The sequence below is a fragment of the Rutidosis leptorrhynchoides genome, chromosome 3 (genome assembly GCF_046630445.1).
Source record: "Rutidosis leptorrhynchoides isolate AG116_Rl617_1_P2 chromosome 3, CSIRO_AGI_Rlap_v1, whole genome shotgun sequence".
NCBI classification, from domain to species: domain Eukaryota; kingdom Viridiplantae; phylum Streptophyta; class Magnoliopsida; order Asterales; family Asteraceae; genus Rutidosis; species Rutidosis leptorrhynchoides.
Window position 1 is genome coordinate 44164109 of NC_092335.1, and position 72089 is coordinate 44236197.

Genomic DNA, 72089 nt, shown 5'->3' on the forward strand with positions numbered 1-72089 from the left:
GAGGGCGCCATCAGATAGCGTGCAGGAAGCAAATTTGGTTTTGTTAGACTTGGAACAGTTGCTAACTCGGAATACTGATTCAAGCTTTTCAAACCATCTTGTGAGACCAACAGGCCCCTCAGTTCCGCTGAAGTTATGTGGCTTACAGCTCTGGAATTCTTATAGGTGCACTCTTTTCGAACGGGTTGGATAACCGGTGGTGGTTCAGCTTGAGGGTTCATTTCCGCCAAGGCTGCGGCGACTCGTTCATTAATCATCTCTTCGATTTGAGCTGCTGTGGGTGTTGTTCGTGTGTTTGCCATTGCCCTTCGAAACAGAAATTTTGACTTAAGTCAAAATCCAGCATTTAATATAATATAATATAGTATATAGTAAACAGGGAAACAACATAACGCATGCCAATATAGTGACACAACTAGGTACAAATACCGCAAAACCAACATTCCGTAATGTAAATAGAACACTGTGCAAGAATTTAACAATACAAAGTTCCATTAATAAAGAGTTGCATACATAAGTTCGTACATTACATAAGGAAAACATGGAGCTACAAACGAGAATACAAAATGAAACCTACTACAAAGCTCTATGGTGATGGTGGGTAAAGGATGTCCAGCACATGGGACATCTGCTCCTCGAGCTCAGTTACCCGAGCACGTAGGATCTCCACCTCCCTTGCCAGTTCCTCGACAGAGGGAGGGGCTGGCAGAGCAGGCGGTACTGCTGGTGCAGGTGGTGCTGGTGGTGCAGATGGTCTGGCTCCAGAGGTAGATGCTACATGGCGGTAAGGCTTACGCACGAACGGATCAGCCAGGTAAGGCACGACCCGCTTACGGGCGGTAACCCTACGACACTGACCATGTGCGTCAGTGAATGCTCGTCCTCCGTTGATCCCCGGAATAACGGTGCCATCGAAACGGTACCGCTTCTTCGGCGGGGTGGAGGGTGGCTGGACAGGTGTATCATCAAGGTCCTCCTCGTCAGAGTCATCGTCACTAGAGTCGTCTGTGGATGAGTTGTCTGAACTAGCTGGGGGTGACACCACAGGTGGCCCTCCTCGAGCGGCCATCATCTGTCCGTATCTGGCGGGTCCGATTGGCACGAGACGTCCATCAGGAGTGCGTCGGCACCAGTGGTTACGTTCATTACGAACCGGGCCTTCCCCAAGATCCGCAGGAATCACAACAACACTGGGGCGAGGCTGTGGCTCCTGAGGTACCGGGGCAACTGGAGCTGGAATCTCCGGAGGGTCCTGGGCTCCGACTGCGGTAACCACGGGTACAGGTGCATGGCTGCTTGTTCCGGAGGATGAAGCGCCGGGGTCACTGGTTAACGAGATCTGTGTATCGGTAGCAGCAGTAGGTGAGGTGGCTGACGAGTCTGAATCGCTGTCCAAAATAATGACAGGTGGAATATCCGACATCTGAACAAGGAAAATAAATTTTCCATATCAGTAAATCATAAGCAAGCAAGTATTAGGCACTATAGCATCCTAGCATGGCAATAACAACAGTGCTAAACAGTAATAACAGTGAAAGCAGATAGTAATCATGCAAAGGAAGAAATAGGCATACAGCAAGTTCGCATGGCAGTAAAGATAAGCAATAGCACGCATTAAGATCACATAGTAGTAAAAGTAAGCAGTAGCATGCAGAAACAAGTAAACTAGCAAGTTGTAGATTAGTCCTATTAGTGAATCCTACTCGGTTCGGTCCTAGACTCACTAATGCAACCTAATTCCCTACAACCAATGCTCTGATACCAACTGTGACGCCCCGTACAAAACCATCGTGTACGGATCATAAACAACAGGATCATCACAAGGTTAAACACTCTATGCTGTTTGAAAACCGATTTGCATTCATTAAAAAGATAACGTTTTACAAAGATAACATGTCATAAGACTTATTACAAACCATTGTTCCGAAATAACATAAGTTTACGAATGCAAATCATAAGTTTCATAATTTGAGACATCTCTAGTAATGCAGCGGTTAACTAGTTCAGTAGGTCCATAACAGCAATTCAATAACAGCATGACAGCAAGTGTAACAGCGGAAGCAATAAACCTCTAGGCACCTGAGAAATACACGCTTAAAAAGTCAACACGAATGTTGGTGAGCTATAGTTTAAGTTGTAATAGTAACGTAAGATAGGCCACGAGATTTCAGTGCTGCAACATCGTATCAAAACAGTATGAAAAGTATATGCATAACCGTGGGCACCCGGTAACTAAACTTAACGTTTATAACCCCCTGAAAGTACACTTGGAGAGTGCGTATGTTCACGAAGTATTAAACACCCGTTAAATGCTAGCGCGACTAGCCCGAGTGGGGATGTCAAACCCTATGGATCCATATCTAAGATTCGCGTTCATCGGTTCAAAAACCAATGACTAAACGTTACCGTGCTAAAGGGAATGTTTATGTCGTTGTATAACTCACACACATATAAAGTTTAAGTACTCGTGCCTAGTATGTAAAATGTAAAAAGCGCATGTATTCTCAGTCCCAAAATAATTAAAGTAAAAAGGGATGCTATAACTCACAGTGATAAAAGCGGTAAAGTCGGTAATGAAAGTACGCAAGTAGTAAGTCGGTCCGAAAGGTCGTCAACCTAAATCAAAGATTACTAGGTCAGTAGGTTGTATTTATAAATTCTAATAGTGCATAAAATAAGTTTAAGTGTCATCATCATCATCATTCATCATCATAAAAGCTAAGTGAGTTTGACAAGAATAGAGATCGAAATAATAGGCTAACTTCGGTCAGCTGTTACAACCTCTACGTAAATCGAAAAGATGCGTGGTCAGTGGCTATGGCTCCGTATATGAGTCCCCTAACAGCTGACCAATTTTCAGAACCTAACTCGTCTTCGTTTGACCGTGGCGACGGTTTAAGTGCGAGTAGGTCAGAAATTTCAGCACAACGTTAATAGGGTGTAGTGACTCTCGGAGGGCCATAACTCCTAAACCGTAACTCGTATTAAGACGAGGCCTAAATGGAAAATCATCTACTCGAACCGAACTAACTAAAAATCAGCTTTACAGTAACCCAGGTGGTCTGATCAGATACGAAAATCAGTGGACAAGTGCTCCGGTGGAGTTCTTGGTACTCGATGCTCATCACGGTTCTCATCCTTGATGCTTGTAGCTTCAAGTGTACAACTCGTTGATGGTTTAGCATCACTTTTGACCAAGATTCACCATCAATACACAATATGTTAAGACCAAGTAAGAATACAACTCATTCATGAGTCTTAGATGGATGATGAACCAATGTTACATCATATCATTAGTCTTAACACTAATACAAGTCACAATAACAACTAAAGTTACAAACTTTACATCAATTTAACAAGTATGAACACAATCTAAGTCAAAAGAGGTGATGGAACCCTAAGCTAGAGAGCTTGGATCCATTTCACACAAGTCACAAGGTTACAAAGCTAGAAAGCTTGAACCTTTAAGTGTTCTTGAAGATCTTGAAGCATAAAGCTTGGATCTTGAAGATACATGAAGATTACAAGCAAAAGTTTGAATCTTTTTAACAAAATAACAAGTTCAAAGTAAAAAGAACTTAAATACAACAAAAGATATGAAGATCCAAGCTAGAAAGCTTGCATCTTAAGTGTTCTTGAAGATCTTGAAGCATAAAGCTTAGATCTTGAAGATGTATGAAGATTACAATCAAAAGTTTGAATCTTTTCAACAAAATAACAAGATTAAAGTAAAAGAAAGGTAGATCTAACAAGTTGGTGAAGATTCAAAGCTAGAAAGCTCGAATCTTCATTGTTCTTGAAGGATTCATGCTTGAACCAACAAGATATAAGCAAGATCAAAGCTACATGGAACTTGGATCTTATAAGAATGATGATGATGATCACGTTTTTGAAAGGAAAAGGCGGAAGAAAAGAAAACTTACAAGTAAGGAAAAGAAAGAAAGAAAGTGTGTGTGAAAAACCAAAATGATCAAGTGTTGGAATGAAGGAAAATGGCTAGTATTTATAGGCAATTAGTGATCACATGGATTGATGACATGGCAAAGGTGGTAGTGGTGATGGTGGACGGTTTTAAGGGGGAGGGGGGAGACAAACTTTTCACTTTTTGGCTAATGGTGTCTAAAGTATGTCCTTTTGCTAGAATCTTATGTAACAAAGTTGATAATCCTTATCCATTATGCTAGTATGACTCATTGATTAATTTATTTATTATTATGGGCCACTAGTAATAATACTTGGGCTAATTAATTGGGTCACTAGCTAGAGTAGGGTGGGCTTGAGCCCAACAAGGTAAAAAGTCCAAAAAGGCTAACTATTGGGCTTTAGCAATTAAATAAATAAAATTAAGCATCCAAAGGCCCAGGTAATTATTATTAGAAAATAATAATTAATATTTCGCAGTCCAAAAGTTCCGGTTCCGACAAAAGTCAAACGTGCGCGCAGTCCGCGTTTTAATCGTAACGGTAAATAACACTAACGGTTATAAAGCATCCAATGGACAAGTTAAGCATTCTACATACACCAAGGCACGTTTTAAAGTAAATATGAATATAAAACACGTGTACCAAGGTTTCGGAGTAATAAAGTAACACAGTACGCACAAATACGCAGTTTCGTCAAAATACAAGGCATAAAAGCAAGTCGAAAAAGTCGGGTCGTTACAATATATATATATATATATATATATATATATATATACACACACACACAATTGTTCGTGAATCATCGGAAATAGTCAAAGGGTAAATGTATACATGAAACAATTTAAACTTTTTGAGACTTAACATAACGGACTTTGCTTATCGTGTCGAAATCATAATAAGATGAAGTTTAAATTTGATCGAAAATTCCCGGGTCATCACAGTTGTAATGTTTGTGGTCGTTGCACCCCTCTCTAGCTTCTCGTTAAGGAGGTGGTAGCCTTAATAAATTTTTGTTGTTCTAAAAAAAATTGCTTAATTGTTTCTTTCAAAAGTTAAAGGTCATTTATGAAAATATCAAAAGTCAAAGGGACATATCTGTAACATTTTAACCGAATCACACGGTCCATGATCGTGAAACGTAGCCGTATCAGTATCACACCACTACAACCTCTAAAACCCTCAGCTCCACCGTCCGTCGTAGGCTCCGTCACGCAATCTCAAAATTCCAGTAAAAAAATGAGAAGAGCTTCTACTCTCGCCGTCAACTCGTCTCTATCCCGACTCCTTGTATCATCATCTGAACAACAGCAATACCACAAGCTCTTCCAGACCACCTCATTCACCGCCGGTTATTCTCGCCGATGGTTTTCAACGTCCAATGGATCCAAATACGGTGGTTATTCTAAATTTTTCATGTCATTAGGCGGTATCGCCGCAGCTTCAGTCGCTGTTGTTAGCTCGTCGCTATTGGTTGAAGAACCGGCTTTTGCGAAAGAACTGATTAAGCCTGATTTAATGCCCAAGGACGTTGTGTTATACCAGTACGAAGCGTGTCCGTTCTGTAATAAGGTTAAAGGTACTGTGACCTAACTTCTAAATCGATAATTGCTTACATATAGTTTTGTGAGTGTGACCTAATATATGTGTGTGCCAATTGTTAAATTGGGGCCATATTATTGATTAAGTTAGAAGTTAGATTTGTTCTGACGATTAAAAGTCTGAGAGTAATTATATTACGCGTATATATACGCAAAATATATGCTAATTTAGGATTATCAAACAATATGTTCATGTTTCGTATTGCGACTTAATATCATTTTGCGCTTATTGTTGTACTAAAGAATATTACAGCGTGGGTGGATTTGTAATCAGTATTATGATAAGATGATTAGTAGTTCAAAAATAAATAATTTACACTACCGTTGGATTCGTACTCTGTCACAAAAGTTAATGATTTACATTGGCAACAATATTGCGAAGTGGATGGTAATGGAGTAATAAGTAATTACATTGTGAGGTTGTTAATGTGCATTTATATAGATATTGAAAAGATATGATGTTGTGGATTTGCTCTTCTGGTGATAGTAACAGTCAAGAGTGTTTGAAATATGATGTGGAAGGAAGTTTGGAACTTTGAATAAATTTAAAACAGTGAGTTTGTTATCTTTTCAGCATTTTTGGATTACTATGATGTACCTTACAAAGTTGTGGAGGTGAATCCCTTTAGTAAGAAGGAAATAAAATGGTCCGAGTATAAGAAGGTGCCGATATTGATGGTGGATGGTGAACCACTGGTCGATTCATCAGGTATTTTGCTTCCTTGCATTTCATTTTGAATAAGCTATAATAAGATATATTTGTAGTATATAGTATTGGTGATTAATATGTCGTTTAAAGACATGATGAGTCTTTCTTGCAGCCATTATTGATCAACTGGGGAACAAATTCACTACTGTGAATGCATTGTCAACTAATGATGATGAAGAGAAAAAGTGGCGCCGGTTTGTACTTTCTTCTCTCTGTAGTGGCTAAGCAATATACCTGTAATCCAACTAAAATTTGTACGTATTGCTATCAATTGGTGAATACTATAGTAAAACATTATGCTAACCAATATTGGGATCGTGTAGGTGGGTTGATGATCATTTGGTGCATATGCTATCACCAAACATCTACCGGAACACTAGTGAGGCTCTGGAGTCGTTTGACTACATTGCTAACCATGGTAAGAAGCTATATGATGTTACATTTCTAGTATGTGTATGCTGCAAATAAATTTATTCAGTTGCAATGCGATTACATGTACAAATATTGGCATGTAAATATGTAATGCATTTATAATTATTGGATGAGTTTCCTGTTTTAGCTTAATACTTAATAGCGTTCGTGAGTTACAACCTATCAAGTTTTAGTAGTCTGTTCATGCTACTTACACCTAGACATGTTAGCAGTTTTATTATTGCAGTATCTATTCTCACAATTTAGGAAATATATAAGACAGTTTTGGAGAGCTCAATAGGTAAATGCCTTCAATTTACATTTTCATTGGTTGTGTATTGATGTCATTGATTTTGGTCCATGAACTTTCTTTATTTTAATTGAGGCCATTTATGGAATTAGTTAATATTCAATCAATTTTATAAATTCATGTGATATTTATGGGATAAAGTACAAAATGGTTCTCATGTTGCAAATAGTTATACCAAGAAACAATATCATAAAGAGACAGTATTAATATTAATCAACCTAAATTAATAGTTGATTTTCCACAACCCATCACTCCCTGTCTTTCAAATTCAATGTCCTAAGGGGAAAAGATCTAGTCAATGATAAGTCACTAACCAATCGTTATGAATTTGAAAGTGTATATAGTTAAAGGATACTAGAGGAAAGTAAACTATAATAGAACATAACCTTTGGTTGCTGATATAGATCTGAATTCGAATTCTCGTGATTGATCTCATTGGGAATGTTCAGCGTCATGTATCAGTTTAAAGCATGGTATAAGATATAAAAAAGTAACAATGGGAATCATATTTAACATGGAAGACAAGATATTTGATGACCATTTGATTGGTCTTTCTTAACCGCAGATTTCAAATTATGAATAGGAGTTGGCACCAAGTTGAGTGGTCTTTTTAACTTGCATGCATTCTTATCAGTGTGTGAGTAGGAACTCATTTCCGTAGATATATATTTGAAGGGATAATAAATAATCATTTAGGTTTACTTAATTTGGGACCTAATTAATGATCTGAAAGGTGTGTTCTGGGATAATAAATAGTCCTTTAGGTTTACTTAATTTGGGACCTAATTAATGATCTGAAAGGTTGCGTTCTTCTTCTGTATTTTCAGGTAACTTCAGCGTCACTGAGAAATATACAGTGAAATATGCTGGGGCTGCTGCTATGTATTTCGTTTCCAAGAAACTCAAGAAAAAGTATAACATTACTGATGAAAGAGCAGCGTTGTATGATGCCGCTGAAACATGGGTTGCCGCACTTGATGGCAGAGACTTTCTAGGTCAGTTTTCTGATATTATGTCACTGGTTTTTTGGGCGATATTTATTGACAGCATAACTTTTACCTCCTAGTTTGATTTATACTATTACTATTATTTTACTTTATCAGGGGGGTCTAAGCCTAATTTGGCGGATCTGGCTGTGTTTGGGGTGTTGAGACCAATTCGTTATTTAAGGTCAGGTAAAGATATGGTTGAGCATACCAGAATTGGTGAATGGTACTCCAGAATGGAGAGTGCAGTTGGGGAATCTTCAAAGATAAAGGCGGCTTAAATTCAATGCATCGAAGCCAAAGGTGTTGGGGAGGCTAACTATATAACAACTTTGAAGTTACTCATACATCTTCCTTGAGTTAATTCATAGCATGAAATGTATTGCATTGCAGTGTTTCAATTCTTTAAAATGGACCATTGACACCACGTAATATTTAGGTAGGCATACAATTATTACACCATTTACAATAAAATATCATTAAGACTACATTGTCAGACTGGGGATGGATACCTGGTATTCGTTGATTCCGTTTCATTGAATGGGATACAGTTTTGCAGTAACAAATTTTTGGATTGTATTCGCAATTCATTCTTAATATTATGGAATGACCGAGTCATTTGATAATAGTATCAAAAGGACTGCGGGTTATTATTGTCTACTTGTTCTTTTAGTTGGATGCTCAAAGTTTTATACGTTTTTTAGATGTTCAGAATTTTCAGAGTTTATGTAATGCTCATGTAGTTGTCTCGTAATCGTCATACAAATATAGTGAGTATATTTTTTTTGAAAGGTAAACCTACAAACTACATACGAAACCACGAATATTTACATCTCAATGCCTCAAGTGAGGCTTGAACCCACAACCTCTTGGTTGAAGAGTATATGAATGATGAGAGTTTTTAAGACTGCTATTACGGCATCGCCGTTGGGCTGTGGTTGATGGCGCGGTTTAACGGTGCCAATACTATGGGCCGCGGTTGAGGCTGCGGTTCGTTGCCGTGGTTCAACATGCCAAACATTGACACATTGCAAGACGCTTGGAAATTAACATTTTAATTTTTATTTTTAAAAAGAGCCGTTTGAAATTACAATGGTTATATTTCTATTTTTTTTTTCTATTTTGTTAATAATAACCAAATATCCTATATAAACAACACATTTACACATCCAACTATCTTATTTCAAACTCTTTTTTATCATATCTACTTTCAAACTTCGAAAATGTGAAAAAAACTCCAAAACAGATACAAACTACATAGCAACCTAAAACACTAACGGTTTAAGACTTCTATCTCAACTAGTTTCTCATGACTTTCCTTCGGAACAATATGATTTGATCATGAAATATCGTAACAAGCTCACCATAAAATACGCCAAGGAGTACAAGTCCAAAGAATATATTATATCTTTTTAAATTTGTAGTTTTTAATTATGTATTGCTTTTTTAATATATATATATATATATATATATATATAGGGACAGGATCAATGGGGAAGTAACCAATCGGGGGGAAGCGAAGATCACACGAAAATATGAACATTTAGAAGGGACACCTCGTGATGAATGTTATTATTTAAGCGGGAAAACGATCGACAAAAATAACATTCAAGATAATATTGTTCGTGAATAATATGAACGTTTTTTTTCATGTTTTGTGAAGTAAAATTTAGCCCGATTTAGAGTTTAGGGTTTAGGGTTTGGTGTTCTGGGTTTATTCCATAAACCCAAAACACCAAACCCTAAACCCTAAACCCTAAACTCTAAACCGTTCGTGTTAAAAACTCAATCTAAATCCTAAATCTAAACCCTAAATCTAAACCCTAAACCCTAAATTTCTAAACCCTAATATCTAAACCCTATAAACTCTAATATCTAAACCCTAATATCTAAACCCCAATAGCTAAAACCTCAAAATACGTTCGAAAAACACGATAATTGTTATATATTACTTCTTCGAGCGTTTTCCCGCCAAAATAAAAACATTTATCACAAAGTGTCTCTACTAAATGTTCATATTTTCATCTCATCTATAATGTTCGTGAACAAAGTTTTTTCAAAAAACGAAAAAAAAAAAGTTTTTGCTTCCCCCCGCTTCCCCCCGAATGGTTACTTCCCTCTTGATCCTACCACTATATATATATATATATATATATATATATATATATATATATATATATATATATATATATATATATATATATATATATATATATATATATATATATATATTATGTATTGTTTTTTAAATTCATTTGTACAGTATTTGTTTTTTTTTATGTAATGTGTGCTTTCAATGAAAATTTTTATTCTAATATAATTTTTATTTTAAATTTTTTAAATTATTATCTTTAGTTATACTTAAATATAAATACGATTTATAAAAATAATAATATTAATATTAGTAATAGTAAAAATATTAATAATCATAATAATTAAAAATATTAAAAGCGGGGCCAATGTGCTTGTATGACAAGCGTTATGAATATTAGTGAGTGTGATGAGTTAAGTGATAGGAAAAAGTTGATGAGGTGTTGCTGATGTGGTACAATGTGTATGCATGACAGCTGTCATGGATAAAAGTAGTCTAGCGATATTAATACTTACTAGTGAAATGATCCGTGGAAACACGGGTGTATTTAAACGAAACAGTTTAATGATATATTTTAAATATTAAGTGAATGTAAATGTTAAAGTCATTTAGCTTATTGCTCCGTGGAACCACGGATTACGACTAAGAAACTTGTCGTTGATTTTACAAACATAAAGTTTGTTTAAAGTTGAGTATTTATATTTATATTTTTAATAATAATAATAATTGATAATAATAAATGCCTTTTTAAATTTTTTAGAAAAATTAAATTATAATTTATGAGAGATTAATATTTCCTTTTATAAAAGATTTTGTATTATTTTTTAAATTATTAAATTAATATATAATTATGACATCATCATTATGAAAATTAAACTTAATGATGACATCATCATTTTAGAGGTTTATTAGACTATATAGATAGATTATCGTATTAACAATTACTAGTTAAATACCCGCGATTTCGCGGGTTTTATAAAATGATGGAATTTGATAAAGTATTTGTTAACAATTGCTAATAGTTTAACAACACAAATTACTTGACATTAAAGTTATAGTAAGGGTAAACAAAACCAATACTTTTATAAAATTGCTTGTAGATGGTAAATATATGTATTACACCATCTTCTACCTTTTGTCATATGTCTTTTGTTTCTGATGTTGGATACATTAATAATCAGCTATTGTTGTTGTTATATTTGCTTCTTCGTGTTGCAGAATAACACTAACTCTAATATTAGTAACGGGTGTTTGGCTGAATAACACTATTTAAATGAATAAACTTACTCAAATAACCTTATAAACACAAATTAATAAGCATTCTCAATAAACACTTATTTTCTTTTCTTAAAGGAGTTTCCTCACATAATTGTTTATCTGATGGTCAAACATAATTGGTTTGAATCTAAATACTGTACTGACAATAATGAGGTATATATACATATATATATATATATATATATATATACATTAAAAGAGTCTCGATTAGCTAATAAATGTTTTCAAAACCCCCTTAATTTCCATTAGATTAGAAAATTACATTACAATACCCATTAATCCAACGGCCCTAATCATCCACTAAAAATATTAGCTAATAAATCAATTTTAAAAAACTCATCCCTAAAATACCCTTACAATTTGAAAACACTGCAGCTGCTAAATCACATTCATATTTTAATCGTTAAACAGTCCATAAAAATTTGTCAATAACATGTAAAAAAAAAAAGACTCTCAAATGTACTTATGAATGTGACCTATCAATGGTTAAATCATATTTGATAAAGTATATTTTGTATGAAAATAAAATTAACTCACCCAAAGATTTGCTTTTCAGATCTTGAAGAAAACATACGTAGTATGATCGCTGGTCCAGGAGTGGAGTCTTTCAGCTTTAGCGAGTTGTTCTTTAATATTCAGACTTGTATGATCGGATGCATCGGGATTTCTGGTGGCATTGAGAAATTCGGTCTTACTAATTTTTACAACATCCGAACGATTATCAGATAGTTAGTGTCTTCCAAATGTCTCTTGTGTGAAACCAATGAACCATGAGAAGTTGATCCCGTTTCCCATTTGTTTGGCTGAGAAGTCTGAGCAGTAAATTTTGTACTTAAGGAAACAATTGTTATACGTGTTAAACATACTAAACCTTAAACGTTAATCAATACACCCTAAACCCTAAAACCTAAATCATATAACCTAAACCATAAATCATAAATTCTTATATCTAAACCCTAAACCTTAACATGTAAACAATAAACCCTAAACACTAAATCATAAACCCTAAACCTTATATCTAAACCCTAAACTCCAAAACCTAAACCAACCCTAAACAACCAACGCTATACGCTACACATCAAACCATAAACCCTGAACCCTAAACTCTAAACCCTAAACCCTAAAATCTAAACCCTAAACCCTAAACCATATACCATAAACCCTATACACTAAACCTAAACCCTAAATCCTATACACTAAACCCTAAACCCTAAACGCTTTATCTATACTCTAAACCATAGATTGTAAAAACAAAACCCTAAACCCGAAACCATGTATACTAAACCTTAAATAATAAATTCTAAAATCTAAACCTTAAACCTTAAAATCTAAACCATAAACCATAAACACTAAACCCTACACCATATACACTAAACTCTAAACTCTAAACCCTAAACCCAATATCTAAACCCTAAACCCTAAATCAATCCTAAACCCTAAACCCTAAACCCTAAATCAACCCTAAACCCTAAACCATCAACCCTTAAAATTACACACTAAACCCTAAACCCTAAACCTTAAACCTCAATCCCTTTTAAAAAAATGTGGCTTAACTAACGAAAGAAAAATAAAAATTGATCCAGATACATTCTTACCTAAACTTTAAATCTTAAACCCTAAACCATATACCCTAAACCCTATACACTAAACCATAAACCCTAAATCTAAACCTTAAATCCTATACACTAAACCCTAAACCTTAAACACTATATTTATACTCTAAACCATAAATTGTATAAACAAAACCCTAAGCCCTAAACCCTAAACCCTATACCTTAAACCATAATTTCTAAAATCTAAACCTAAAACCTTAAAGTCTAAACCATAAACCCTAAACACTAAACCCTAAATCCTATACGCTAAACTCTAAACCCCTAAACCCTATATCTAAACCCTAAACCCTAAATCAAACCTAAACCCTTAACCACCAATCCTTAACCTTACACACTAAACCCTAAACCTTAAACACTATACCCTAAACCCTAAATCATAAATTCTAAAATCTAAACCCTAAATCCTAAACTCTAAAACCTATACAATATAAACTAAACCCTAAATCCTATATGCAAACCATAAACAATAAACCCTAAACCATAAGCCATAAAACTTTAAACCCTAAAACATAAACTCTATACCATAAATTTTAAAAACTAAACCCTAAACTCTAAAGCCTAAACTCTGAACCCTAAACTCTTAACCTTATACACTAAACCGTAAAGCCTATACATTAAATCCTAAACCATAAACCCTAAAGCATAAATTCTAAAATCTTAACCCTAAACCCTAAATCCTAAACTGTAAACCGTAAACCCTAGATAGAAATTCCTTAACCTTAAACATTAACTCTCAACGTGAATCCTTTTTATCCATTAAGCTTATATTAGTTGTCAAAATGAATTTAGTTTGTACTATAAGTATATATAATTAGAGTTGTACCAAAAATATTCAAAGGATATTTAACCATAGAACATTTAAATCTGGGTCAAATACGTCTCAAGCTTTTCTTATAAACACATTCTTGGTGGTATTTAATCATTCCCATTATGGTCCAATACGATTGGTTTTAATCCGTTTATTGTAGTCAAATACGCATGCCTGTTTATTTACTTTATTGAAAGAAGTAAATACATATTAACAATTTTTGTAATATGATGTATATGCTACACGACAAATGTAATTTGTCATTATTATTTTTTATTTTTTGTTGTCATCACAATGGATGATGGAATGTATACTGTAGGAAAATGTTATGGCTTTTGTTTTGTTAACGACGTGCGGTTTCGCGAGATTTTTGAAGGGTCTAATCAATTAAGCTATACAATTAAATAAATAAATTAAAAAACTATTATTATGTCTAGATGAATAAATGTTTTATAGGGACTTGAAGTTTTTAAAATTTCAAAATGTACTAAAAAACTATTATTAAGTCTATGATAAATATTAAACCAAATATTTTATAAGTAATTCAAATTTTTAAAGTTTCAAAATGTATAACGAATAAATAAAAAAATAAAATTTGATTCAAATTAAATAAATCATCTCCGATATTGTGATATAGTTTTAGGCGATTGAATTAAGAATTGTGGATGGTTATCTCAAATCGTTTATATTTCCAACATGTTCAACAATATAGTTATTCTTGTTAGATGATCATGAATTGTGAATAATGTCATAATTCTTTGTCTTGTTGTTAGTACTTTGTACATCCCTGAGAAAGTCTCCAGCTTTATGAGTTGAAACCAGTGTTGTAAAAAACCCGATTACTCGTTGATTAATCTCCGATTAATCATTTTTAAGAATAATCCGTTCCGATTTCCAAAAATCCGTTTAATTAAACGGTCAACGTCAATTGATGGGTCAAAACCGAATTAGGTAATCAAAATCGGTCAAAGTAAAAAATAGTTAACATTTTAACATGAATTTAAACTATAACTTTATAGTTTCGGAGGAAAATGAACAATTTTAATTTTAGACAATTATATTAAAATTTATTTTATATTTATGGTTTTTTTCTATATTTACACATATAATTTTTAAAATTTAATATTTAAAGGTATAAAGTACGATTCGATTAATCCCCGATTAATCTCCGAATTGCCGATTAATCTTTTCAAAGTCCCGACCGATTAATCTCCGAATAGCGAATTTTCAACCTTGGTTGAAACATTATATTTGTAATAACACGCATAATATTGTAATATTTTTTTTTTAATTATTTAGAAGATGTATGAAGTTTATGATTTAGTATACCTCATCCATGAAGTTGTGCATAATAGTAAGTTTTTCAACTAAAAATGACATAGAATTGTAATAACTTGATATTGCCATTTCGTCTCCTATATTCACAAAATATTTCCATGTTAAAGTATTTGATATTGTGGCTTCTAAATTTCTAAAACTTTTTATCCATTAAGCTTAAACCATATACACTAAAAACTAAACTGTATATCTAAATCCTAAACCCTAAACCAACCCTACACCCTAAACCTACCCTAAGCCGCCAACCCCTTACCCTACACACTAAACCCCTAACTCTAAACCTTAAACACTAAACCCTAAACCTTAAATTCTAAAATCTAAATCCTAAACCGTAAACTCTAAACCCCAAAACCATATACCCTAAACCCTATACACTAAACCATAAACCCTAAACCCTAAATACTATACACTAAACCCTATACACTAAACCCTATATGTATACTCTAAACCATAAATTGTAAAAAAAACTAAACTTTAAGCCCTAAACCCTATACCCTAAACCATAAATTTAAAATCTTAACCTTAAATCTTAAAATCTAAACCATAAACCCTAAACACTAAACCCTAAGGCCTATACACTAAACTCTAAACTCTAACTTATATCTAAACCCTAAACCCTAAATCACCAACCCTTAACTCTAAACCCTAAACCATAAATTCTAATCTAAACCCTAAAATCTAAAACCTAAACTCGATACACTAAACCCTATATTTAAACCCTAAACTATAAACCATAAAACTCTATACCATAAATTCTAAAAACTAAACTCTAAAGTCTAAACTCTAAACCCTTAACCCTAAACCGTAAACCCTATACACTAAACCCTAAACCCTAAATCCTAAAGCATAAATTCTAAAATCTTAACTCTAAACCTTAAATCCTAAACTGTAAACCATAAACCGTAAACCCTAAATAGCAATTCCTAAACCTTAAACCATTAACTCTCAACGTTAATCTTTTTTATCCATTAAGGTTATATTAGTTGTCAAAATGAATTTAGTTTGTAGTATAAGTATATATAATTAGAGAGGTAGCAAAACAACTTTACAATTCTGGAAATTAATTTTATGGGTCAACCCCACTCAACCAAGTTGATATAGTTTATTGTTTATTTGTTTACAACATTAATAAGTATCATATTCTTAACAAGATCCGGATCAACCCGTGCGATGCTGCGGAATCTTTTGGATTACATATTCATATTTAACGTAGTATTACGGAATGTTAGAAAAAATGAACAAAAAGAGTATATACGAATTACAAATTATGGAATCTTAACATTTCTAGCGACTACGCCATATGATATGAATTGAATTCAACTTAAAGATGCACAAAAAGTAGAACCGTAGACGTGTAAGGGTTTTGGTACATTTTATTACGAACAAAAGAAAGAGTCTGACACCGTAAGCTTGATCCCCTATCGATTTATCGAGAAACACATGTCAGCTAACTGAAAACTGATGCTTCAAATAACAAAAGTCGAATCAAATATGCAAGTCACATATATTCATCAATAAATAAAAAAATTGACATGCTGACTTCGGTCAATATGAATTACTATCACAATTATCACAATCAATATACATGACCTTGTATCTCATCCAATTAAACCTGTTGTACATGCCCATTAAACTAAACCAACCGTAATGTAGGGATGTTATAATACCAGTTCAACGGTATGAAATAATTAACATCTCTACATCGGTGATCCTCGACTTTGTTCATCGCCTTCCCCTTCATATTTGTTGTGTCCACTCTGCAATGTATCCAATGTCCATTATGTAAAATGACCTGATTCAACCTGAACCTGTCTTAGTAGTTAGTACAATAAATCTTTAAAGCATTCATCAATGTAATAACTTAATTATTATCAATATCAAGTTATGCCAGATTTCTATCAAGCAAAAAGCAAGTGATGCTTAACTAAAACATACACAAAAGTCTACCACTCTATACCAAGACAGGACACATAAATTTTCTTGATATACTAACAACTACAATAATGACAATCATAAAATAACTGAGGCAAAATGTCATCAAGCCTCTTTCGATATGCTGTACATAAAACATATGCAAGACAAATTATAAACTAAAAAGAAGCAAACATTTGAATCATTACCTCACCTTAGAAATACATGAATGTTAATCAGAAAGCATACATTTTACTAACTTTATACCTGTAACAGAAGTTGATTATTTCGACCAAAAGATGCTGCTCTCTATTGTCACATCTGTCAATATCGAAGATGCAAGTTCAGCATCGTCATACTAATAAGCAATAACCAACTAAAAATCAAAGAATGAACCTAGTAAAATTACAATTTTAGGTGAAAGGAAGATGAATAATACATGATACTCATGGATGTTGAGACGACGTATCACAATCCTCTCACCACAGAGGGAAAATATTACAGAAAAAAATATAATCAATCGAATAGAACCATGGATATAGCAGTGTCATCGGAGATAACAAATACAATGGTGATGGGGAAGATTTCTGATGCAAAGCCCGAAACCCCAATTTGGTGACGGTGGTCATAGCGGCCCAACTTTAAACCCTAGCACCTGATTTTAACAAATTGAGACAAACAAATGGCCAATCGGGTTTGACGACGTCCTCTGGGGCAGCCGTTTGAGTGGAAGCAGCGGAGCTGGTGACGTGTGGAGCAATCGGGCGAGTAGAATCGGTGGTGGAGGTGGTAAGAAGGAGAAGAGGGTGAGGCTTAGAAAGATCGGGATTAGATAAGAAGGGGAAACCCTAAATGTATATCAGGATGTGTAGAATGTCGTTTGAGGGAGCCAAAACACGGGTTTTAAATTAAAACGACAGTAAATGGCTAGACTTTTAGTATATTAAAGGTTAATAACCTAAATGCATAGCCCAATGAAGCATATTTAAAAAGGAATTTGTAGCAAACAATAAAGAAACATTTTGTAATTAGTGTAAATATTAAATTTAAATCTGGTTTACTAATTGGCATCATCCCTCAAAATTTTTACTTCCATGCCGCTTTAAGCTCAAACTATTTTGGTAGGCAAAACTCAAAGTTTAGCTCAAAGGATGAAATTTATTATTTTCTCAATTAAATCGGTGTAAAATTGAGTTCATACACTTACGTTCGAATAAATAGTAGAACGGAAGAATCAAACAGAGCTGGTGAAAGACAAACCAGTTGGTAGCTAAGAACCATACATGCTCATACGACATTTGCTCAATATAGTATACTACTAAAAACTTACCAAAGAGGGATCCAAACCATTACCAACATAAAACCATGGTCTTCATCTGGATCCCCATGATCTGAAGTTTAAACACATTTTTCATACCCTACAACAGAAAACACTTGTACATAACATAACAGAGCTACTTGTATAATTATGGTACATACCAATGATTTTTTTCTCCATTCTTTTTGCATCTACTGGCTAGATGGATCACCCATATCATTTGTTGGATCTACATAACAACATCCATAATAAGCACATAAATTTGACTCAACTCATGATTTTCAACAACCCATTTGTGTCACAATTATAAATTTGCAGTTAATTAGTTCAGCTAAAAGTATCAGTTTATCACTTGCTACAGATTTTGCAGTTTGCATAGAATTTGCAGTTTACCAGTTGAATAAATTGAACCTGCATAGAGTATCTAGATGATTAAAAATGATTAGAAACAATAATGTTGACATAACCAAGTGATGTATGGTAATGACCAAAAAATGTTTGCTTTATAGTGTATGCTACATAATGACCCAAAAAAGTTTGCTTAATGCTGCATATGGAAAAAAAAAAAAGGAAAAAAGAAAAAAAAAAAAACAGTTTGGACGACTAGTATTTGTTAGACATAGATATGACCAAATGCATATGAGCAAATGACATAATGTCACCAAACACTGACCAAATTTTATATACTGCAAGTGCTTTGTCTTATTAACAAATGCATATAATGTATGCTCATAACCAAAATTTTTATATTGCAAGTGCTTTGTCTTATTAACAAATGCATATAATGTATGCTCATAACCAAAATTTATATATTGCAAGTGCTTTGTCTCATTACCAAAATGCAAGTAAACGATCCAATTGATAAAATGATCAACAGTAACTTTATGACCAAATGACCATTTGCAGTTGACCCATTTAGTTTATTATGCAAACTTGACCCAAATGATCAAATGTTTCCTTATGACCAAATGACCATTTGCAGTTGACCCATTTAGTTTATAATGCAAATTTGACCAAAATGACCAAATGTAACTTCATGACAAAATGACCATTTGCAATTGACCCATTTAGTTTATAATGCTCATTTGGCCAAAATGACCAAATGATCAATTGAACTGAAAATGATCAATTTAGTTGGATTGGTCCGGAACCTAACACTGAATTCCACAACCATTTTCAGACACAGAATACCGAATCAACAATTTATTTAAAGAATATATTTTTGATTTGTAGACAAGGTTTTTGAAATTACTGGATATGTCCCGCTTGAAGCACACTATCTGTTCCATCCTGTTTTGCAGTAGGTATAATAGACGCAGACGCAATTATAACACCTTCTTTCAGTTTCATTGATGTTGAATCTGTAGTGTTTCTTCCAAGTGATTATTATACTACAAAAAAGAACAAAAAAAAATAAAAAAATTATAACACAGTAGATTATGGGCCATTTTAGCTTATCATGCACCTAAAATTAAGCATACATTAAAAAGTTACACTCTCACAAGAACAATTATTAACCATTCAAACACTATATAAAATACTATATAATCATTCTCATAATTCAATTTTTGATTCGTCCCCAACAAACCCCGCGAATTCGGGGGTCTTAAGCTAGTTAAGAGTAACAAGTGAAGATAAAATGTCATGTTTAATGATATTTAATACAAGTATTTATTTTTTGTAAGTGGATAATTATCTTCTGACATACTCCATATAAATAAATGTAGAAAATTATTTTAGAATAGAAAAGGTAATTAATTGTTATGAAAAATATTTGATGCAAGTTAACAAATAAGACTATTTTTAACCATGACTGTGATGTTAAAGGCAAATTTTGCATTCCCCTCGAACTTTCAAAATGTTGAAAAATGTTTTTTGAACAGCATCCTTAAGTTAGGTATTAAATTTAACCAGGTCATCTTTATGCATCAAATCAAATGGACAGTGTGGTTTCTGTGTTCAATTTCACAATTTAATATGATTCATAGATGTGTTAGCTAGAGCTACAGCAATAACACAACCATTAGAACACAATGAATACAGAGCTTGTTAGCATTATAAATAAAATAAACCTTCATACTCATTCACTTTTAGCTTAAATACATAATTTCATCCAATAAAAAATACAACAAAACCCACTTTGCACCTTTAATAAGCAAATGAATCCAAAGATACCAATTTCCACTTCTAATGAAAACCAATACAGACAAAAAGAAACATACCTTAAGGGTGCTCAAACTGTTTAACTTTGGTATATTTACCAAATTCCCATGTTCATCCACTTCCCTTAATGATCCTTTAACAACAATTAGCATTGTTTTTATATATAATGATGAATGATGATGGCCTGATTCTATCGTAAGCAATTGAAACAATACAAAACCCTATATTAATCAACTAAAAGAATTAAAATCACCTGCCATCGTCAATCGCACTATCTTGGATGATCACCACAAATCTTTAATCACAACATACAAATTTATACGATTATTTCTGAGAAAAGAATGAAAGAAAGAGAGTATCAATTCAAAAAGGGACTATGATTTTGAGAAAAAATGAGGTTTGAGTCTGCAAGTATTATGATCGATTGAGGCGACTATGATTTTGGGGAGAAAAGTAGGTTTTTTCTTTAGTTTGAACAGAATGAATGAATGAATGAAATAAATTGTGAACAACCCTTGTTTCTATGTGTCATCCCCGTGTTTTCAAATTAAGGGTATTTTTAAAAATTGATTTATCTCTACATGTTACAAACCGTGTGGATTACCTTCACGTGGCGCCTCGAAAAACACCCAAATCCACAATTTCCACGTGTAATTTTATTATTAACTGATAAGTACTCTGATTAATTCTAATGAAATGACAAGTGTTGCATTCTTATTCGCCACAGACCATAATTAACACAAAACCAAACACGTTTAATCATCAGCCAAGATACAGATCTGAAACAAAAAAGTAACCTCTCACTTCAAAAAATATCAACCACGATTATCTTAAATCGCCGATACAATCCTCCGGCGACGTCAACAAACGACGATGATACATCTAAATTATTTGTCACATTTTTATGCACGCAATGGTATTAATTTTGTATAGTTAATCCAAAATCCTTAAGGTCGCCGGAACCCTAATTCTCATTCCGACCGACGTTCATTGAATCAGGATTGAGACAGCGGAACCCTAAGGTCGCCGCTGCTTGCACTATTCCGTCAGAATCGTCACCATCGTTGTCATCATCTTCATCATCATGTACTTTCCATGATTTCCAGGTAAATCTTTGTTTTGTTATAAAATTATCAAATTAAGGGATTCTAATTGAATCAATGAATGTAATTGGGTTGTTAATTTTTTCTCTTCCAGTTTTCCAGACCGTAAGCGCTTACATTTTATTTTTAATTTGGGTGTTTTGTATGAATTACTTTGTGTTTGACTCCTTGATCGTGACAAGTTTTTGCGCCTTAGTATACGTATGTTGATCTCTACGTATAATACGTCTGTTGCAAGTTTGCATATGAAGGTTTAAGTTGAGCGAGCAGGTAATATGGTTATATCAGTTTTTGCTTGGATAAATTGTTATATCTATGGAAGGTTTAAGTTAGTTGCAGACACAAAAAGTACATAAATATACATAGTATTAGATACACTTCGCTTCTACAAGAAAACAAAAACAGCTGATTGATACATTAGTGGGTCAAATTTGCCACCTCGAATACTTATATATCAAGAGAAGATCTGACTAATTGTAAATTCATATGAGGTTACTAAAAACCTTAATTCCATTACTTTTCTATTTAATTTGCAAACTTAATTTATTACATAATATTGGCCAGATTTTATAGTATTTGAAAATAAATTCTGCATAATATTCACTAAGATTATCAATTGGGCTATACCCAATCTTTTGATTGATATCATTTGGGGCTTATTATTGGTTGTAAATATTAGTGTTCATATTATGTGTGTAGTCCTTTCTAAGTTACTACCGTATAATTTTATATCATCACGGGATGATTTTGACACCACCTGGAATTCACATGTAGACTTGCAAATACGTACATTTACGATTTGGTGAGTTGTGTTTCAGGGCTTTTGGTTTTATAATCCTGTCATATAGGTGAAAAAATGGGCGGGTCGTGGCAGTTGGGTGATAAGGGAAAAATGCCGGATGGTTCAATACAGGATGGTTTGGGTGATATGCAAACACATCCTTATGTTCTGCTGAATCCATGAATATTTCGTCAGCCAGGTTTATACTTAAGCCTTAGTATCAGTAGAAGACTATTGCCTGCCTGCTCAGGTGATAAGGTAGCTCTACTTTTCAACTTAAGTGTGACATTTTTCATTTATAGGTCATAGCTACTGATTCACTTCAGGTATCCTTAGAAGCTTCAGAATTAAATATTCTCGGCATCTACTTGATCCATGACTTTGTTTCAGTTCAAGAGGGGCAGTTGAGACATATATTATTTGTTTAATATAAGATACTGCATAAAGGTAGAAGGTTATCTCTGATCGGGCTACCCGGGAGGGCAAAGTAATCCGACCCCATAGTGGTTTCGAAACTCATTTTTACCATTTCTAATTTCTTTAGTTTCAATACATATACTATTAAAGTGTTTCATCATTAAACTGCTATCAACAACAAACAATGGTGTACAAATACTAACGTTTACGAAAACTATGTTTTATAGTTGTTGTACAACGCACGGGCTCTTAAAATCACATTAAAAGTATAATCACATTATGTTACATTTTTGACTACTTTTTAACCGCTATCATTTCCTTTTAAGCTACTTCAGTCAATTTTGTCTGTTGACCTATTATAGATGAATCGTAAAATGGATTGACCCATTTATTGATAGTTGGGTTGAAATTATCACATCTATATAGGACTTAAGGAGTGTGTCTACAAGTATATATAGCATCTTTGATGTTGAGTGTATTCTTTCATCTGGTGTGAGTACTTAAGAAAGTTTGAATTACAAGGATGGACTATATCTCATTTATGTCAAATTTGTTTACATACTAAAAAAATTGTATATTTCTAACGCTGACCCTTCCATGTGAATCTCCAAATACTTATATATATATTAGGGTTCTTCAAGGTAGGTTGACTTTCAAATGTCAACGGTACATGTGTTTGATTACTGAAATTTGGTTTTAGATGGAGTCTGCTTTTGATAACCTTACTACAGATTGGTTGTATTGGTGGAAAATTAATTGTGATACTTTAGATAGTATGGGTTTAATTTTGACTTCAAAATTTCAAAAGGCAGCATATGGGACTAAGTGTAGAGCTGCAAAGTTGGAGACTAAAGTTGGTGATATTATGACCAAGGAGACATTTTTTTGAATTATGGTATACTCGCTGTGAATTGATAATGATCTTAAAAAGTCAACGGATCAAGTTTTGGCACTTCGATATTTTGCCCAGGTTTGTGAAGTTTTTTAAACAATGTAAATTGGTGATGGTTTCATGTACTCAAGGTTGCATCAGAGGGGTTTGGATGTCCGTATGCTACCACTCCTTATATTATACAGGTGATCAAGTCCTTCAATGTTTTGTTAATGCCGAGCTATTGACTTTCAAAACTCAATGGTTTGTGAATGTGATGGCTGCATTTTTTGGCACAGGTGATAAGTTTTGGGATATTAATATCACTGGTGAGTGGTGACCCAAGGCATACATATTTTGACATCATAAAGATTGGCATAGGAGATGGAAATAGAATAAATTCTCAAGTTAGACATATTGGTTGATAGCATAAGGCATAGATTTTATTGGTATATGTATCATTATTTTGTCATAAGTCATAGTAAGTATGACAATTGGTTTTGGGATGTGCATTAAAACATCCTTTATTTTTATTTTTTTTGGTCATTGATTTTTTGGTCATTGGTTAGTTATCATTTATAAGTGTTTTGGGTGTTCACTTAAAACACCTCCTCGGATATACCCGTTGTAATTGTAACTATTGTTTTTTGGTTCTATTTGGATTTTTCTGGAGCATGTTCCCTTATCGAAAGAAAAAAATTACTTTTACATTAAAATATATCATATTCGCTTATTATTAGTATTATTATATGGCACAACTTGTCAAGATTATACTTATAACTATAATTGTTTTTTTATTGTTTAAAACATAGTGAAGGCAGACCAAAAAAAATGGAGCTGCCGTTAAAGTGCCTGATTGTTGTCAGAATAGAGTTATACCTTTATTTATATTTATATATAAGTCATTAAAACAAGAGCTATATATATATATATATATATATATATATATATATATATATATATATATATTTCATTGTTGGAGCACTTTTGTCCTCATAGTTGCAAAATGCCTATTTATGGATAGTCCATAGATTTTTGTGGACTAAATCTATGGACTATCCATGGGTGAAATCAGAACACCCGATTCATTTTGATCTTAAACAACAGTTTTCCTTTTGCTACTTGTTACTTTATTCAAGTAGCAAAGCAATCAAAAGTGTTAGACCTTTATCCTATACATATCTGCGCAAATTGAAATACAAGATCATACTCATCATTCGTTACCATACTTTGTACAGTAAATAAAACTAGACTTGGAACTTCGAATTTGCTGAAGATCTTGACACAAAATTGTATCACTCTGATTTTGACTATTTTAGTTTTAAAGTAAAAGCAATAACTCATTGTTGCATTCTAAGGCAATTGATTCATAGCGTTTACGAAACTCATATTTATATACTACTAAAGAGTTTCGTCATTAACTTGTATCAACAACAAACAATGTTGTACAATACTAACGAAGACGAAAACTATTTCATAGAGCAGTCGTGCAACGCATGAGCTGTTAAAGCATTACAATACTATTTATTCAGAGAATTTGCAAAACTCATTTTTAACGTTTCTTTACTTTCAATATGTATAGTACTTAAAAGTTTCGTCATAAACATGCTATCAACATCGACCAATGCTTTACACATTTTAACAAACACACACTATTTTTTAGACCTACCGTGCAACGCACGAGCTCTTAAAATCTAGTTAGCTAATATTTTTAGTGGATAATAATTAAGAACCGTTGGATAAAGGGTATTGTAATGTAATTTTATAATTTAATGGTAATTAAGGGGGTTTTGAAAATATTTATTAGCTAATCGAGACTCTCTTTTAATGTATATAGTGATAGTGATAGTGATAGTGATAGTGATAGTGATGATAGTGATTTTGGAAAGAATATAAGTACAATTTTATTTTGGGATTGACGGAGTATATTTAAAATTAAATAATAATAATAATAATAATAATAATAATAATAATAATAATAATAATAATAATATATAATATAATATAATATAATATAATATATATAAATATAATTTAATAATAAAATAATTAGGATCCGATCTGTGAGCCTGTGAGTATATACGTACAGCATCATCATCTTCAGTTTAAACACACACAAACATAAAAACAGTCTCTCTGACTGTATACATTCACCAACACCAATCCAGAGAGAAACAAACCCCGATTTCCATCTCCCCCAATTCCGATTCATTCAAACACAATGCAAGCATCTAACTCATCTTCTTCATCATCATCCCCAAATTCATCATCTCATTCATCAATCACACTCCAATCATTCATCGCTTCATCTACAGATTCATCACCAAATTCCATCCGATCATCTTCCCCTTCTCGTTGTTCAGGACTCAATCTACTTGTGAAAGCAATCTATCAAGTTACAGCTGGTTCAATTATCGGCGTTCCTTACATTCAACGTAGAATCATCACCAGACGAAGACGACCGATCCAATTCAACTATCTCATCATCAATTCAGTATCCAAATCCAAATCTATATCAAAACCTAAACCTAAAACACAGAGGCAAAGAAGAGTTAATATGTCAATTCCTTGTAAGTATAGAGATTCCGTTCTTCAACCATTGACTCCTAAACGACGATCGGAACGATCAGTTAAGATCATCGGTGGTAAATGATTTACTCCGTATTATATTATTTATAGATCTGTTATGATATAGTGATGAAATGAATTATTTATATAGTTGAGGTGAGTAAGTTCTGTACCTGATCGTATTGGTTTAGAGGGAGATCAATGAGAAAACAAAATATAATGTATCTGGAATTACAGTTGAATTTTTGAGGTGATGAATTATCTATATATATAGTTTTAAAGTTCAGTAAGTTCTTTAATTGAACTTTGTTTCAATTTAGTGAATAAAATTGGTGAATTTAGCTGGTTACAGTTGCAAAGTTCCTGTCAGATGTGTGTTATATATCAGTAAATTACTTCAGATATTTCATGTGTTGAATCACTTAGGACTCATTGAGTCACTTGAAACGGTTAGCCGAGTGTTCTTAACTTGCTACTAACAAACAAGTTATATGTGTGTTTCAGCTGTCATTGAACAAATAGCCTTCTGGTTTTGTTTGCCCTACATCGTTATTTGTTAAGGCTATCCTTATACGAGGATACAGAGTGGGCTCGTTCTCATAGTACAATAAATCCATTATAGCACTATAAACTCAACTTCCTCCAATTCTCTACCTTTCGAGCATCATTGTTTTCAAAAGAACACTATAAACAGTGTTCTCAACTGACATTTACAACGTAGAAACATCTCATCTCAAAAAAAGATTTGAAAAGATGATTAACAAAGTGGAGTTTAGTTCTAGGATTCTAGATGTTTGAGATAAATTCCTATAAACCTATGATAATCTATTCTGTTAGGTATTTAAAAAAAAAAATAATGATCAAATAAGCATTTAGAAATGTAAAGCAGCATAAAAGTAATTTCATATAGTAAGTAATTTATATAGTTATGTTATGCATGGTTGACTGCAGTTCTGTACCATTTGATACTACTTTCATTTGAAGTTGACTTTTGAGAATGACACTACAATATGTGAAAAGTGTTTGTATTTTTTGAACTTTGTTGGGTGAATTTAGATGTTAAAATACTAGCCCTTCCAGGTAACTTGAATAGGAAAAACCTCGTTTGTTTACCCATTTGGAAAAGGTTTCAGCAATACTGTATTGTTCAATCATAAACATAATGCTTAAAGAGATGCAGTCATAATAAGATATACACAGTAATACTTGCTACCTAATCATAATTGGCAGTTTAGAAATCAAATATTGGATTAATCCTGATTTCTGTCTTCTTATTATTAGTTTTTTTTTTACTATCTCCGGAACTAACTACAACCACAGTGAATCGTCTCACGAGTTATAGCACCACAAATACAAGCTACAATGCAGTGAACTATTGAAACATCTTGCGAGAAACTGTGCTGAGAAGATAACAAAATGCCACCAAACTATAAATACACAAAGTAATTACTATATCATATTTCCATTGATAATCGCACAACAAACAACAAAAACTTTGATTCAATCTGTATGGTTGCAAGACTTTTGAGTATGTTCTTGACGAACCTTTCTTGTAGAAAGATTCAGTTGTATTCCACCTAACAGCATCATCATTAGTATCATGAACAGCTTTTTTAAAACCGTAGAGGTCCCAATTTCGTTATAAACAAGATTATTATATCATCAAATCTTATATATTATCTCCAAGAAGCAAAATAGATTCAAAAAATAGAGTACATAAAGTCATAAACCAGCTTATAGTATTCACAATCACAAAAAAAGGGAATACATATACATAATAAGACTAAAAATGAAAACACCGCCATCCTATTTATTTAACCAGTACGACATACTTTTGATTTCTAAAGCGGCCCAGACACATCATTCAAAAATTAACTTAATCAACAGTCTTCTCGAATGTTCTCTCCAACTTTCTCTTACAGGGAGAAGAGTGACAGCTTGATGCTTTATTCTACAAAAACATGAATATAATTACATTTAGTTTCAGCATTCATAGTTCACAAACTAATTAATTATAAAAGTTAGGAACTAATTAATTTAACAAACTAATTAATACCTCTCTGTTCCTTCGGGATTTTGCGGACATTCCTAAGGGAGATTTGTACGAGTTTGAAGAATCTGTGGCTTGTCCAGTATGACTCCAATAACTGCCAACGGTACCGATGATTGGGGTCTCATCGGGATTACGAGATGGTGATTTTCTAGGAGATGATCTTGCAGATTCCTGCTTCACTTCATCCATGGTCCAAGCTCCCAAGATAGGTCTATCTTCGAAACTCTTCCAAGAAGTTGCTCCATCAGAGTATGAATACGAATTCCCTGTCGAAAACTGACTTTCTTCTTCCTTGCTTACAATTGTTGTTGTTGACTTTTCAGGTTCAACCAACCAACTTGAAAGGCTTGTAGTAACCGCAGTATCAGTTTTTACCTTACCCTTTTGATTAGAAACTTTACACATAGGCTCTTCGCTTAACGGGATGGCTATTGCTATTTCCTCTTGCTTTAAATTAATATTTTCTTTTTCGTCACATTGATCCAAAAGAAACATAGGTCTTGATTTCAGTATTTTCCACTGAGTAAGATTCTCAATGGGATTCAAAACGTTTTGATCGTGACAAGACTCTATTGATTTTGCAACCAATTCAGGCGAAGAACTTAACTTTAACGGACTGTTGACCTCCTTGTCATCATCAACATCAACTTCAATAGGACAAGACTTTGGTTGAGTTCTTTGATTTATTGACACCGAAAATAAGGACTCGGAAGATTCTTCTTGAATCAATACTTCATCTTCTTCATCTTCCTTGATTACACAATTATGGTATCTATGCATCGGTGGATGAGATATATAGCTCGAAACACTAGAATCGGACACTGCTCTACCTTCAACCTCATTTTTACTTCCATTATCAAGTTCCCTATCAACTCCTAAACTCAAATTTTCTTTTTCATCTTTTGGTTCTTCCTTTTTTTCTTTTGCATCCTCAATTTCGACATGAAATTCTACACTTTCATGTTCTTTCTTTTTCGCATTTTCATTTTCAATGTGCACAAGAACCCCCAATTTTTCATTTTCTGTTTTCCTCTCTTTTATATTCTCCAATTGAACAAGAAACCCTAATTTTAAACTCTCCACATCTTTCTTACTATCCTCTCCACCTCCAACTGAGATATCTACTTTGGACTGGTAATCTAAACCTAGAGTAACCGTCTTACAATAACTACCATTGATCAGCTGATCTTCACTATCATCCCTAAAAAATCAATGTCAATAAAAAAATAAAACATGCACGCAAAGTGTTTGATAAAATGCCTCAGCTAAATTATCACACAAAATTACATTCACTTGGACAATTAACTAAATATACCTACAAACACACTTAATTTACCGCAAATTAACATTTTAAATACTTAAATTTGTAAATCAAACTTATAAAATTACCTTGATTTCCTAATAGGGTTTTGAATTGAACCAAGTGCTTTAATAAAAATGGAATCACAACTGTTGTCATTTACCTGAAACGAATGATTAATTCAATCAACAATACGGATTGCTATTAACAAAATAGAAATGATTAGAGCGTGTAATTAAATTAAATTAATCTAATATAATATACCTGATATAAAGAAGATGAAGTGGTTGTTGGGTTAACAGATTTTGGATTCTTGGATTTGGTGAAACACGGAAAAACTGAAAAGCAGCCCATGAGTTTGTGAGCTGCTTCAGATGCTGATGATAAAGATAATAAATTTTACTGTAATTATTTAATTATTTAATGTAAGCTGGAAGGAGATAGTGATAGATATGGAGATAGAGATAGATGTGAGATGGAATTGGGGAGGCTTAAAAGGAAGTGAGAGTTTGGAGCGGATTTGAAAAAAGTGACCGTTAGCTTCCTTAGGCTCTTTATGGGACCTTCATTAGCTACTTTAGTTAATTATAAATAAAAAAATATAATTTAAAACTATATATATAAATATAAATCTTTTCTTTTATCTTTATAAATTACATACATAAATCCGCCACGTGTCGCCTCCTTATTCAACCTCACACAATAACTTTTTGTCAGAATTTTGAATTAAAAAAATCAGTAATTATAAACAGTTGACACGTGTTCCTTAATCACAGAAACTTTCAAATCACTGAGCAGTTATCAACAGACATCCCTTCAATCACGGAGCAGTTTCATTCTCCATCACTCGGCTAAACCAAATCATCGATCATCGATTCATCTTCTCTAATTCATTCATTCAAAATTAGGGTTTTCTACGGATAGTCACTTCAATTTTTCCTGCTATGGCCGGATGTTACATCGATCGGTTCATTAATTCATACTTTTTATTGTCTCAGATTGCTTTTAAATTAGGGTTCATTCACACTTTTTATTGTCTCGGATTACTTTTAAATTAGGGATCATTCACACTTTTTATTGTCTCAGATTGCTCTTAATTGAGGCGAAGAATTCGGTTGTTCAACCTTTTGTTATCGATTGCCGATGATGAAAGGTTAAGCTTTAATTTCTTTTTAGCTCATAAGAATGAAGAAATCTTGCTAATTGAATCCATCTCATTGAAAAGGAAAGACAGCTATCATAGATGTTATCGATCGATTGCTGATGGTGAAAGGTGAGGGTTTAATTTCTTTTTTGTGACCTTACAATTTGTTTAAGACCATCATATAAGTACAACTGTAGTTGTACTGATGGTTCCATTGTTGAACCTAAATTCAGGCACTTTTCAGTTTTTTTGCACATCTTATATTGTTTGCATAATGAAATGGTTGTTTTTTGTTTTATCTTGATCACTAATTGGTCACCTTTTATTTTTTTCAAGAATTATTTGATTTTGAACCATCACAATTTCACTATTCCATTGGTGTTCTTTTGCAGACTATTTTTAGTTTTATCATGATGGACCATCATTTACAACACAATTTTGATTGAAAAATTGTCTTTTTTATTAATGAACTGATGAACTTGAATGTTAGTTTGTTTACGTAATTTATATTAGGGACGTTCTATTAACGGATAAAACTGAGAGAATTGAGGAATCGATGGGAACTGATCCCAAATTGACCCAAACATGCAATATTTTGGTTTAGGCTCTCTCCTCGGTCCTTCGTGTGCATTTGAATCGGGTTTCGACTTAATAGTATGTAGAGTAATTTTTTAAATGCATTGCGACTTTCGATGACTAAAAGAAAAAAATTTGTGCATTCTGGTTGTTGAAGATAAAAGTATAGATCTTAGATTTTGTACTTGATCATCTGCTTTTCATGTATTGTTAAAATTGTTACTGATGCAAGGTTTTAGTAGTATTTACTTTCATCTAGCACTAATAAGTCTACTACTATTCTGATTTTTGTTACAAGTGGTTGTTCAATACTTCTTTATACCTATCTATAATTAGTTTTGTTACAAGTGGTTGTTGGTTGTTTAATAATTCTAACTACTTAACTATCTATAATTAGTTTGTCATATATGAATGCATAAGGTTTGTTTTCAATTTGCTATTAAATTTGTTTTCAATTTGTTACTGAATTACGTAGTAGTCGTGTTCGTTTCTTATGTATTATGTATGTTGACTCGTGATAGTTAATTGGTTTTGTTTGTTTTAATTCTAATTTAATTTGTTGCTTATAGAGTGTTTTTTTGTAGGTTACGGTAGTTTGTTATAAGGTAGTCAATTGGTTGGAGGGTGTTGGATACTCCTGAGATGTTGGTTTTCAATGGGTGAACAATCCAATGATGGTGGATGTAGTAATCTGGCGGATCCAAATGGGTAAACTATTGAGTGGATGTTCCACTAAGGGATTTTCTGCTCGAGCTACGGATGGGTTTAGAGTGAATTTGGTTACTACACTTTCAATTGTAGCCAAGAATACAACAAGGTGTTGTGACTGACATGGTCGAGCACAATATGAGCATAATGGTATGTGGCTAAACTGGAATGTAAATATAGAACATGAATGTAGTGTAGTCTCAATGCTAGGTATACATATCTACACGTCTGACATTAGCTTGCATTACACCAATGAGATGATGAACTCTTTAGATTATATAATAAAACATGACATAAACCTTGTGATACAAGTGTGCCTGGAAGACTTTTGGTTACATAGAAGCGTGCCGTGCCTTTGGAATCCTTTTGGTTAGATCTTTCAAATGGGACAGTTACATTAAATTTAAGTAAACTATCCGAACTTGAAGTATTGTGCTCTATCTCGAGATAAAGTTTGAAAATGGGTCTAATTTAGACTTATAGTTTCAACTTTATCTTTGATGTAAACATGAAAATTAAAGGTGGCAGTTTTGACCAGGTACCTATATATTTACAGAAAATGTATATGGCTTTTAGCATTAGCAAGTACTCAAGTTATGTCTTTTATTATACCATTTTGTGAACAGTTTTTTTTTTTTAATTATTATTATTTCTCTATGATATTTGTATACTATTAAAGGTTGGTGAATAACCTGTATATTTATTTATGGTTGGCTCCCATCGAGTTATAATATTTCTCGAACGGGTCAAATAGGCAACAATTATGTCAGAATGTAAGAATCAGTATGACCATAAGTTTCTTATATCTTTAATATGTTAGTTTTGATATACAATGTTCCAAGGAATTAGTTACTTAACTGGAATTTAGATTTTTTATTGGTGTTTTGCGAGTATGATTATAGTTGCAACAACCTTCACTGTTTACTGCAAAGAAAAGCTAAGACATCCATCCATCATTAATATTTTTACAAGGTTTGTGACATCCATCCATCACAATTATTCAGGCTGCCGTTAAGTGGAATTCAGTAAGCCGAGATGTGGCGGCTAATAAGATGGGTCAAATGTCTTTGTTTCTCGATTATTTAGTTATTTTTTCAAAATTAAGTACGTAATATGGACTATGTTTTCTACTTATTTAGTTTAATTATAAATATAGTACTTTCAACACACTGTATTTCAATAATGGAAAGTTTTTTTTATTGCTATTGTATCATAGAAGTATCAATACGAGTGTTTTCAAATATTACTTTTTATAGTTGTCGTGCAACGGACATGATCATAAATTTTGTGATAATGTCTATCATATCATTAATTGGTGCACAACGGGCTCATAAATCATGTGATAATGTCTTTATCATATCGTTAATTAATATAACATTTTACGATTCAAGTTTGTTTGTTGAAGAGTCCTCCCGTTGAACATGTCAAATGAGTCGATTTTGTATGATTAAGAGGTTAATTCGGGATATAACATTTTACGTTTCCATGTTGTATGATTAAGAATACCCGTGTAACGCACAAACTCTTTATCTGCAGCATGTTTTCAACAATACATAAGTTTGAGTTGTGTATTGGATAAATGTATTAAAACGACAACTATGTTTAAAATTGAATAATAGTACTAATGAACAAATTAAACGCATTTCTTGATTGGCACACATATGTTCTTTGATGACAACTATAGCGTTTTCAATTATTATTATTTATATATTTTTGATACTGTTGTTATTATAATTCTGTAACATGATATAACCTTTTGACATTTAACTGAGGAGTACCCGTGCATCGCACGGGCTTATAAATCTATATAAATATAAATACTAATAATAAATTATAATTAAGATCGAATATTCTACCATAAAAATATAGTTATTTTTTTAGTAACATTAATGTTTCTAAGTAGCATAAATAGTATAGATTTGGTCGTTTTATATTACTCTTCTATCATAAAAATTCCTTTGACAATTTTAAATTGATAAAGTTTGACCAACAATTATTAAATTTTAAAATTTAAATTTAAAATTAAATGAAAATAAAATATAGAACCGGCTTAATGTTAATGTAGATATATCTCCATTTTTAAAAGTTATTTTTATGTGGACAAACTTTTTTTTATAAAATTAAGATTATTCGATTTTGTACATATTGGTATACGGGAAGGCTTATGTTAGACTTTGAATTAAATGAGGTTAAGAATATATATATATATATATATATATATATATATATATATATATATATATATATATATATATATATATATATATATATATATAGTGAAAGGATCCCTAGAGAACTAGAGTATGTAGAGAACCCATAGAACTCATAGATTGAACTTCAATCTATATGGAGATTGAGCTTCAATCTATGAAAAAAAAAAATACAATCTGGAAAAAAAAAACTGCAAAAAAAAAAAAACAGCGAATCTGCACAGAAAAAAAAAGTGAATCTGAAGAAGAAAAAAAAAACTGCAAAAAAACGTCAATTTGCACGCAGATTGACTCAATCTGCATGCAGATGCACGCAGATTGACTCAATCTGCACGCAAATTGACTCAATCTGCACAAAAAAAAGTCAAATCTGCACAGAAAAAAGTCGATCTGCAAAAAAAAAAACTGCAAAAAAAAAGCTGCAAAAAAAAAACGCAGATTGACTCAATCTGCATAAAAAAAACTGAAAAAAAGTCGATCTGTAAAAAAAAAAAAAACACTGGAAAAAATCGTCAATCTGCACGCAGATCGACTGAATCTGCAAAAAAAAAAATTCTGAACAGAAAAAAAAAATCTGCAAAAAAAAAAAAATTATGTGAATCTGCACGCAGATTTAGTGAATCTGCACGAGTTCCATGAGTTCTCTACTACCATGAGTTCTCCATTGATCCTCACCCTATATATATATATATATATATATATATATATATATATATATATATATATATATATATATATATATATATATATATATATATATATATATATATATATAGTGAGTAATAAACCGTAAATCTTGTAAAAAGTACTGATTTTACTTTCTATAGAGTCAAAGTACTAATTTTTTTTTTTTTTTAACGGCGATTTTTTTGGCATCAGTAGATCATTTCTTTCAACGACCATCATCATTTGCACGTAACACACACGTTCGGGCGGAAACCCGAACCCGATCGACGGTACCCGGGAACACATCCATTCTGGCAGTGGTTCCGGGTAGGGGTCCGTGAACGAATCCGGTAAAACCTCCTTATAGGGTCAATATATACTACCATTATTGGTGTTCAATTGGTTTAAAGAAAATCATGTCATCCCTAAGGATCGAACTCATGACCTCTCCCTATCCTATGACACAAAGTACATGAAGAGAACCGTTGGGCTATGCCCGCAAGTTCCAAAGTGCTAACATTTATCTAATCCTTGAAAGAAATTGGTTAAAAGGTTTATGCATTAAACTCAATTGATTTCATTATACTTTTTTTTTTCTTTCCTTAATAACAAATAAAACACTTTGAAATAAAAGATTTTGTTTTTTTGAACATCGATTTTTTTATAAAAAAAAATTGTCGACTAGCAAGGAGCTAGACGACCAAAACGATAACAAACATCTATAATCTATAAATAGATAATAATGCGTATGTAATAATGGGTCAAAACACATTTTCCTTTGAATTTACATTTAAATTAAATTAAATATTAAATTATTATTTGGTATTAGATTTTGTTGTTGTAGTAGTAGTAAATATTAAACTATTAATATTTAAAAAAATTTACTTGTTTAGGTAGTAAACAGGAATAAAGTAAGTCATCCCGTTTGTGGGCTTTATCGGAATTATATTTGGGCTTTCTAAATGAAAAAGGAATGAGATGCCGGCCTGGGTATTAAACCCATGAGATCCATCCATAAAACTACAAAGGCCCAGTTGTAATCATCAAGATATCACTTAGGGTCATTAAGTTAACACCCGAAAGATGCTGAGTTCTAAAATTTTACGAGTTTTCAATATAATTGATCTAAAATTTCAAACGTTCATAACTATCTTTGAGGGGCTACAAATTTCATTACTATAAGGATCAGGAAGGATTAAGATTGACTTCTTTCATTGCTCACCATACTACAACATCTAATTTTCTAGAGGGTACATAGAGTTGAAAGAATATAGTTACAGATAAGAAAGTTGTTAAATACTGTACTGATATTGGGTATAATGAAAATGAAAAGACAGCTGGTATATATTTTTACACTTTTGAATTGTAAAGGAAAACTAAACAAGGTACACTTGTGTCTTGTGGTTTCTAAACGTAGCACAATATTTACTAAACGTATTTCACAATATGTTGAGGTTCGTTTAAACTTGTTAGGTAGACAAATATTGAGAATGATATGAATAGTAATTGGTTTAATACAAAATATAACTAACTGACAATATGCTGCAGGAAAACACAAAAGCTTCTAGATCCACAAAGGAAAGATACCTATGGTCAAATCACAAGCCACGGACTCCTACACCGTTGCAAAGGGAGACAAAACGGATAAGGTTTTCTCTGCTTAAGCTACTTGGGTAAGTGGGTAATTTTTACTAAGATGTACGTAACTTGAGCGATTATCCCGTGACACTGGGAAAAAGTGAAATGAAAGTTGTTCAGTTTGAAGTATACTTGTGTCTTGCAAACAGGATCAGAAAACATTTCCCTCCTTTGAATCATACGTAGTATTTGGCTATCAACTTTGAATCTTTGATGCTAAAAGTTATTCATAATACGAAGCTATATGCAAACTAGAAATTTAATACTCAAATGTTAGACAACAAGTGGGAAATATCACAATGGCTGTATATGAAATTTACTACTTAACAAGAATCCGTTTATAAAAACTAAGTTGTAATTTTTGTTGTAAAATGTGGAATTAATGGGCAGTGGCAATTAGTAAATTACAGTCGCATTTAATATTTAATATGAATTTCCCAATAAAACTGAGGATCGTGAACAAATAAATAAACATTGATTTGATACACCATGTTGAAGCTGTTCCTGAGAAAACTACCAAAACAATGGAACAAACCATCACAAGAAACAAAGATTGCATACAACAACCAACCAACAACCACCCTAAAAAAATCAAATTCTATCACACAAATTCCATCTGGGTCATACCCAAATCCAACAATAAACCCATCAATGATCACTCCAAATCTTCACTTAACTGCCTTGCACCGTTTTCACTACTTTTAGCTGCTGCTGCTGCAGATTGCTTCTTGTGTTTCTTGATCTTGGCCTTTTTGGCCTTCATCCTGCGCTTCTTCTCATTGGCATCAACCCAAGTGTAGTCAGCCGGTATGTTAAACGGGTCGGTCTCGTCCCTGAAGCTACGACCCTCGGTATCACTTGATTGGTCGCCTCGGTTCCCTTTCATCCATGAGATCCATGATGTTGACCCCTCAGCTTCTTTAGATTTCGAATCTTGAAAATGAGTTGGGCTTGAAAGTGGTGTTGAAAATTCTTCCGATGAAGCTTGTAGCTCCTCGAATTTTGTAAAGGTCACCAGTACTCTGATTGTTGGCACTATTGGAATCGCAATCTGCAGCAGTCAAAAACAAATAAACATAAAAGTTATTTAGTTTCTCAATTATATATGTCAAATTTTAATAACTGTATTAAAAATACTAACATAATGAAACATCATATGAAAGGGAAAATGTACCTTGACGGGGAATGTACCGTTAGGTAATTTAGTAGTTAAAAGCTCCCTTAATCTTCTAATGGCCTTCACCTTATTGGCTAATATGTCGAGTAATGGTAAAAGTTCTTCTGTTTTCAATGGGAAATCGGGTGTCAACCAAAGAACGGGTCTCAAACCCTTTTTATACTCACTTTCGTGTTTCGATTCCGTTGAAGATCCTTTCTTCTTTTTCTTCTTAACACTCTTATCTTTCCCTTTTTTCGACTCACCATTTGCATCCTCTGTTGGATTTTCATTAAGTTTTGAAAACTTCTTTAAAATCTTTGAATCTTCAGGATCGTTATTACCTCCTGTTTTTGATCCTTTCTTGTTCCAACCAAACCAAGTTTTCTTATCTTTCGTGTTGGATTCAGATGTTTCAAATGAACCCGAATCGCTAATTTCATTATGAATTTCACGGTCTTCATCATCACATATATTTTCAGAGTTTTCCATTTTAAGAGCAGAATTCAATTGCATCTTTTCTTCAGGTGTCAGAACGTCATCATATTCATCTTGTTCACCTCCATTTTCGACTCCCCTTTCATTAGAAAAAAGCTCCTCGTCCGTCATAGCACCCGGAACCCGCCGTGATTTCACGCTCACCATCACATGTAGCATATCATACACCTTACTTTTCCAGGGCCCCACGGGTTCCGTCCTCTCTTGTCTTCTCCAATTCAAATGAGGAACAAGTTCAGCCTGTGTAACATCAATACCAGGCCTGTACATATTAGTTTGAGACATTAAAGCAACTTCGTGTGCCACCTCAGCCTCCGATGGTTGCGCACCAGCACCCTCTAACGCGTTCGTTATTTCTTTCTCTTTATGAGAAAGAACAATTAACGACCCGGGAGGCAAACAAACACTACCATCGTCACGCGAATACCCGTCTCCAAGAAACATAAAAGTTTGGTCTGAACGTTGAATTCTGAACCCATCAAAACCTGCAAGAGTCATATCCGCCCGTAGATTCGACCCGCGTTTCCATATCCGGTAAGTATCAGACGGGGCAATCCTTCCTATAAACGGAATAACTGAACTCTCAAAATGAAAAGTTATCTCCATGTAAAAATCACGAATACGGTTAGCAGAAGCTACAATACGTGGAAGCCTACGACACCATTTAGCCCACGCAAGAGGCTGATAATGGCGGGCAATAATCATAGCTATATTTTCCTCCCGATTACACACTGCTTCTTGAAGCGCACTCCATCCATGCTCGTTTTGAAGACTCCAATCTGCACCGGCTGCCATTAAAATGTCTGCAGACACCGGATCCTTAAGACGAACCGCAAGATGCAACGGTGTCTCCCGGCCCGGAACATCACGACGATCTATTACAGCTGAAACAGCATCGGCGTCGAGCTCAGCAGTAACCGATTCAGCCTCGGTGTTAACCGCACTCGCTTTGGCTAACCGAGGAAGTGCAGTGATGAGTTTCTTAAGGGCAGCATGATCTTTTTGAGCAACAGCTAAATGAGCAGGACTATGGGAATACTTGGAGTAATCTTCCATTATCAACAATCTTATTAATCTTAATTAAGCTAATAATTCACTAACCATCATAATCACAAAACCCCCAATTTATAACCTAATTTTGCTCCACATTGTTAAAAAGCCCTAAATCTTGAAAGCTAAACCTACAACAACAACTGCCGGTTATCCAATTGCCCTAAATCTGAAAACAGAAATTGAACAACAAAATTTGAACTCAATTACAGCAATGATAACAGCTAATTACTCTATGAAGATAACAGATCCATGCTACTTTATGAAAAAACAGTAATAGATAATAATAAATTATATAGAGAGTAAGAAGATATTACCTGAGAAAATGAGTGGATCCAAACAGGTGATGGATTGAGTTTAATTAGAAGTTTATTATTATTGTGAGCATATACATCATCAGTTCCGTGTTGTTTAAAAGGAACTCACACACAGCTCAGATCTCAATCTCTCTTCAATTAATTGTCAGTGTAACAAATATAAATATAAATAATTAAATAATAAAGAAATAAATAAATTACAAAGTCATGCGAAGCTTTAAAGTGGAATATATGGGCAAATTTTGCCTTTACTGTTTTCCAGAGGTCAAAAAGGACGATCAACGATGGCTACTTGATGGATGGATATTTCGGGGCAGTTTTCAGCCTGCGTATTCATATTCAACGTAGTTCTATCTATTTACATAAGTGAAAACAGGCCATGTGTCGTCGTTTTCAGTGTTTTTTAAAATCTGTTCGATTTGAATGTAGTTAGTTTCGTTTTGTTGATAAAATTATTTTGAGTCAAACTGTGCTGTCGAAAAAATTTAACTCACTGCGAGGAGGAACATACGGGCTGTCGGTGTGTTTAGCGTATTTTAAAAAGTGTCCGTTTCGAACGGGTTTTTTTCGTTTTTTTCATAAATTTATTTCGAGTATGACGCTGCAGTCGAAAAAATTTAACTCGAGGCGAGCGAGAAAATACGGGCTGTCGTTATGTGTAGCGTTTTTTAAAAAGTGTCCGTTTCGAACGTAGTTAGTTTCGTTTTGTTCATAAAAATATTTCGGGTTTACGATGTGGTCGGTGAAATTTAACTCGGACCGAGGAGGAAGATACAGGTTGTCGAAGTGTATGGGTGGAGTTTTTATTTTAATTAATTGAGAGAATTTATGTTTTAACCCCCTAAAGTTTAGTGTAATTTTTGTAAGTTGGTTATACTTGGGGGGAAAATGAAAATCCAAGTGTGAAAAGAGCCATCTACTGTTGTCGTTTTGGCCTTGTACAAACGAGCAACGACCAAGAATCCCACGGTATTTAGTATGTATAGGGATTAATTACTTGGTGGTACATGTCTTTTAATCCAAAATTCACGGAGAGTCCTATTTTTTTTTAATCGATTTTGGTGATTAGTGTGATTACTAATAATACGTTGGTCGTCTCTGAAGCTTACAGTCGTTTAAAAAGTCCATTAAGTAAATACTTCGGTGGTCCATTACGTTACTCGTTTCGGTTCCGCATTTCGGTTTTCTGTTTCAGTTTCGCGTTTCGGTTTTCGTGTTTTGGTTCACCTTTTAACTCCACGCTTCGATTTCGCATTTCGGTTTTGGTTTCTAGTTTTTTTATTTTAAATTGCGTTACAGTTACGCGTTTTCGTTGCAGTTCCGCGTTTCTGTTTCTGTGTTTCGGTTTTTCATATCAGATCACGTTTCCGTTTTAGTTTTGCGTTTTGGTTTCTAAGTTTCGATTTCATGTTTCAATTTCACGTTTAAGTTCCGCATTTTAATTTCCCGTTTCGGTTTTCGCGATTTGATTTCGTGTTTCAGTATCGCGTTTCCATTTCAGTTCTGCGTTTCAGTTTTCGTGTTTTGGTTTCACTTTTCATATCACATGTTTGTTCAATTCCGCATTTTGGTTTACTTTTCCATTTCAGTTCCGCATTTTAGTTTCCTCGTGTCGGTCTTGTTTCAAATTTTAAACACGATACTAAAACGCAAAACTTAAACACAAGACGAAAACACACAATCGAAACGCGTAATCTAGACGCGAAAAATGAAACCTGAAACGAAAATGCGGAACGAATACGCGAAAACCGAAACTCAAAACTGAAACGTGAAACGTCATGCGAAATCGAAACGCATAATTGATATCGCATATTTAATACGCGTTTTCCTTAGCGATATCGAGCACATTTTGGTCCTTTTGGATACGATTTGGTGTTATTTCGATAAGTGTTATGAAAGTTTGAGTTCTAAGACCAAGAAGATGAAATTTGAAGTTATTTGATGGTTTTAGTGATTTTCTATGTAAACGAGTGAAAGAGATTGGTTCGATTCGAGTTTGGGTGGTTTTACTGAGTTTTACAGTCCGGAATCAGCAAAAAGAGCCTGGAGCGCCGCTCAGAAAGGTGGAGCGCCGCTCCAGTAGGCATGAAAATCAGTTTGAGGGGTTTTGGAAGTTAACATATCAGGTTTCAGTGATATGGAGCGCCGCTCAACAGATGGAGCGCCGCTCCACCTTCAGCCGGGTTCAGAATTTACCTATTTAAAGCCCGAATTTTTACCCTAATTGATCATTCTTGCATCCAGACGAATTCCAGCAACTTTTTGACGAAAAAGGGTGATTTTTGGGGAATCCCAAGATCATTCTAACACCTCAATCATTCCGGAAACGCGTCTCGATCCGTTCATCATTCAAGAACACAATTTTCATTAGGTTTAATTCTTATCATCATAATGAATACTCTTAATTGTTTATTTGTGATTTTGGTTTTAGCCATGATTGTTGGCTAAGCACTTTAATGTTTGTCTAGATTGAATATTCGTATGTGTTGGATGATACTTTAATGTTTAATTTGATTAATGCATGATAATTATGAGTTTTGATTAAGAACCATTCTTATGGGATTTGATTATTGTTACTAGGTTGATTAGTGTACTTGTTTGAACAAAGGGAACCCTGTTTCAATTTAGTGAACTAATTTTCAATTGATTTGTCTTAACCAATTGGGTGCTTACTGGACCAAGGGGGTAAACCGGGTAACATAGATTGAACAAAATAGGGGTGAATTGTGTGGAGCGAACGCGTAACCAATTGAATCTTAATCTTATAATTAGCTAATTACTAAGTCACAAACGAAATAGGTCTTTGGTGAAAGAGAACCTTAAGCCAATAAATCCTAGTTTGACGTGTTTGCTAAAAGAGAACTCTGGGTAAACCGACTATGTAGTTGCATGTATTGATAAAAAGAACTAGAGCTTAATAACAAATCATCCGACACTGCGAAGAGGAGATCTAGGCGAACATTCTCTTATCTATTGAATTCAAGTATCTTTACTTTTCGTTGAGTCTGCATTTATTTTCTATAAACTTAAAAACACAAAAATATTGTCTTTTACTTTTAATCTATCCTTGATTTGGCTAATCGTTAAATAGCCAAAAAACAAATTATCTCGTACTTACAATTTTCATAGATTAACTTAGTTTATTTTTATTAGTTACAATCTTAATTCTCACGTTTAAACTGTCCTTGGAACGATTTCGGAATTACCAACTTTATACTATTGCACGATCGGGTACACTGTCCGTTAGTGTGTAGTAATCTTTAAACCGGCATTTTCCAAGATAAATTATATACTAGATTTCACACATCAAGTTTTTGGCGCCGCTGCCGGGGACAGTTGTGTCGAAAATTAAGATTGTTATCTAATTGTTCTTAGTTTAGTTTTATTTATAATTAATTATTATTTTTTGTTTATTTTCAGTTGAATCAGTGCATTTAATCAGTTGTTAGTTGTGATTTTGCAGATAACATGTAGTGCATACTACATACGCGTTCTTCAGATTCTCATATTCTTCAACCATTTGACGAACCAAAAAGAGAGTTATTTAGAGCGTTAAGTCAAGAGAAACAGTCTACAGTGGATTCATTAGCTTTTTCAAGTGATAATATAATTAATTTGAATAGTAGTGTTGAGACTGTGGTGCCCGATACACCACCTGAAATCCACGAAGAAGAAGACTCTTACATTTCATTAGATATTTTCGAGACTGGAGAGATGGCTGATCAACCACCTCGTCCTCAGACTATGGCAGAAAAGTTGAAGGCCACCCTAGCTGGCCAAGGCAATTCGATTACTCAACCAAACATCACTCAGCCTTTCCAAATCACAGGGCCAATTCTGAGTTTGATTTCTTCTGATTGCCAATTTCATGGCAAGGATAGTGAGGATGCTAACGAGCATCTTCGTATTTTCAATGATGTTTGCAACTTATTCAAGCTGCATGAGGTTGCCAATACTTCGATCAAGACAAGGCTTTTTCCCTGGACTCTTAAGGGAGAAGCTAAGAGATGGTTAGATAAGCAACCAGAGGGAGCGATTACCTCTTGGGAGGTTTTGGTAGATAAGTTTTTTGCAAAGTTTTTCCCTGCATCTCGAGCTGCTAGACTTCAAGCAGATATTTCGCAATTCAGACAAAAGAGCAGTGAGACATTGTTTGATGCTTGGGACCGTTATTCTAATATGTTACGATCGTGTCCGCAACACGGGTTGAATGATTTAAAAAAGGTCCAGATTTTCTACAAAGGTTGTGACATACCAACTCGTCAGAGTATTGATCAAGCAGCAGGTGGAACTTTAATGGATAAGACCGAAGAAGAGGTGTTAGAGATAATTGAAAAGCAAGCTGCCTACACTCACGAATGGCATCAAGATCATGAGTCAACCCGTTCAGCGTCAGTTAAGAGAACCGAAACCACTGGTGCGTATGATGATTATGGGTCTATTAATGCTAAGTTAGACAAATTTGGTAGGCATTTGGAGAAGTTGGAAAAGGACATGCATGGTATTAAGGTTGGTTGTGAGTTTTGCGGGGGATTACATTTAGGAAAAGATTGTGATGCAGGTTTGACTATGAACCAGAAAGAAGAGATCGCTTATATTAGTCAACAGAACAACAATCAGATTCAGGGACGTGCGCAGTTTAATAGGAATTTCAACAATCCCTATAATCCTCAAGGTAATCAAGGTTCGACGTTCCAGCCAGGATCTAGTGGAGGATATCAACAGCAAGCTCCTGGATATTTTCAGAAGCCCCAAGCCGAAGAGAAAAAGTCCAACCTTGAAGCTATGATCTAAAAGCTTGTGATGTCTCAAACTCAGCTTGTTACTACTGTTACTCAAAACAATGAGAAGAATGATCAAATGTTTCGAAATCAACAAGCGGCTATTCAGAATTTGGAGAAACAAATTGGCCAACTTACTAATCAGAGTAATGAGAGGAAACCGGGTGGATTACCGAGTAAAACGGATACTAACCCGAAGAATGGGCACATTAATGCTATCACCACCCGAAGTGGTTTAGCATATGATTCACCGCGAAAGCCCGATGAGTATGATTTGCGAGTGCCGTTAGCTAAGGATAGTGAACCGGTTGTTGTTTGTGAACCGAAGGGGGGAAAGGAGCCGGAACAGGTGATTGAGAAAGTTGTGAGGGTACCAGAAACCGTTGCTGCGAAGCCGGTAGTTAAAGAGTATTAACCACCGCTCTCATTTCCGAGGAAGCAGAGATTGGAGAAGCTTGAGGCGAAAAACTCCAAGTTCATGGACTTGATTAAAAAAGTTAACATAAATATGCCTTTTATTGATGTGATTGTAGGTATGCCAAAGTATGCAAGGTTTCTGAAGGATTTGCTAACTAACAGGAAGAAGCTGGAGAACGTGTCTTCAGTCAGGTTGAATGCTGCATGTTCAGCGGTAGTTGCAAACAAGCTTCCCTAGAAGCTTGAGGATCCTGGGAGTTTTACCATTCCTTGTTTACTTGGTAATTTAGATTGTGTGATGGCGTTGGCGGATTTGGGGGCTAGCTAAAACCCACGTGTATGGCTATTCAGCTAGCTGACCACTCTATTGAATTCCCTTGTGGAATTATCAAGAATATGCTAGTTAAGACCGGGTCGTTAGTTTTCCCGGCTGATTTCGTGGTTTTGGATATGGAAGTGGATGAAAGGATTCCACTTATTTTGGGTCGACCATTTTTGAATACTGCTAGGTGTATCATCGATGTTTATGGCCAAAAGTTGACCCTTAGGATAGATGACTTGAGTGCAACATTCTCAATCGACCATGCTTTAAAGTACCCTGCCTACACTGATGATACATGTTATTTTCTTAACACTGTGGATGTCCAGTCTGAGTTTTTACAGGAATTCCCAGAGTTACAGGGTTCAGGAGAATGCTCATTGGTTGAAATTGATGAGGAGTTGCAGGTTGAGGAGGTGAATATTTTAACCGCCTTGATGGAAAATGGCTATGAGCCGACTGAGGAGGAGTTCAAAGAACTCGAACGTGATGTAGATTACAGGAGCAAGTCTTCAATTGAAGAACCTCCTGAGTTAGAATTGAAGCCACTTCCAGATCATTTGGAATACGCTTATTTGCAGGAGGAATCTAAGCTCCCGGTAATTATTTCTTCTTCTCTTACTACAGGTCAGAAAACTGAACTTGTGACCATGCTAAAAGCCTATAAACCGGCCATTGCGTGGAAAATTCATGACATCAAGGGTATTAGTCCCTCCTATTGCACCCACAAAATTCTAATGAAGGATAACTCCAAACCTGTGGTGCAACGTCAAAGGAGGTTGAACCCGCACATGCAAGATGTCGTGAAGAAAGAGATCATTAAGCTCCTTGATGCAGGTCTGATTTACCCGATTTCTGACAGTCCGTGGATTAGCCTGGTACAATGTGCACCTAAGAAAGGTGGTATGACTGTTACCACCAATGATAAAAACGAGTTAATTTCCACTCGAACTGTCACGGGGTGGCGTGTTTGTATTGACTATCGTAAGTTGAACGACGCCACACGCAAAGACCACTTCTCGTTACCTTTCATGGATTAAATGCTAGAGAGGTTGGCAGGAAACAGCTTCTATTGTTTTCTTGATGGTTTTTGGGGCTATTTTCAAATTCCTATCTCGCCCGAGGACCAAGAGAAAACCACTTTCACGTGCCCGTATGGCACATTCTCATACCGTCGCATGCCCTTTGGCCTTTGTAACGCTCCGGCCACTTTTCAAAGGTGCATGATGGCCATATTCCAGGATATGATAGAAGATTGCATGGAGGTGTTCATGGATGACTTTTCGGTTTTCGGTGACACTTTCGATTCATGCTTTCTTAATTTAGAGTGGATGTTGGTAAGGTGTGAGAAATCTAATCTTGTGCTCAACTGGGAAATGTGCCATTTAATGGTACAAAGGGGCATAGTTCTTGGGCACAAGATTTCTAAGAACGGTATTGAGGTAGATCCTGCAAAGGTAACGGCTATTAAGAACCTTCCACCTCCCACCGATGTTAAGGGTGTTCGGAGTTTTCTCGGGTACGCCGGTTTTTACCGGCGGTTCATTAAGGATTTTTCCAAAATCGCTAACCCGATGAACAAACTCCTCGAAAAGGACACACCTTGGAACTTCTCCGAAGAGTGCCAAAAGGCATTCGAACTTCTTAAAGAGAAACTCATCAATGCACCTATCATAATTGCTCCGAATTGGTCCCTTTCATTCGCGCTTATGTGTGATGCATCCGACTTTGATGTTGGCTCTGTTTTGGGCCAAAGGGTCGAGAAACATTTTTGACCCATTTATTATGCAAGCAAGACCTTGCAGGGAGCACAGTTGAATTATACTACCACTGAAAAGGAGCTCCTTGCGGTGGTCTTTTCGTTTGATAAGTTCTGGTCCTACTTAGTCTTATCTAAGACTATAGTCTTTACAGACCATTCTGCTCTTAAGTACCTTTTCGCCAAACCGGATGCCAAACCTCGACTGCTTAGATGGATCTTGCTTTTGCAAGAATTCGATATCGAGATCCGGGATAAGAAGGGTGCTGAAAATCTCGCGGCCGACCACTTGTCTAGACTCGAGAATCCAAATCTCGAAATCCTTCATGAGTCGAGTATCCATGATGATTTTCCCGATGAATATCTCATGAAGATGGACAAGGTGGACGAGCCATGGTATGTGGACATTGCTAATTATCTCGTTGGGAAATTCTTGAAAAAAGGGTGGTCACACCAAAAGAGGAAGAAATTCTTTAGTGACCTTAAGTACTATTTCTGGGAGGATCCCTAGCTTTTTCATTGTTGTCCCGATGGGGTTATCCACCGGTGTGTTTCCGGTGAAGAGTGTATGTGAATTTTAATTGAGTGCCATAATGGGCCTACCGGTGGGCATTTTGGACCCCAAATTACGGGGCGTAAGGTTTATGATGCCGGCTTCTTTTGGCCGACAATTTTCAAAGATGCCCACCTGATTTGTAAATCGTGCGATTCTTGTCAAAGGGCCGGTAAAGTCACCAAACGGGATAAGATGCCTCAACAAAGCATCCAAGTATGCGAGGTATTTGACGTTTGGGGAATTGACTTTATGGAGCCATTTCCGAAATCTCATAATTATAGTTACGTACTCGTTGCCATTGACTACGTGTCTAAATGGGCCGAAGCGCAAGCTTTAGCCACAAACGATGCACGAGTTGTGATTTCCTTCCTTCAGCGTTTATTCTCTAGATTTGGAACTCCTAAAGCATTAATTAGCGATAGGGGTACTCATTTTTGTAACGCCCAAATGGAGAAGGTATTGAAGCGATATGGAGTTCTCCATAAAGTTTCTACTTCATACCATCCCCAAATGAGCGGGCAAGTTGAGAATACCAATTGAGCTCTTAAAGGAATTCTTGAGAAAACTGTGGGGTCGAATCCAAAGGAGTGGGCGAATAAGCTCGATGAAGCTTTGTGGGCGTTTCAAACCGCCTACAAAACACCGATTGGTACCACTCCTTATCGGTTGATTTATGGAAAAGCGTACCATCTCCCGTTGGAGATTGAGCATAAGGTGATGTGGGCACTTAAAAAGTGCAATTTGGATTTGAAGGAAGCCGAGCGTCTAAGGGCGGGGCAATTGAATGAGCTTGGTGAATTACGCCTTGATGCATATGAAAATTCTTTGATTTATAAGGAGAAAACCAAGCAATGGCATGATAGAAGGTTAAAGGGTCCGAAAGAGTTTGATGAGGGCAATCGAGTGCTTTTGTTTAACTCTAAATTGAAGCTTTTACCGGGAAAACTTAAGTCCCGGTGGACAGGACCATTTGAGGTTGTTAAGGTGTACCCATACGGTACGATTGAATTGAAAAATGTGAGTGGTATTACCTTTAAATTTAACGGACATCGAGTTAAGAAAAATTTCGATGGTCCATTTGAGATTGATGACGGGGTTCACGTTGAACCCGATCCTAACGTCACTTGAAGTTGGGGACGAGTCTTGTGAATGACTCGGTAATAAACTTCACATTGTTGTAGAGTTTGTTATTTTTGTGCTCGTTTGATGATATGTGCAATGTGACCGTGCTCGACTTTTTGTTTGGGTTGTTTGTTGGTTTTTAGGTTGAGGAATTGGGTTAAAATGGCTTAAAATTGTGAAATTCTGGGTTATCAGTACTTGGAGCGTCGCGCTGAACCATTGAGCGCCGCTCAAGGTGCATGTATCTGATATACCAGATGTTAAAAAACCCTCGACATGAATTTTATGACTAATGGAGAGCCGCGCATGAAATTAGAGCGCCACGCAATGGTTTTGAGCGCCGCGCGAAAGCCCGGAGCGCGGCTCCGTTTCACAGTCGGGCATGCTGTTTTTTTTATTAAAAAAAGAAATCCGAATTTTTCAACCACACAAAAATAGGAGGCGGGTTCCAGCTTTATTTTACACTCAAACCTTCTTATTCCATCTATTTTATCTAACTTTCTACACCTACAAACCCTTAGGTCTAAAAACCCTAAATTCCTAAACTTCAATTTCTTGTCTAATTACTTCCACATCTTGCAAGAATGACTCCCATTAAGGTCCGAATTTGTTTTCTATCTTGCTAATTTCATCTAATTATGTGTATTTACTTGCTTAATCTTTGATTTACATGATGAATAGTGTGGGGTTTGTTTAATTGGGGTTTTGTGTTCTAATTAGTAATGGGTTTTGTTAGATTATGATTGTATGCTTTGAATTCATGATTAATTTTGTGTTTTTGGAAGTTGCACTTGAACCTAGGGTTTGTCTGTTTGAGAATCCGAATTTGTAAGTGATAGAAGAGTTACTTGCTTGAAATTGTTCTTGTTCTTGAATTGTTGATATGTTTTTGAGATAGTGTGGGGTTGTGTTCATATGGGCGGGTCATATTGGTTTGAATGACTTGTGCTATATTTGGTTTATTTATTTATGATGTCATGCTAGAGGGAACATAACATGTGTTTTGCGATGTGATGAGTATTTTGTTAGTGGTAATTTGAATTGGTAAAAGTTAGCAAACATGATGGATTTTATTAGATTTGTGGAATTTAAAAGAGTGATATGTAATCATGTTTGTCATGTTTTGGTTGTGTTGTTATGTGCGTATGGTTGATATGTTGCTAGGTTTTAAGAGATAATGCGATATGCGTTAGTTTTGAGCCCTTGGCATGTTTACATGTGTTACTTGGTTAACTTGGTGATTGTCTTTAAGGTGGATTAACATGCAACATGGTTTGGTTGTGATGGGGATTTGGTGCTTATTATTTTGACTAAAACTAACTTTTGAGTTTGGTGTTTTGTTTTCTTTATTTGTTTCATGTGTGTAGAGATCGAGAGGAAACACGGAACAACCATGACAACCACCAAATAACCCGGAACTTTGGTTGTCCCAAATCGCTAATGATGAGGAATTAGAAGAACTTTTTACAATAGTTAGCGCCCGTCCAATCGAACGAACATATTATTTGGATTGGACGCAACTTACAGCGTTGGGTAATAATATTGTTAGAACATTGCGTGAGTATTTGTGGGTAACATATGCGGGTCAAGAGTTGAGGCCATACGATAGGTTATTTGAAATTCGTGAAGATTTATTTGAACAGTTGACTATCGAGTTCTTTTCAAAGGTGAATTGTCGACCGCGAGCCTCTCCGACCGAGGAGAATTTCTTGACATTTCGGTTAGGCAGGTTAGAGCGTAGCATGAGTAAGATTGGGGTAGCTCGGGCGTTGGATTTGTATCCCGAGTTGAATGACAATGATTTAAAGTGGTTTTTGATTCAATGCAAAGTGTTTGGGCAAGAAACATTTAGTGAGAGTGAGTATTGGCCGACTGTGGCGAAAGATAACGTGGGTGCTTTTAGTTCAAGTAGAAGTGTTCAGTCAATGTTTCGACTTCCGGAGGACCGAATGATTTTCAAGATGATTGCTCATCTGTTCATGGCTAGAGGAAATGCGAATAAGGTCCAGCGAAGGGATCCTTGGATTCTACAGCAGATTAAATTGAGAGAGCGAATTGATGTCCCTTGTATGTTAGGAGTGTGGTTACAAGAGATTTGTGATGACCCGTCCTAATCCTCCTTGACGAAGTCTTCAACATTTGGTTCCATTGCGAGGTACTGACTTAAATATGCCATGAACGACTCCATGTAATATGAGCAAATGCACAGCGGAAGATTTCTTTCATACCTGAGAATAAACATGCTTAAAAGTGTCAACCAAAAGGTTGGTGAGTTCATAGGTTATCATAACAATCATTTCAATATATTAATAGACCACAAGATTTCCGTTTATAAATATATGTACACTCGCAAGTGTATAAAAGTATTCTATAAGTTGTTGAGCGCTTCGGTAACCATACTTAACAATTAATGTGGCATATTCCCTTTATTATGAAATCTCCCTACACTGTACCAAGTGTAGTAAAAACGAAGTACTATGCAACCGTTTACGATACTAGAGCGACTAGCCCGGTTGGGGTGGTCAAACCCGATAGATCTATCAATAGGATTCACGCTTACATGTTCTTCCAACATGTAAATATTAGTTACCAAGCTATTAGGGAAGATATGCAAGGTGGTACAACTCAACGTAGAATATATTTTAAGTACTTATGTCTATTTCGTCAAACATAAAAGCAGCGCATGTATTCTCAGCCCAAAAATATATATTGCAAAAGCAATTAAAAAGGGAGCAAATGAAACTCACTATACTGTATTTTGTAGTAAAAATACATATGACGAAACTGAACAATGCAGGGTTGGCCTCGGATTCACGAACCTATATCATTTATATATATTAATACTTATAAATTGTAATCGAACAAATTTATATGTATTATTATTAATTGTTATTTTAGTAAATTATATGTTTCATTAATAATTTAAATAACTATATTTATTTTATATATACTTTAGATAAATAATGTTAAAAATAATAATTTTAATGTTAAAAATAATAATGATGATAGTCATAATAATAATAATTATAATATTCATAAAATTAATAATAATAGTAATTTTTGTAGAAATAATATTAATACTCATAAAAATGATAATAATGATAATAATAATAATAATAATAATAATAATGATAATAATAGTAGTTTTTAATAAAGGTGAGAAGTTTAATAATAATGATAATGAAAATAATAATTTTGATAATAGTACTTAATAATAATAATAATAATAATAATAATAATAATAATAATAATAATAATAATAATAATAATAATAATAATAATAATAATAATAATAATAATAATAATAATAATAATAATAATATGACTACCTCAAAAGAATGGGCGTAAAAAAATAATGACATTGTCTAGGCTCGAACCCGTGACCTCTAGCTAAACCAACACCCTTCCAAACCACCAGACAGTCCATGTTTTTCTGAGTTTAAACACAATTTGATTTCTTATAATCTTTTTTCTGTTTCAAGTCCGATTAGCACAATCAAACTTGGCCCAACAACATATACACGGCCCAACTCCTAGCCTACTGGTGTAGTTATTAGTTGAAAAAGAAAAATAAACCGTAGTAGCCAAGATTCGAACTCAGGACCACTCGTTAACCAAACACCCTCATAATCGTCCCTCCATCTGTGCTTTTCTGGAATAAATCGAATCCCTAATTTATTAAACAAATATTTCTGTTTCATCTTCTTCAAAACTCGTTTAATCTTCTTTAGCTTCTAACATCATCAACTATTATTAATATCTCTTCATCATGTATCCTAATCATATTTCACAGAATCATCATCATAATTTAGCTTTCGTTACTAATATTATTTATCATTTTTTTTTCAATCATCAAATCATAATCGTAATCATCTCGCTACAACACTTTTATTAAATCGTAATCTTAATCACCATCTTCACCGAGAACATCATCATCATCATCTCTATCATCAACTCGTCTCAACATCACTTGTTCGAAATAGAAACAGACGTAGCAGTAGGATCGAAATGGGTTTCATGGTTTTGTTTGGCTCGTTATCTTGATTAATGGATCATGAAGGCCAAAAGACAATTAACCAAGCCCAATCCTTATCAGGTTAATACGTGAGTTAAGAAATCAGGAAATCATAATAGTGTAGCTACAATTTCGAAAAGAAAGATAGAAACGGTTCAAGCAGTAAACAATAACATCACCAAATACTATTCATCGTCTTCAATATCAATGTGTTCATATCCACTGTCACATAAAATCATACCAATCTTTATCATCGTTATTCTTCATCTTATTCTCCAATTGTTGTTCGAGCAAAACAAGCGTAATACCAGCTTATTTGAATAACACAACAAGCAGCAGGTGTAGTAGTCTCTTTTCAATGGTTGCAGGTGATCGTTGAGGCTGTTTTGGTGGCGGACAAATAGCATATAGCTGCTGTTTGCAAGTGGCGGCTGTTGGGTGTTCGTGGAGGTGAGTGGCGGTGTTAGAAGGTGGTACAAGGTGGTGGTGGAATAGGGTGGTTCATGGTGGCGGGTTACCGGTGTTGAAGGATGACGTTGGAGAAGAAGGAGGTCAAGAAAGTGTGAAGGTGGTGTCTTGAATGTTTTTGAGATCATAGTATGTACATGTTATATATATAATAATATATATGTAATTCATATAATGGAAAAACACAGCAATTCTTCTTAATAATTTAGATCACGGGACTCAATAAATGTGTTCCCTGCCGACACTTTGATTAGGTATAGTTCGGGTTCCGTTGTTAATTAGTGGCGGATAAAAGTTCTCAGAAAAATACCAAATTTTTAAATCAACTATATTTATTTATTTTGGTCATTATGGTATAAAATTCGAGCATTAACTGTTAAATAAAAATGATATTAATTATTCACTCCCAACCCCAAGTAAAATATAAAAAGTTCTATAATTCAACCACTAGTTTCTAAATACATTTTTAATAAACCTATAGTTTGTAAAACTCATTTTCGGCTAACCGTTTATTTTAAAATCACCTAAGTTTCTTTTTAACTTGTTTAATGTCAATCAAATGATAATTGAGCGTTACTTTCGTTTACTAAATAACTTCGAAACCCTATTTATATATTCTATATATTTTATTTATATATATATAGATAATAATTATTTTATGTTATTATTATTTTACATAAATAATTCCAACAATTACCATATACAATATTTCATATCATTATATTATATTTTATATATATATATATATATATATATATATATATATATATATATATATATATATATATGTGTGTGTGTGTGTGTGTGTGTATATATATGTGTATATATATATGTATATATATGTGTGTGTGTGTGTATATATATATATATATATATATATATTTTAATAGATGCATATCTATTTAAGTAATCGTATCGTGAGTCGTCGGGAACAATCGAAGGTCAATTTATTTCATGAAACAGTTCAAAAATTTTAAGACTCAATATTACAGACTTTGCTTATCATGTCGAATTCATATTAAGATTAAGTTTAAATTTGGTCTAAAATTTCCGGGTCGTCACAAGATTGGAATGGATAAACGAACGGAACGCCCGTTGTTAGGTGGGCATTTGGTGACTAGGTTTGTTCGGGCATTTTCAGTCCCAACTAATAGGTGTAATATGTTGGGGGTTGAGGCGATGCCCACTAATATTCTATTTTTCTCTAAGGCCGAATTTATCAGAAGAGGTCCAACAGGTTGGGTTTTATGGGAAGATGAACAACAACAACCAGGTGGCGGTGCTGGACGTGGTCGTGAGAATGGTGGTAGTCGATCCACTTATGAAGCAGGCAGTTCGAGTGCAAACGTACCGGGTACATGGGCACTGAGTGAAGAAAGTTGGGATTCTCTGGTTAACAGTGTAGATGGGATGCATTTGGAGTATCGGGATAGTCGGTCAGCGTATAATGCTTAGGTTGAGCATAATCAGAGGATGTTGGAGGAGCAATGCAGACATAATGAGGATATGAGGGTTTGGCACCAGAATAGATATGGTGCGATTAACACAGCGTTGGGACAGTTCGGAATGGAGGTTGGTTGTTTAGGTGAGCGAGTTGATAGGGTCGAGTATGATGTGAGGGGGATTCGGGCTCACAATCAGTGGGAGATGCATCAGAGGCAAATTCAGAGACAGATGCGTCAGATTCCAGAAGCTTACATTCCGACACGGACTACCATTCATGATTATACAGCCGTTACCCTCCGAGGTCGGATCCATCATATGACCCGTACCAGGCTTGCTAGGACACTTATGGTGTGGATTGGGACCCCTTCAGATACTTGTGGCCGAGGGAATGATGGGTCGTTGCGCATGTTTTTGTTGTAATTTGTTTAAAACTATTTCCTTTCCGTTGGTCTGTATTTAGATAATTATGTATTCTGCTTATGTACTTTGAAACTTATTTTGGGGGCAAGGCGTTTAGGCATCGGGTGGTGCTACCTTGTCTTGTTATGTAGTTCGTTTGTTTTTCTTTTCTTAGGTTTGTTGGTGAAACTATTTTTCAAGTCTGGCATTAAGTTCAGCAAAACTACATGATTGATGATATTGGTGTGATGATCGGGAATGGACGATGTTCTTATGCTGGCAGTCAGTTCAGCGCCATCTGTCACTGGCATTCCGCGATCAGTGGTTAAGCTCGATAAGTTTTTATATTTTCTTTCTCACATAACCCTTTCGATTTTTATATATTTCTGATCTCAAATGATGGGGACATTACTTGATCTCAAGTGTGGGATGGGGGATGTAAAATCTCTCGGGTTGGTTGTTAATGGAATCATCATCATAGTAGTTTTAATCTAAAAAGACTTGACGTTTCACGGGTTTTGGTCGGGTTTTGGTCATAAAAAATTAAAAAATTAGGGGAAAAAAATAGAAAAGTTAGTTTAAAAAAAAAGTAGAAAAACAATTGAAAATTCGTCCAAAACCTTTGTTATGAAAATTGGTTTTGATTTGGCTTGGTATTTTATGGCGTATTTCGTAATTTTAAAGAAGCCAAAATTGTTCCACATGTTCATTTTCTTGGACATGAAATCCTACGAGTTCGGGGAACTCAATAGTAGGTCACCTGTACCAAAACGGGTGTAAACCGTGAGAGAGCGGTGATTGCATAGCGTGATTGTGACCGAATCACGTGCTAGATCAAAAACTTTTGGTTACTTGGTATAGTAGACTTCCGAAACTATACCATTTTATTATTTACATCATCTAATGGTGTGATACTGTGGAAAGAGGAGCCTTGAGCTTCACCAGTATTGTCCTTTTTAGGAACAATAGGTTCGTGTTTGTGTTTGCTTAGACAACACAACCCATAGCCAAAAGCTTCAACTTGGAAAATATGGTGCAAAACGTACCAGCTTCAGCAACATCACCGGCACCAACAGTACCACCAACAACAACATCCGCATCACATGCCTCAACATCTCATTCTGTACCACGAATATAATCATCATTCTACATGATGTTCTACATCATTTATCTTCATTTGACATGGCGATCATGTAATCTCTAATGTTTTAGAGATTATATATTCTTGTTCTAACGGTAAAGCAAATGAGATTAATATCATATTGACTCATTAAATCCATGATTACATCTGAAGAAAATATATATGTATATATGTTTTCATAAAGATTGTAATTAAAATTTCTTTTGTACAAACTGTTAATGGTGAAAATATTTTAACGGGTAGGTAATACCCGAGGAATATTTAGATTTCACATTAATAAGTTACAATGTTACATTGTACATTCTTCGAATCTGATTCAACAATCATTTACTATCCTACTTACATCCACAGATATACGAATCTGTTCACCACAGAATAACCATTTTCATTCAATTTCATATTTGGATTTTGACTTATCAGAATCCAACAAGTGGCATAATAAAGAAAACATTGGACAAAATAAAAGTTGTTAGAAACAAACAAATTAACTATGAGAAATTTTGTTAAGAATCCACGCTAAAAAAATCCTAGCTAAATGTTCCTAGCTAACTATTAATTCCGTATTACATTTTATTTATCACAATTTATTTATCGCAATTTAATTATCGCAATTTAAATTCTCGCAATTTTATTTATCGTCATTTAATTTCTGTTATTTATTTTACGCACTTTATCTGGACACGTATACAATGTTTTGACATATCATATCGACGTCATCTATATATATTATTTGGAATAACCATAGACACTCTATATGCTGTAATGCTTAAGTTCGCTATACAGGGTTGAGGTTGATTCTTAAATAATATATATACTTTGAGTTGTAATCGAGTCTGAGACATGTATATAATGGGTTACGACACGTATCAATTCATTCGAATATTATATATATTAAACTATATATGAATTGTTGAACTATTAATTGTGGACTACTGTGGACTACCAATATTGGACAATTAAAATGAATTAAAATATTGATTATAACATATGAAACTAAACATTTTTTTCAAGTTTTCCACTTGATTTCATCTTAAACCTCATTTGTATCTCGACGATTACAATCTGCGTTCAAACCTTTCATGATTTTTGAAAACACCTCAATCGAGAGGATGAACCAACCGCACTTCATCTACGGAAGAAAAGATTGATACATATAGTTATGCACCTGAAAAACTCTTGAAACCTGAGTAAACGTTTAACACGAATCTGTGCTAACTCCTTTGGCGTTGTTATTACCAAAAATAACTAAGTAATCCCTTTCAAAGTAGCAAATTTTGTCACAGCTCCAGCAAGTCAACTTCGAATTTTTGTTCGAAACAACCTTATTATAACCTTGATATATATATATATGCGTGCTCTTTATTGTTACTGGAGAACCTTTTATATTCCACCATATTACCATCAGCGTTTAATCATCTAAAAATACAATTCTCTTGAAACCACCTCGGATTGATAACCGATGATTCAGATATAGTAGCATTAAATGCAGAGGAAACAGCAAAATCGTAGATGGTCTAAACGGCCAAAAGTTTGATAATAAAGAATGGAATGTTGGGAACGCTCGATAGAAAATTTGGTACTGAAAAACAGATTGAGCTAACCATGAAGGATACCAAGGACAAGTATAAGGACTAAACCCTATATTCAAAGAATCCAGATAATTCTGGATCCGATGAAATCTTTAGGGAATATCCTGCTCCGAAGTCAGGTTAAAATCTTGCGGAAAATTTTTCCTTATCAACTTTTGAACTTAGAAATTCCAAAATATCATCATAAATATCTTCGATACTTCTGAAGATATTTTCATAAATATTCTCGTCCAAAATTATATACCTCTTCGTGCTATCTGTAATACATTATATTGGAAATCTCTGTAAAATCTAAGTATAAACTATGAATGAATTCTGAAGTAGTGTTGGGAACTGATGCATGAGTTAGTATAATATAATGACACTTAATCAACGTGATTATATTATAGTAAGTCATGCTGAGTTTATAAATGGAACGTGATGATTCACAGACTATAACGTCATCATGTGCCATGCTACACGACTCTTACATTCTGCCTAATCTTCAAACATATTAAGAACGAATCTTCTTGATAATTCTATTTTTCTGGATATTTTGGTAATTTGACAAATCAAGATCGTGCCATTACAACTTCCTTCTTAGAACATTAACCATGTTCATTCTGAAATTCATATCTGCGAATTCTGGACCATTACAAGCGGTGCTTAATTACAAGAAGAGGAAACGAAAGAATGAAGCTCCGAAATAGAAATGAGAGTATAAATCGCAGTAAATAGAAGGAAGCATTAACTGTGGATGACAATGATTATAGAAGACAGAAGCAGGGACTTCGGAATATAAAAGAAGATATAAAGCCCAACAACAACCCAGAAATTACAAACCGTATATATCGATACATATAGCAATATAAAGACACGGGAGAACTAAAAACACTATAAAACCAAGAGTATAGTAGAAGTAAATAGATTCTTCCGGCGACAGATGAAAAAGAAGAACGATAGATATGAAAGTGAGGAGTATATCGAGAATTAGAACTGGATGGAGCATATTGATGAATGTTTTAAAATATGAGTTGAGGGAGAAAGAATAGAAGGTGTGAGTTGTAAGGAAACGAATGAGGTGGATTTATAGTAAAATATTCGACAAAGCAAATCAAAACAGATGATCGCATTTAAAGCGGATCCTAATTCCCTTGATTACCGAAGAATCAAATCTTATTACAAAGATTTTCCCCAAATCTCTTGAACTTGGAAATCAATCCTATCTACGTCAAAAGATATGACGAATCTACATTTATTCATTTCACTCTGCTGTGATAGCTTCACTCATACGCTTCGAGTAATCGAATTATCTTATCCATATTACTCAACAGTAATAAAACTCTATTTATCAGTTCATATTCGTCAGGAAAACATTCTTACTGTTAGCCATGACAATATCGATCAAATTTTGGGGACGAAATTTCTTTAACGGGTAGGTACTGTGACGACCCGGAAATTTCCGACCAAATTTAAACTTAATATTTATATGATTTCGACACGATAAACAAAATCTGTAATGTTGAATCTCAAAATTCTGAAACTATATTCATGTAATCAATTATCCTTTGACTACTCCCGACGATTCACGAACAATTGTGTGTAAATAAATATGTAAATATATATGTTTATATATATATTTAACGCCATTTGAACGAAAGATTTTTTTTTTAAAATAGGTGTCTGCCCAGGTCAAGGCATTTGCCGCGGCGCGACATATAAAAGGATTTTATCTCATGTTTACCAGCCTTTCTGTTACCAAAACACGCTTTATGCCGCGGCGCGACATAACACTCGAACTGGTACAAACCTGCAACTTAAAACTAAAACCACATTTTACCAATTCATTGACTCAAAATACATCAAATCTTCATAAAGCGTATGTAAACTTGATGAAACCAGTTTCTATCATCATTTGACACTACGAACATAGTTTAAGTCAAGATAACGCGTTTACACATTTCAAATACATCGTTTGGTCCCAAAACCTGGCGGAAGCATAAACATCAAATACATAAAACTTGGCGTTGATAAGCGGTACCAATAGAGCTTGATTCAAAAAGAGACTTGCATTACCACTTACTCTAATGCCAATGCTCCGCTACCCTCAAATGGGTTCTTTACCTTCTCAATGACCTTTCGTTCCTAAAAACATAAAACAACACGGGGATAAGCTTTTACACTTAGTGAGTTATAGGCGAATAATATAGCATAATACATTGGGCAAAACCATCACATTACTTGTCTTTCAACCTAACAGTTGCTTACTTACTTTCGGATCCGACTCTTACTTACCATAGACATAACTTACTAGGCCGACCCTAGTAATCATGTCTAAGCTAACCATAGGCATACTCTTATGCCTAAGCTACTTAATCACATTTCAATCATACATATGCACATAGACCCCCAAAGTGTCTAAGCTAAACCATACCATAGACAAGATTACTATCAATGTAATAATCTTGCCTAAGCTAAACATCAACCATAGATACAATTATTAGGCGAACCTAATAATCTATCTAAGCTACTCAACTAGTGCACTTAGTCGTTACTCTCTTGCACGGATGCAATCCGAGAACACTAAGCCACTCTTGACCCGCCCATTTTACCCCCTATTAACTCACCTTGATTAAACGCAATTCCTTGGTTACTTGAAGCTCCTTGGCCTTGATTAGCACCTATACATGAGCTAATCTCATCAATATCATAATTCAACAAAATTACAACTTTCACAAACTTTCAACACATTCATACACTTATACATTGACTTAGCCCCCTATTTACTCCAATATACACACAAACACTTACCTACATAGCATTTTAATCTCATCTTTTCCAATATAACCACATTATCATGCCAACATCATTTCCTTAATTACACAATTCTATAGTTCATCTCTTATAATCATAACATGCAATTCTTTCAAATATTCTATTAAACATCAAATGTGCATAAACCCATTTCTATTACTAGCAACCCTAAATCATCAATTGTTCAAATTCCATTACTTACAACAATAACAACAATTCATGTATAGACTTCCTTCTTCATAAATTTCAACTAAAACACATAAACATTTCATTGAGACATTTCATCAAACACCTAGTGTGCATAACTTGATTCTAAGCTAGAACATCACCAATTTCACCACATTCATACCATACACTCAAAATGTAAGTTCATACATGAACAAACTTCCAAAATCATTAACAAATTCGTTTTAAAGCATTCAAGTGTGCACATTTTCAACATACAACAACTTTTAAGCTTAAAACTCATCACAAACACCCAATAATAGTAATACTTAGACATAAACATTCATACCTTGTCTTTAGGGATTCAAGAACCCTAATTGTGCATAAAGAAGAAGAGATTGAAGATGTAAAGCTTGCTAGAGTGATTAGAGCACACTAGATTACACAATTTTTCAATTGCATGAACAAAATCCTTTCAATTGAAGCTTCTTCTTCTTCCTCTTGTAAATGTCGACACACACACAAGGATACACTCTCTGCTATTTTTTTTTTTTTTACAACTGATAATGATTTATCAGTGTTTTACTCTTTTATTAAAACAACTTTGCCTCAATTGCACTTTCTACCCTCCCCACCAAAATCATAATAAGAGAGGTCCTTAAATTAACTTTGCATCACTAGTCCTTTTTCAACTTAACTAACAACATTAACTATTGCCATTTATTTAATTTAAATCATACCATCCAAATACATGATAATTAAATTATATAAAATAATACCTTAATTAATTTGGGATGTTACAACTCTCCCCCCCTTGGATTGTTTGCGTCCTCGCGAACCATTCTTGATGTAATGATGGATAATACTTCATAAGCCATTCTTCGGGTTCCCACGTACATTTGGAGCCTTTTCTAAATTGCCATAACACTTTCAATAACATAACTGACTTATTTCTTAATTGCTTCACCTTATGATCCAAAATCTTTATTGGTTTTTCCGCATATCTTAACTTATCATCAACCTCAATCTCACTCAATGGAACATAAGTTGATTCATTCGCCAAACACTTCCTCAATTGCGACACGTGAAACGTGTCGTGAATATTACTCAATTCCTCGGGCAAGGCCAAACGATATGCTACCTTTCCGACCCTTGCCACTATCTCAAATGGTCCCACAAACCTTGGACCCAATTTTCCTCTTTTTCTAAAACGAATAATACCCTTCCATGGGGAAACTTTTAACATTACCTTATCACCCACTTGAAATTCTATCGGCTTCCTCCTTTTATCTACATAAGACTTTTGTCAATCTTGTGCCGCCTTTATTCTTTCACGAATTTGATCTATCATTTCGGTTGTTTGTTGTACTATTTCTGTGCTTCCTAATTCCCTTTGACCCACTTCACCCCAACATATTGGGGTTCTACACCTCCTTCCATACAACATCTCATAAGGCGCCATTCCGATGGTAGAGTGATAACTATTATTATACAAAAATTCAACTAAAGGTAGGTGAGCATCCCAACTACCACCAAAATCGATGACACACGCCCTTAACATATCCTCAAGAGTTTGGATAGTTCGTTCACTTTGGCCATCTGTTTGTGGGTGAAACGCGGTACTCACACGCAACTTAGTGCCCATCTCTTCTTGAAACTTTGTCCAATATCGTGAGGTGAATCGAGTGTCACGGTCCAAAACAATGGAAACCGGTATTCCATGTCTTGCAACAACCTCCTACATATATAACTTAGACATTGCTTCCGATGATGAAGCTTCTCTTATTACCAAAAATAGCGCGCTCTTAGTCAATCTATCAACAATAACCCAAATTGCGTCGTGTTGTCGAGGTGTCTTAGGCAACGTAGTCACTAAATCCATTGTAATATGTTCCCATTTCAAAACCGGTACTTCTAATGGTTGCAACTTACCATAAGGTATTTGATGATCGACTTTCACTTGAAGACAAGTAAGACATTTATGAACATACTTCACTATATCCCTCTTCATTCCCGGCCACCAATAGTCCTTCCTTAGATCCCTATACATTTTCGTGGCACCGGGGTGAATCAAATACTTAGATTTGTGAGCTAAGTCAAGGAGCTCACTTCTAACACCACTTTGTAAAGGTACCCAAATTCTTCCATATCTAATCCGTAGACCACGGGAATCTAACATAAAATTATCAACTTTCCCCTTGATCCTTTCTTTTCTCACGTTTTCGGGTTTCAACGCTTCATCTTGTGCTACTCGGATACTATCGAATATATGTGGTGATATTACCATAGCCAAACTCATTATCTTAATCGGTTGGTGACTCGACTTCCTACTAAGAGCATCCGCCACCACATTAGCCTTCCCGGGGTGATACAAAATTTCACAATTATAATCTTTCACCAAGTCGAGCCCTCTCCTTTGCCTATCATTTAAATCCCTTTGATCGAATAAATACTTTAAGTTCTTATGATCGGTATAAATAGAGAACTTAACACCATAAAGATAATGATGCCAAATATTCAAAGCAAAAACCACGGCCATTAATTCTAAATCATGGGTGGGATAACGTTTTTCATGTTCCTTCAATTGTCGGGACGCATAAGCTATGACTTTCCCATTTTGCATTAACACACACCCTAAACCTTTCTTAGAAGCATCACAATAAACCATCATATTCTCATTCCCTTCCGGTAAAACTAGTATAGGAGCTTGAACAAGCTTCTCCTTAAGGAGTTGAAACGCTTGTTCTTGCTTTTCTTCCCATCTCCATGGCACATTTTTACGAGTCAACTTTGTGAGTGGGGTGGCTATTCTAGAAAAATCTTGTATAAACCGTCGATAATACCCCGCTAAACCTAGAAAACTCCTAACTTTGGTGGGATTCGTAGGTGGTTCCCATCTCATTATCGCCTCAATCTTTACCGGATCGACACAAATACCCTTCTTATTAATGACATATCCCAAAAATTGGACTTCACGAAGCCAAAACTCTCATTTAGGGAACTTAGCGAACAACTTTTCTCTCCTTAAGATTTCTGACACTTGTCGTAAATGCAACGCATGCTCCTCTTCCCCCTTGGAATATACTAAAATATCGTCAATGAATACAATCACAAACCTATCGAGCATCGGTCGACAAACCCTATTCATCAAATCCATAAACGCGGCCGGAGCATTAGTTAACCCAAAAGGCATAACTACGAATTCATAATGACCATACCTCGTACGAAAAGCCGTTTTGGGGATATCTTCTTCCTTCACCTTTAATTGATGATAACCCGACCTTAGATCTATCTTTGAAAAGAAACATGCACCTTGTAATTGATCAAACAAATCATCTATTCTCGGTAATGGATATTTATTCTTAATAGTGACCTTATTCAACTCACGATAATCTATACACATTCTCATTGTCACATCCTTCTTTTTCACAAACAACACCGAAGCTCCCCAAGGTGAACTACTAGGACGTATAAAACCCTTATCTATCAAATCTTGTAGTTGAGTCATCATTTCTCTCATTTCCGACGGAGCTAATCGATAAGGTGCTTTGGCAATTGGCGTGGCTCTGGGAATCAAATCTATTCTAAACTCTACCTCTCGTTCGGGAGGTACACCAGGCAACTCATTCGAAAACACATCCGGAAACTCATTAACTATCGGTACATCATTTATTTCAACAACCTTCTTTGAATCATCTACCACATGTGCCAAAAACGCACAACACCCACGAGATAAAAATCTTTTAGCTCTAGCATACGTGCATATAGGAATAGCACGCCTAGCTCGTTCCCTGTAAATCCATATAACTTTCCCACTTGGTGATTGAACTAATACAATTTTCTTACGACACAAAATTATCCCTTCATTGTCATCTAGCCAATCCATACCCACAATTACTTGAAATTCTCCCATATGCATGGGTATTAAATCTATAACAAACTTCTCATCATCTAAAGTAATTTCACATCCCTTAATGATACTATACACCATAACTGTTTTATTATCCACTATCTCAACCTCTAAAGGATGTTCTAACATACTTGGGGTCATGTCAAAATGTTTACAAAAAGAATAAGAAACAAACGACCGCGTAGCACCGGAATCAAACAAAACATGCGCAGGTAAAGAGTTTACAATAAAGGTACCTGACACCACATTTTGGGACTCCTTCGCTTCAAGTGCGGTAATCTGATGAACTCGGGCTCTTGGTCGGCTATCACTAGTCTTTGGTTCCATTTTAACTTCTTTCTTAACACTACCACTTACCAAGTACTTCTTATACTCTGGACACTCGGCTTGAAAATGACCCTTTTCAAAACAATAGTAACATTGTTTTCCCTTCTTAGGACACTCGGCGGCTCTATGACCCAGCTTCCCACATGAATAACAATCGGTAGCACCCGCTTTACACTCACCCGCATGATTCTTACCACACCTGTTACATGACTTCACTTCTTTACCATCACCCTTTCCCGACATGAAACCCTCTTTTGATTTGTGAGGAGATTCGGAATTAAACTTACCCTTCTTCGGGCTCATACTTTGCATTGATTTTGAGTCTTGATCTAACTTCCGCTTAAACGAGGCCTTCTTCCTAAGTTCATGTTCTCTCACAAGAGCCCTATTCATCATTTTGGCTAAGGTCTTATACGTGCCCTTATCTATAAACTCACTTATTTCGGGGTTTAACTTCTCGTGATAGTGATCCATCATCAACTTAGGACTTGACACAAAGTCCGGGCAAAAACGAGACTTATCATTAAACTCGGCATTAAACTCGTTCACCGATTTACTACCATGCTCTATGTTCATGAATTCGGACTTTAACCTACTAACCTCGGCTGGTGGAGCAAATTGATCCATAAACATCCCTCGAAACTTTTCCCATGAAAAACTTGTCGCTACGTCTCGCCCATGAGACTTAACTATGAAATTCCACCATTCATAAGCGCTTCCCTTCATTTGGTGAGCCGCGTAGATTACTTTTAAGTGCTCGGGACATTCACACAACATAAATGTTTCTTCTAACTCATCAATCCACCTTTGACTAATAATCGGATCAACCTTACCATGAAACTCCGGTGGATGACAATTAGCAAAATTCTTGTACTCAAAGCGCTCATCTTTCTTTTTCGGTGCTTCTACTTCTTCATGTCTTACCCCACTTCCCCCTTCTCCTTTTAAAGTAGGATTATTAGTCATAAGAGTCTTTAATTTTTCGTCCAATTGATCATTAATCAATGTCTTAATCTTCTTTAAAAGGGTTGGGGTGTATCGTATCAAAGCTTGTTCTATTTGTCCCGATATATCGTTTGCCATAGTAACCTCATCGGATTCGGAGTGTGAGCCTTCTATAGACTCCATTGACGGGGTGTGGACGTACTCATCGTCCTCATCATTATTTCTGTTTGGGGATACGATAGCCATTCTGAAACAAAACATCCAACTCATTAGTTCAAATACCTGCATCATTACTTACCATAACCAAGAAAACCGAAGGAATTCCTAACTCATTTCACCATGACCATAGTAGACGTTCATGCGTACTAAAATGAAGTAATGACAATGGCCGGTTGTCATTACACCATATTATTACGCACTTAATCCATTATGACCCATGGTTAATGAGTATTAAACTCCTTACTTAAATCAACCATGATCTTAGCATTACACTACAAGTCTCGTCAACGACTCTATCCTATGGAGCATGGCACAATCATTCAACCTTAACTATCATGCAAGTCCTAAACCGCTTATCCTTCAACAACAATGGTTTAAGCCTAGATAATCCCTATAGTGGGTTATCCAAGTCCCTTAAACCTTAGCTCTGATACCGACTTTTAACGCCATTTGAACGAAAGAATTTTTTTTTTTTTTAAATAGGTGTCTGCCCAGGTCAAGGCATTTGCCGCGGCGCGGCTCCTACTGTCGCGGCGCGACATATAAAAGGATTTTATCTCATGTTTACCAGCCTTTCTGTTACCAAAACACGCTTTATGCCGCGGCGCGACACGAATTGTCGCGGCGCGACATAACACTCGAACTGGTACAAACCTGCAACTTAAAACTAAAACCACATTTTACCAATTCATTGACTCAAAATACATCAAATCGTCATAAAGCGTATGTAAACTTGATGAAACCAGTTTCTAACATCATTTGACACTACGAACATCCTTTAAGTCAAGATAACGTGTTTACACATTTCAAATACATCGTTTGGTCCCAAAACCTGGCGGAAGCACAAACATCAAATACATAAAACTTGGCGTTGATAAGCGGTACCAATAGAGCTTGATTCAAAAAGAGACTTGCATTACCACTTACTCTAATGCCAATGCTCCGCTACCCTCAAATGGGTTCTTTACCTTCTCGATGACCTTTCGTTCCTAAAAACATAAAACAACACGGGGGTAAGCTTTTACACTTAGTGAGTTATAGGCGAATAATATAGCATAATACATTGGGCAAAACCATCACATTACTTGTCTTTCAACCTAACGGTTGCTTACTTACTTTCGGATCCGACTCTTACTTACCATAGACATAACTTACTAGGCCGACCCTAGTAATCATGTCTAAGCTAACCATAGGCATACTCTTATGCCTAAGCTACTTAATCACATTTCAATCATACATATGCACATAGACCCTCAAAGTGTCTAAGCTAAACCATACCATAGACAAGATTACTATCAATGTAATAATCTTGCCTAAGCTAAACATCAACCATAGATACAATTATTAGGCGAACCTAATAATCTATCTAAGCTACTCAACTAGTGCACTTAGTCGTTACTCTCTTGCACGGATTCAATCCGAGAACACTAAGCCACTCTTGACCCGCCCATTTTACCCCCTATAAACTCACCTTGATTAAACGCAATTCCTTGGTTACTTGAAGCTCCTTGGCCTTGATTAGCACCTATACATGAGCTAATCTCATCAATATCATAATTCAACAAAATTACAACTTTCACAAACTTTCAACACATTCATACACTTATACATTGACTTAACCCCCTATTTACTCCAATATACACACAAACACTTACCTACATAGCATTTTAATCTCATCTTTTCTAATATAACCACATTATCATGCCAACATCATTTCCTTAATCACACAATTCTCTAGTTCATCTCTTATAATCATAACATGCAATTCTTTCAAATATTCTATTAAACATCAAATGTGCATAAACCCATTTCTATTACTAGCAACCCTAAATCATCAATTGTTCAAATTCCATTACTTACAACAATAACAACAATTCATGTATAGACTTCCTTCTTCATAAATTTCAACTAAAACACATAAACATTTCATTGAGACATTTCATCAAACACCTAGTGTGCATAACTTGATTATAAGCTAGAACATCACCAATTTCACCACATTCATACCATACACTCAAAATGTAAGTTCATACATGAACAAACTTTCAAAATCATTAACAAATTCGTTTTAAAGCATTCAAGTGTGCACATTTTCAACATACAACAACTTTTAAGCTTAAGACTCATCACAAACACCCAATAATAGTAATACTTAGACATAAACATTCATACCTTGTCTTTAGGGATTCAAGAACCCTAATTGTGCATAAAGAAGAAGAGATTGAAGATTTAAAGCTTGCTAGAGTGATTAGAGCACACTAGATTACACAATTTTTCAATTGCATGAACAAAATCCTTTCAATTGAAGCTTCTTCTTCTTCCTCTTATAAATGTCGACACACACACACAAGGATACACACTCTGCTATTTTTTTTTTTTTACAACTGATAATGATTTATCAGTGTTTTACTCTTTTATTAAAACAACTTTACCTCAATTGCAATTTCTACCCTACCCACCAAAATCATAATAAGAGAGGTCCTTAAATTAACTTTGCATCACTAGTCCTTTTTCAACTTAACTAACAACATTAACTATTGCCATTTATTTAATTTAAATCATACCATCCAAATACTTAATTATATAAAATAATACCTTAATTAATTTGGGATGTTACAATATATATATATATATATATATATATATATATATATATAAATGTGTATATATATAATATTTTTAATTAATGAAATACACTTTAATCAATTGGAATTAATATTATATATTTTGTAATATATATATATATATATATATATATATATATATATATATATACATATATATATAATATAAATATTAAATATTCAAATATATTATTATATAAAATAGGTATTACATAAATAATGAAATATAAGATTAATATACTAAATTTGATTACAAGTACAATGTGTTTTGTTATGGTCTCTTATTCGAATATCACAGACTATCTCTATTATTTATATAGCTCATCTATAAAAATTAATCTTATCTATTATACTTAATTATAGTAAAGTGTTTACAGCTCATATCGATAATTGTATAACTAAACATTAGAGATAGACTAATAGAGCTTTGTTGTTAAGCAATCATTTTTTTTCATGCACATGGTAATAGATAGAGGATGCTATATTTATATCATCTTTCTTTCTTTTCTTCCGAACACAAACAAAACTCAGGCTGCTAACTATTTTCATTTAGAATTCACATCCACTAACTTTAGCTTTACTGTTGTTGATTCCATTCACAAGTATTATTATATTTATATTATTATTACATATTCATATTATTATATTGAATTATTGTAATATAGATACATCACACATGCTTGATCACATATTCCAAACAAGAACTCTGTGTCTTTTATCTCATTCTTACTTAATCATTAACTTAATAACTGTGCACTTGTGGCCTTTCTATTTACTTTTCGTACAATCACCTTTGATTAATTGTTGTTATTAGATCACACAACCTCATGCTATAATTATTTTACTACCTGCAACTGTTAGAATCTCAAACCACGATAATACCACTATCTAAATTTGTTATATATCACTATCTAAGTTTGTTTTCTGTCTCCCAAATCCACATGTGATTCTTTAATCATTAGATCCAATTGTATATGTCTATGTATTTCATAAGGAACACGCATTTGAATTATCTACTTGGTTATCAATTTGACACATCACCTTACTTGTTCTCTTCCTCCAGCCTTCTTCCTTTCTGTTGCACGACACCATCCTCCACCCTACATCACCACCCAACACTTTCATCGTGAGCCTCTGCTGCAGCTATTACTTCTTATATTCCATTTATGATGAGTCTCTCATTAACTCATACCATCAAACCATGATGATCTTGTGTTGTTTGAACACTCACTATCGTATAACCAAGAACTGACATCAAACCCTACCACCACCTACAACTATGCAAACCACCAAGAAACCATCAAAACCCACTACCATTACTACTGTTATGAGTCTAGATTCAGCTACCACAGTTCGACAAACATCGCGTAAATCATCACAGAATGTTGTTGTTCAAATTGTTACAGGACCCATTTACTATTCATTTTTGCTATTGTCACCAGGTATTGTTTCTACTGTAGCCACTCGATAAAACCATTCAACCTCAACTCAAAAACAAGTGTAACTGCTGCAGTCATAGATTAGGTTACAAATCGATAAAACAACCAACGTTTTTGTTTCTATTCAACCCATGAATCACATAACTACTACTCGAACTGCTATCCCCATTGTTTCTATTCGAACCTGCTTCAAAACATCACGCAACTATGTATCTGTAAACCGATACCAGCTGCACCTGTTCTCTCTTATTCAACCCCAAACCCCATTATTAAGCTGCAACTGAAATAAAAAATAATAATAATGATAATAAATAAATAAATAAATAAATAAAACAGAAACAAATAAAGAAACAAATATCCACATTCAACACAAATCACCACCATCAAGAATTAATCGAAGGTTCCGTTTTCCACCTTGGCTTATCATTTGAACACCACTAACCCTCGTTACCTTTGTTGATCCCAATCAACAAACCCACCAAGAACAATGTTAATTGTTACTCTAAATTCGATCAAATAAGAATACAGGACATACGAAAAGATTTAAGAAATTAAGGGAATTGATGAACCGATCACTTACTTGGACTATTGATGTACCGGTGACCTATTTGATCGATTGATTGTTGCTACAATTTCCTATTACTCAATTACTGAAGATAATTGAGTTTCTGTACCTGCTACTGTCGATGACAGGGATCACACAAAACTGAAACTATTGTTGATTGTTGCTGTGAAGTGTCGATAGAAACACTTATGATCGTGAATTAGGTTATTTCGATCAATTATTAAAGATCTAGATGCTTGGATCTGTTTTATTTTTTTATTTATTTCTTTTGGGCCGAACTACATCAGCACACTCACTCATTAATTAATCTTGGGCCGTAGTTATTATGTTGGGCTACCATGATTCGGTTTTTATAAGTTGGGCCGAATACACATATATAGACGTGGGTTATGAAATAAATCAGGAATGAGAAGTAGAGCAGATGGTTGGGCGTTTGGTCGAGAACAAGAGGTCACGGGTTCGAGCTCGGACTGAGACATATTTTTTTAGAAACTCACTCATTAAGGTAGTAATTACATTATTATTATTATTATTATTATTATTATTATTATTATTATTATTATTATTATTGTTATTATTATTAAATATTACTGTTATTATGTTAGTACTAATACTAAAAATATAATTATTATTATCATTAATACAATTAATACTATTATCATTATTACTAATATTATATTATTAGTATTTTATAAGTATTATTATTATTGTTAATATTATCATTATTATAATTATTACTATTATGTATTATCGTTTAGGTTATTATTAGTAGTATCATTATGATTAAAATCAATATCGTTATTATTATTATCATTATTATTATAATATCATTATTGCTAAAGTTATCGTTATTAGCATTATAATGAAAAGTATCATTTTTGTAAAAGTAGAATTTTTATTAAAATTATTATCATCATTATTATTAAAAATAGCACTTTTAGTAAAATTATCATTTTGATTACTATTAAGATTATTATTATTATTATCAAATGTATTATTTTTAAAGACATTATTATTATTATTTTTATCACTATTATTATTATTATTATAAAATTATTATTATTAATATCATTATTAGTATTATTATCATTATTTTAGTATTATCATAATTATTATTTTAACAAATAAAAGATATCTATATAAAAATATAATTATTACATATATCATAAGTATATCTAATTTACTATTTTAATATAAAAGAAACATATATAGATACAACATTTGAAATAATAAATACATTATAATAATTAATATATATAAACTGGTTTGATTATTATTACATGGTAATTATATTTTTTTAATATATATAACTGATATAGGTTCGTGAATCCGAGGCCAACCCTACATTTGTTCAATGCCGTCATATGTATTTTTACTCCAAAATACAGTATTGTGAGTTTCATTACTCCCCTTTTAAATGCTTTTGCAATATATATATTTGGGACAGAGAATACATGCGCTTTTATAAATGTTTTACGAAATAGACACAAGTAATCAAAACTACATTATATGGTTGAATGGATCGAAGCCGAATATGCCCCTTTTTGCTTGGTAGCCTAAGAATTAGTAAACCAGT

General features: G+C 34.3%; 3 protein-coding genes across 4 annotated transcripts; 1 reads left to right on the plus strand and 2 right to left on the minus strand.

Annotated features, from left to right (window-relative positions):
• Window positions 1-5079: 5079 nt before the first annotated feature.
• Window positions 5080-8579, plus strand: LOC139896031 (uncharacterized). The gene is made up of 6 exons (XM_071878608.1): window positions 5080-5499; window positions 6096-6230; window positions 6343-6424; window positions 6554-6648; window positions 7779-7946; window positions 8055-8579. The coding sequence occupies exons 1-6, from the start codon at window positions 5160-5162 to the stop codon at window positions 8216-8218; spliced, it is 984 nt and encodes a 327-aa protein (XP_071734709.1). The 5' UTR covers window positions 5080-5159; the 3' UTR covers window positions 8219-8579.
• A 19885-nt stretch (window positions 8580-28464) lies between these two features.
• LOC139899926 (uncharacterized) lies at window positions 28465-29905 on the minus strand (the record flags this gene model as incomplete). Its single annotated transcript, XM_071882751.1, has 3 exons — window positions 29816-29905; window positions 29641-29714; window positions 28465-29452 (listed from the first exon to the last, which is right to left on the minus strand). Coding segments are annotated over exons 1-3 (1152 nt in total), but the record flags the coding sequence as incomplete, so codon positions are not given.
• Window positions 29906-36898: 6993 nt separating this feature from the next.
• LOC139896032 (uncharacterized) lies at window positions 36899-39733 on the minus strand. Of its 2 annotated transcripts, none has more exons than XM_071878610.1 (3): window positions 39515-39733; window positions 37668-39328; window positions 36899-37544 (listed from the first exon to the last, which is right to left on the minus strand). In XM_071878610.1, the coding sequence occupies exons 2-3, from the start codon at window positions 39201-39203 to the stop codon at window positions 37149-37151; spliced, it is 1932 nt and encodes a 643-aa protein (XP_071734711.1). In that variant the 5' UTR covers window positions 39204-39328; window positions 39515-39733; the 3' UTR covers window positions 36899-37148. The 2 variants fall into 2 exon arrangements, with proteins under 2 accessions (XP_071734711.1, XP_071734710.1); XM_071878609.1 differs by having other exon boundaries at window positions 37668-39366.
• Window positions 39734-72089: the final 32356 nt, after the last annotated feature.

What these genes read in the sequence shown, in the direction of transcription:
- LOC139896031 (XM_071878608.1), top strand. Translation starts at nt 5,160, where the DNA reads ATGAGAAGAGCTTCTACTCTCGCCGTCAACTCGTCTCTATCCCGACTC. An exon ending in GTTCTGTAATAAGGTTAAAG is followed by an intron (nt 5,500 to 6,095) that starts GTACTGTGACCT and finishes TTATCTTTTCAG; the next exon opens with CATTTTTGGATTACTATGAT. An exon ending in TGACTACATTGCTAACCATG is followed by an intron (nt 6,649 to 7,778) that starts GTAAGAAGCTAT and finishes CTGTATTTTCAG; the next exon opens with GTAACTTCAGCGTCACTGAG.
- LOC139896032 (XM_071878610.1), bottom strand. Translation starts at nt 39,203, where the DNA reads ATGGAAGATTACTCCAAGTATTCCCATAGTCCTGCTCATTTAGCTGTT. An exon ending in ACGGTACATTCCCCGTCAAG is followed by an intron (nt 37,545 to 37,667) that starts GTACATTTTCCC and finishes TGACTGCTGCAG; the next exon opens with ATTGCGATTCCAATAGTGCC.